At 35.6% G+C, this 65,577-nt stretch overlaps 2 protein-coding genes across 2 annotated transcripts in view; one reads left to right on the top strand and one right to left on the bottom strand.

The window, feature by feature from the left end:
- The window catches only part of LOC148955549 (uncharacterized), a 106,248-nt gene extending 82,952 nt beyond the window's left edge, over window positions 1–23,296 (top strand). Inside the window, exons 6-7 of the mRNA XM_089107605.1 lie at window positions 15,041–15,207; window positions 23,003–23,296. Of these exons, the coding sequence (XP_088963731.1) occupies window positions 15,041–15,207; window positions 23,003–23,083 (248 nt within the window). The 3' untranslated portion in view covers window positions 23,084–23,296. The remainder of the gene's footprint in view (window positions 1–15,040; window positions 15,208–23,002) is intronic.
- Window positions 23,297–32,654: 9,358 nt separating this feature from the next.
- LOC148955548 (akirin-2-like) lies at window positions 32,655–61,574 on the bottom strand. The gene is made up of 4 exons (XM_089102762.1): window positions 61,355–61,574; window positions 44,622–44,818; window positions 41,514–41,673; window positions 32,655–35,444 (listed from the first exon to the last, which is right to left on the bottom strand). The coding sequence occupies exons 1-4, from the start codon at window positions 61,506–61,508 to the stop codon at window positions 35,434–35,436; spliced, it is 522 nt and encodes a 173-aa protein (XP_088958888.1). The 5' UTR covers window positions 61,509–61,574; the 3' UTR covers window positions 32,655–35,433.
- Between the last annotated feature and the right edge of the window lie 4,003 nt (window positions 61,575–65,577).

The raw sequence follows: 65,577 nt of genomic DNA, 5'->3' as shown, positions 1-65,577 counted from the left end.
ACTTTATGTACAATATAAATAAAAACACTTTTGTCCATCAACAGCAATAACACTTATTGTCTTTAAACACTTTTCTGTACAACACTTTTGTCCATCAACAGCACTTATTGTCTTTAAACACTTTTCTGTACAACAACATCAACACTTTTTTGTACAAAAAACACTTGAAAACAACACTTGAAAAACACTTGGAACATGAACTAGCACAGTTGAACATTACAGTGAATTTAAAGGTGGCCCCCCCCCCAGGACCGTGGGGCCGAAGGCCGGGCGCGGGTGGGACCCCCCACCCCCCGGGAGCCGGCCGCGGGGGCAAAAACAATACAATAGTTGTCGTCACTGCTACAGGTTTGTGGTTGGGTTAGTCGGGTCAGTGGTGTCGGTGGTGGTTAGTTAATTTATGAGCAGGTTAGTTGGTTAGTTCAAGTTAGGTTAATTTATCCAGACCAAGTTGATTGCGATAGTCTATGCATTCACCTCGGTTTGAAATACAGTAGTGTTCATGGGGCAGGACACTCACACCATTCTTGATCACATAGACCTTGTCGGATATGCATGATATTGCATGTTTTCTCCACTATTACAGGATAATTTATATACTATAGAGAGCAAATTGCAAGCACTTGTACTCTTAGCTCTAGGTTACTGTCTACACAGTCTCTATACACGCTCATGTTGAAATTGCTCTTTACAAAATGTGTAGGCACCCCTTTACACGCCTGCTTTTCATCCCTACTGTGTGTTTTAACGCAATAAACTTTAAGGCCTGGGAACACCCCCCTGGACATTAACTTACTCCCCATCTCTGTTTTTCAATTTAATAGCTAGTCGGGGGCTTGATGCTTCACCAACTCGGGGTAGAGGGATGAATTCCAGTTGGTAAAATACATCTGTGAGCTGATGTGTTCCCCCTTTCCTAAATCACCCTATAAATCTTCAGTCCCATTTACCTTTAACAGTAGAGAATCTGTATCCCCATAGTAAACTTGAACCTCCCCCTCCCGTGGCCATTGCACCTTGCACACATTGTAAAAAAACGACAACATGAGGTTTTTGGAAATTTCTAGTACTGAACTGCCACCTGCTATATTCTTGTTCAGTACCACATTTCGCTTTTTCCTGTGTAGAAGAACCATGCTAGCCTCTATGCTCGTGAACGATGTAAAATTGGGATCGGCAATAATTCATGCACACTCTAGAGGGTCAGTCACGACGTCGCAGCGAGATCTGTTACGTACGCTTTCACACATTTTGCCAAACGCTGAATTTAGAATGAGTTTGTACAATTCCTTCTCTACCTTGGAGTTTGCCCTAGACCGTTTATCGACAAAAGTGTCGATAAACGTCTTTAAATAAGGTTTCTGATTGAACTGCTGGACCCTATGTATTTTAGTGATCTTGAAACTATTGTTCACCATCCAGTGCAAAAGCACATGGTGAGCAACGATATTCTCCTTAGTGTCCAAATAAGCAATCAGTTTTTGTCTAGAGGGAGTCCAGTGCATCCCCATATCCTAAACCAATGATCGATTGTAGGGGCTCAGCGATTCCCTGCTCACGGGTCGATTGATACAGGGAAAAACAAAATCTTTGACTGAGTCGTGAAGCGCCAGCGGAATGTGACCGTCAATTTCAAAGAACCATCCTTGTGGCCCATTGTCCTCGACGGTGGTAATGTCGGGGAACTCATAAGTATTCTCAAGCCATTGATAGTTCCCACATAGCAAGGAGTAGTGGGACATTGCCGAGGGGTACAATGAGTTCATGTCCAAGAACACTGCATTTGACTTTACACTGGTGCTTTGTCCGCTCGGATCGGTTGACAAGACGCGGTCCCAATGAAAAACATACCCTCCCCTCATTGAACGCTCTACAAAAAGGTGCTTATCTACATCTGTGATTAGGCCTATTTCCTCCCTACTAATTTTTAAAATCAAATCCATCACTAAATGGGGTGTGGAAAAATAATAGCCTATATCTAACCTGAACTCTGAATAGATTTGGCCTGTGTTCTTAGAGACTATATCCAACAGAGTTAGATCGTCACTAGCCAAGTACAGTCTACAATAATCTCACCCATTTTCACAATTTCCCTTATCCGACACTTTCTTGGCAAACTCTCACTCCACGGCTGTGCATTTACTGTTGGTCAGTGAATTGTAAAATGCTTCAATTAGCAGTATTTTCACCTTACTTAAGCAAGCACCAGAACAGTGATAGTCGTATGCCTATACACCTTTGCAGGTTAATAGGTCATACATTTCACTGTCTGGAAAGTGCTGTTTAAGCATGGGAAAGCTATTGATATTGTCATTTTTCTGCAGTCAAATCAATGAACTCAATGCCTTGCGGAAAAAACTAAAATAATCTAGGAACCTGATTTTAATCCAACCTGTACGTCCATTATACATTACCTTCAATTTAATCTTGAAAATTAGTAACTTTGTAGTTAAGTATGGGCTTATATTGTAAGTAAATTTACAGTTTGCCCATAGACTATCTACTCCTTCTCTCCCTCTATGCATGTGTACCGGTGCCGGCTCAACCAATTATAAATCGTTCTTAGCGTTGTGGATCAAAAATGGAATACAAAACTGCTGGCTGACATTTAAATTACATGATTGATGCGCTACCCCCCTAAAATTACTCCCCCCCGCGGATCTTTCCGGCCACCAATGCTCATGATCTCTGACTCTCTCCCTCCCCCCTCTTTTCCCTTTAGTCCCTTTATCCCCCTTTCAAACTCCCTCCTACAAACCCAACATATTGTTTGATTTTTACTCATAAGACGATCCTCTGCAGACAGCACCATAGCATAATGCATATTTCTCAAATGAGAAATAGTGCCATTAGTTTTACAAATTAGTTTAGTCAGTGCTTTGACCATACACTCGTTCTCATCCAATGTTTCTACTATTTCTAACAACCGCATGGTGTTATAATTATCTCTTTGCGCATGAACATAGGACACTGCAATAGCTTGGTGTTCTTTGATTCGCTTTGGAAATTGTGGATCATTCACCTCCACCAGCTTAGCTTCACAGTCCAAAGATATTTTGTTGCATTGGAGAAGGGTGTCTTGGAAATTTTTGAAACGTAAAATAGCCCTATCCCCTGAAACCGTTTCCACTGTCTGATATCCATGGCGTCTGTAGTGCTTCATGTGATCCCATAGTTTTATATCGCTACGGAATTGTGACAGGCATGTCGGACAGTAGAAACGTGTCCCCATAGATCCCCACCATCCCCCAGAACTCTACTGATGTCTATAATAAAATTAAAATGGCCAATTGCATTCGGTTCCCTAAGTTGTGCATATAACAACCAAACTCAATGTCTGACCAAATCAGCTGACGGGCCCCTTACAGGGAAGACCACCCCCTTCTTTTTAGAACCCCATCTTCAAATTCAGTTTCATACTGAACCACAGTAACGCCGATATTTAAGTGGGCATTAGCCCTTTCAAAAATATCAATGGATCGTAGCGTTACTAGGTATTTTCCTACTAAACACGAGAAATCTACAATTGGTATATTGGACCCGTCCTTCCCATGTACAGCCCAGTGATCTAAATACGTCTTGGTAGCGTCACGTGCTAGAGGCTCGAATGCTGATATGAGGAAAGCATACTTAAAACACTTTTGACCTGTTTCAAAACAGATATTCTGGACCCCTTGACAAGCTCCTAGATCTGGATTATAATTTAAGACTGTATCCCTTTCAGATCCTGCCCCCCCTCTTAAAATAAAATCTTTCTTAAATTTACAAATATTTACACATAAATTTTCAATAAATAAAACTATAGACCCGCTCCCATTTTCGTTATAGTTCTCAAGATGCGCAATAATTTCTCCTACCCACTCGGAAAAAACTCCCTCAAGATTTTCCAAATTCGGATAAATTACGCGCACCTCGGAATGTATATAATGATAATAAACTTCACTTTTCCCCTCATTTAAATAGAAAAACCTTTAAAACAATAGAAAGCTTAATTGAATCCCTACCTCCCCACAACTGAATTTGGTTCTCCAGCAGTGCACGAATTTTATCTACATATTCATGCACAATTTCTACGGGATCAAAAACAAATTTTTCCCCCTTCAGTGAATTAAATGGGTCCCCAAATGTTGCAGTGTAAACAACTATATTATTTAATATTGAATTTGACAATTGAAAATCGGGAAATGTTGTACCCTCCTCTGGTATATTGCCCCCTCCCCCAAGTTGTTCAACAATATTTGGGCTATGCTCCACTTCAGTTGTTTGAAGTGGAAGTAGGTAATCAGTGGGGGATAGAGGAGGGTTCCATGTAAAATCCTCTAAAATTTGTATGGTGTTTGGACATAGCAATGGCATGTCCGCCTCTGAACTAGGAACATTACCTTGCTCAACTGTGCTAGGTTCTACATTGAAATAATTACTTAGAAAGGCATCAATATTAAAAGGCATTTCATCGGAATTAACAATACCATCCCATTCATTGTCCTGAATGACATGAAATTCCGTAGACGCGAGTTCTTCCTCTCCTTCACTTGATGACGATGGTGAATAAGGGACCAATGCTCCAACCTATAAATGAAAAAAATAGCTTATTTTCAAAGTGTTCAAATCATCCCTACTGTTTTTAAAATTTGGATTATTATTTAAATTCAGCGCTTAGTAGTATGCACATAGTAGCATTTGGTTAATTCAACTGAAAGCAGTCAATTTCCAACTTAATATAAGATATTTACAATCTATAACATCGCTTTACATAGAAGGTGACAATTTGATTTTGTTCAAAAAATAGTTTATTTTCAAAGTGTTCAAATCAGCCATGTCTTTTTTTTCTTTTTTCTTTTTCACGGCGCTTTTCAGCCCCGCAGCACCTCCCGCCGCGCTTCTCGGGCCCATCGGCTCCCAGCCCCCTTTACATAATGTCCGCCAAAACTTGAAATATTCGCTTAGACTGCATAAGTCGCTATTTCTCTCTAATTCCATACTGGTTCGATGAACTCATCACTAGCCCACAATTATTGTAACTTATCGCGAACGAGTTTTCCGATTTCCAAGACTGAACTTCAACAGGTAGGAAAATGCAACAATTAAATGCCGGGAACCGTTAACTTGGTTTCCCCTCGCTAGAATCTTGGCAAGATTGAAAGCTATTTAGAAATATTCAGTGCAAATTAGAACGCCATTATGTGCAATAGATAAAAGGAACAATCTCTCTCTCTTAAAACTATGTGATATTCAATTGTGAAAATAGCATTCACAGAGTTCCAAAGGCGGTGATTATTAATTGTCTAGAAATTACCCATGAAAAATATTCGCTTATGAGATAGCGGCGAAGAGATAGCAATAGTGCAGTGGGGAATGCATAGAAAATAGGAAAGATTAGAAAAGAGTGGTTTGACTAACAAGCAAAAAAAATTATATTTAGGTATCTCTGAGTGGATGGAACAGTGAAATTTAAAATGGATGTATTGGGGGGAGGGTGGGAATTAAAGTGAAAATAACATTTTAATGTCTTCGATAAGGTTGTATTAGGTTGAAAAATTGGTTTGTTTAGATATTTCTTGGTCCTGAATAATAGAAAAAAAGTGAAAAGACAAAAGTAAAGAGTAAAAGGCTCTCTAACAGCTAAAAATAGCTTATTTGATTGAAAAAAAATACTCACGTCTTCAAATTGATCAACCACTTGACAGGAAGCTGGAGGCTTGGCCATTACATGATAGGGAGCCATTGGTTGGTCTACGACTTGCCTGAAGGAGCCAACCCTTCTATCTTGCATGGAAGGCTCAGGACTTGATGGAGACAGTTGAGAAGAGTGCACTGGCACTTGACGGGGAGCTGATAGCACAGATATTACGCGAGAAGGAGCTGATGTTTGGCCTACGGCTTGTCTTAAAGGCCCAGGCATTGTATCTTGCCTGAAAGCCCTGCTGTATGACTGGGGTTCAAATGGATCATATCATGTCCATCACTATCTTTCGCAGCCGGGCTAGCGATATACCGGGCTCGTGCAGCCTAGGCTGCAACTTGAGGAGGCGGCATTGAGGCTTGTTTAAGAGGGGCTTGCACAGATGGCTGCACTTAGGCAGGCAGTGTGGAGCTAAGGGGTTTTAGCCAACGGCCATATTGAACAACTGTTGCAGGAGTTATACCTTCACCCTTGGCTCTCTTACTGGGAGGTGGGGCACATTCTTCAACATTGTCTTTAAAGAAGAGAAAACATTTAGTAAAGAAAATAATTTCATCCTTTTTTAAAGAATGAAAATAACTACCCTCTTTTACAGAATTTATTGTCAGACATAATTTGTCTAGAAAAGCATTTATCTCAAAGAAGCCCCCTCCTCCACCCTTTTTCAGCAAAGCAAAAAGTAAAAATGTATATAGGTTTACCCTCTCATTGAGTTAATCTTGCGTTTTTTTTTGCACGCGCAATGTAGATCAATAAAGAATATATCTTACTATCTTTTATTCAAATGCTATAGTTAAAATAACTAAAATATCAAAGAGAAATGGTTTGACACTGAAATAGAAAACAATTATGATAAAAACAATTATCTTTTCATTTCTATTTTGTCACCATTAAAAGCGTTAACCCATTCCCCAGCAAATATCCTGGATTCAAATTGACTCTCTCCCCCTAAATTTGGAAAATTAAGCCATCCCTAGGTTTACCCTCTCATTGAGTTAATCTTGCGTAACTATCCAATAATCTCTTTTAATTTTGTAGACAATTTGTTCCCCTTTTTTTCAGACATCATTGAAATATGCACACAAGCTTAATTAAGAGTAATCATTCTTTCCGCGGGCATGTTATTTATGTAAATCACCCCTCTTGTCGGATATTCACACGCGGCTTTTACTGCAAAGGAGAGCCAGTTCATTTGATAATTTTAAACACATCAAGGGGAAAAGATAATTTCGAGTAATAACTTCAATTGAAAGAATTAAATGGAGATGAATGGTGGGAAAGGAGGGAGGGAGGATGAGGTTTACGTAATGGAAATAAGTGTATATTTTCAATCAATGTATAAAGAATTTTTTTTTTGGGGGGGGGGATTTACCTGAATATACTGGAGGGTGACCATGTAAAATAATTTTATTTTGAAAATGTACTAAAACGGAACTTACATGGTAAATTGAAGTTGCCAAGGCTTCTAATTCATCAATATTATCCATTCTAGTTGTTTGCACTGTGTCAAAATACTTTCTGATAATTTAATCACATTGCATGCCCGTTATATACGAAATCTCAAGGGTGAATTGTTATGTAACGGGGAAAATCATGCAAGCGAGCCTCTGATTGGCTGAAAAGGGGGATGTATCCGACTCGTTGATTGGCTGAGAAGGAAACACAGGATCTAACTGTTTCCTATTCCTGGAAACTCATAACATTCGCCTCGAGCATGTACATGTCCAAAACAACAACAACATCAAATAAATCGACATGTTGGAAATTTAGGTCATTGACTCCGGTACCCGTTAGACTCAAAACATCCAGAACAGACATCCATTAAAGTGAGAAAGTTCCTGTTTTTCAAATTCTCACTGACAAAAACCATAAAACATACATAAATCGATTATGACATACATGAAAAACATCAAATAAATTGACCAACACACATAACCGTCCAAGAAACAACCATCAATTTGAGAAAATTCCTGTTTTTTCAAGTGAGAAAAATAATGTTTTTCCATTCTCACTGACAAAAACCATAAAAACAGACATAAATTACTGTTGACATCCATGAAAAACATCAAATAAATTGACCAACACACATAACCGTCCAAGAAACAACCATCAATGTGAGAAAATTCCTGTTTTTTCATTCTCACTGACAACAAACAGACATAAATTATGTAAAAAAAAGTTGTAGGTGGCAGCAGGGGTGGGCAATGGGAGTCAATAAGGCATCTCTACTTATATGTTAACATTGGGTAAAGTTCATAACTTTCAGCCCTTCCCCCAGGGACTTCGGGGGATTAAGTTATCCTAAAAGACATAGTTATCACATTTTCTACCGTACTGAACAAAATGGCTATCTCAAAATTTTGATCGGGTGACTTTGGGAAGAATTGTGCGTGGGAGGGGGCCTAGTTGCCCTCCATTTTTTGGTCACTTAAAAGGACCCTAGAACTTTTAATTTCCGTTTCAATGAGCCCTCCGACGATATTGTAGAACCACTGGGTCGATACGATCACCCCTGGGAAAAAAAAACAAAAAAACAAATAAACACGCATCCGTGATCTTTCTTCTGGCAAAAATGCAAAATTCCACTATTTTGTAGATAGGTGCTTGAAACCTCTACAGTAGGGTTCTCTGATACGCTGAATGTGATGGTGTGATTTTCATTAAGGTTCTATAATTTTTAGGGGGTCTTTCCCCCTTTTTTCTAAAATCAGCCAAATTTTCTCACGCGCGTAAGTTTTGATGGGTAAAAAATCAGCATTAAAATCTGATTATTTTGATGTATCTGCTGGTATCAAAATTTTCTTTTTTAGAGTTTCGGTTACCATTGAGCCGGGTCGCTCCTTACTTGCAATTCGTTACCACGAACTGTTTGAAAACGTGGAATTTTGTATTTTTGCCAGAAGAAGGATCACGAATACTTGTTTATTTGTTTTGTTTTTTTTCTCCCAGGGTGATTGTATCGACCCAGTGGTCCTAGAATACCGGAAGAGGGCTCCCTCGAACGGAAATTGAAAGTGCTAGTGCCCTTTTTAAGTGACCAAAAAGATTGTAGGGCAACTGGGCCCTCTCCCGCGCCCATTTTTTCTCAAAATCGTCCAAACAAAACATTTGAGATAGCCATTTTGTAAAGCATAGTCGAAAGGGCTGAACAACTATGCCTTTAGAGATATCATGACCCCCGCAGCCCCTGGGGAAAGGTCCTTAAGTTATAAAATTTGCCCATTGTTTACGTATAGTATTTCTTATTAGGAAGTATGCATACATTTCTCGGGAGGGGAACAAATTTTCTGCTGGGGGGATTCTATGGGAAGGGAGGTTTCAAGGGGTGAATTTTTCAGGGGAAATTTTGCATTGGGGGAATTCGCGAGAATTCCTATACGAAATTCCTCTTATGTCTCGCTTTTTTGGCCGGGGTAAATTTTTACCAGGATTGAATTGTCTAGAGAATATATCCGTGGGGAGGAGAGATTTATCCGTGGAGATGGAGCCATATTTCCAAGAGTTATTTAGAAAAACGATCAGAAATTAAATTAAAAAAGCATGTTTTTTCAACTGAAAGTAAGGAGCAACATCAAAACTTAAAATGAACAGAAATTATTACGCATATGAGGGGGGTTGCTTCTTCTCATGACCTCACTCTTCACGCTAAAGTTTGAATTGTGTCCCAATTCTTTAAGAACAACTCCTGAAACAGAAGGTTCGTTTAATAAGAACAATAAGAAGCTTTTTTTAAAACTAGTAAAAAACTTTAGTATAAAGAGTGAGGTGCTGAGGAGGGGTAATCCCCTCATATAGGTAATAATTTCTGTTCATTTTATGTTTTAATATTGCTCCTTACTTTCAATTGAAAAAAACTTTTTTTTTTATTTAATTACTCATAAACACGACATTGACAATAATAAATAAATTAATCAAACAGTTCGTGGCAACGAACTGTAAGTAAGGAGCGACCTGGCTCAATAGTAAATGAATCTCTAAAAACGGAATTTCGATGCCAGTAGATGCATCAAAAGAATCGGATTTTTATGCTGATTTCAAATATATAAATTATATAAATTGATTTCAAAGTTTCATCAAATTTAGTCTAACACATCAAAAGTTACGAGCCTGAAAAAATTTGTCTTATTTTTGAAAAAGGGGGAAACATTCCCTAAAAGTGACAAAATCTTAATGAAAATCAAACCATCCTATTCAGTGTGACAGAAAACCCTCTTCTAGAGGTTTTAAGTTCTTCTAAGCAAAAATGCACAATTTTACATTTTTTGTCGGAAGAAAGATCACCGGTGCGGGTTTAGTTGTTGTTGTTTTTTTCCCAGGGGTGATGTGATAGTATCGATCCAGTACTTATATAATTTCGTAAAAGGGCTCATTCGAACGGAAATTAAAAGTTCTAGTGCCCTTTTTAAGTGACCAAAAAAATTGGAGGGCAGCTTGGCCCCCGTCCACGCTTATTTTTTTCTCAAAGTCACCCAATCAAAATTTTGAGACAGCAATTTTGTTCAGCATAGTCGAAAACCTACTAAATATGTCTTTAAAGACGACTTAGTCCCCCACATTTTCCGGGGGAAGGGCTGCAAGTCATGAACTTTGCCCATTGTTTACATATAGTGTGGGTCGTTGGGATGTATTTCAGGACGTTTTCAGGAGAGACAGACGTTTTCAGGAGAGATTTTTTCTAGGGGGGGGGGGGGTGTTAGAGGAGGGGATTACTTGCGAGGATCTTTCCATGGAGGATATTTCCTTGGGGGGAGGAACATTTCCATGAAGGGGGCGCCGATTTCCCAGCATTATTTCTGCATTGAAAATGGATGCTGAGGCTCTTAACATATTCAGAAGAAAATTAAAGAACACTCAATTTGACTTTTTAGAAAGTTGTGATCTGCAAGTGAATGAAAAGTTTTCATTGTGGTATTCAGAAATAACTAAATTACTAAAAGAAAGTTGTATAGTTATTAAAAAGCCGGCTTTTCATGTTATCCCTAGAAAACCCTGGGTTACTAGGACTGATGAAGGCCATATCAAATCGAAGACTGCTATATAAACATTCTGTAGTGTCTCCTGAGGCGGAAGTGAGATACAAGAAATATAATTGTGAACTCAGTAACCTATTACGAACAGCGAGAATTAATTATTATAGAAAGGAGTGTAAAAAAAAAAGTGCAGGTAATTCAAGGCAGACGTGGAGAGTAATTCAGTCTGTTCTGAGCCATTCCAAGAGTTTAATTTTACCTGAAAATTTTAACACTGATGTTTCGATTGTTGGTAATATGTGTGACCATTTTTCTATTGTTGGTAAACCGATAGCGAACTCCACAACAAAATTTTCTGAGTACGGAACATACCACCAATTTTCACCCGAGGAAAGTGATGTATCTGCATATCTGAAACCAGTAACTGCTAGTGAATTACGTACCACATTGTGGAACATGAGAAATAATGCTTCGAGTGCTGACTTCCTTTCATTGCGTGTACTTAAGTATGTTTTCTCGGAAATATGCGACTAGGTTTGTGTTCTATTTAATATGTGCCTAAAAGTTGGTGTTTTCCCGATTTTATGAAAATTGCTAGAGTGGTTCCGCTTTTTAAGGGCGGAGAAAAAAAATTGCCGAATGATTATAGGCCATTTCATTGCTGCCAGTTTTACCGAGAGTTTTCGAAAAATTGATTAGTGGCAGGATGGTTGATTTTCTTGAGAATAAAAAGTTTTTAGTAAAACTCAGTTTGGATTCCGTAAAGCAATGTCGACAGATCAAGCTCTTCTTTTTTCACGACTTTTGTGAACGATGCTCTGGACCAAGGGTGGAAAGTTGCATCTGTTTTTTTGGACACTGTGAAAGCCTTTGATGCAGTGGACCATGGAATTCTTCTGGAGAAGCTGAGAAATCGTGGTTTTCGGGGTATGTTTTATCGTCTATTGGAATCTTTTCTCCATGATCAAAAAGTTTGTCAGTGCTAGTGAAATTAAATCGCAAGTTAAAAGTGTTAAATTCGGTGTCCCTCAGGGGTCTGTTTTAGGGCCACTAGTGCTTCTTATATATATTGATGACCTGCGAAATGCTATCAATAGACTGTCTTTTGATTTAAAATGTAGTGATACTGGAGCATCAAAATCTATTTTGCCTTATTTTGCTGATGACACACAACTAACTGTTGCTGCAAAAACCGGGGAAATGCTTATACAGAATCTTCAGACTGGCATGTTAAACATTGAAAAATGGAGGAGGGTTAACAGACTTCAGCTACACCATGCAAAATCCCATTTTGTAATGTATGGGAGAAGTAGCAATTACTACCCTTGGATTGACAAAATACAGTTTGGTGAAAATATTCTCCCTCGGGAAGTTTCGACAAAGTATCTAGGGGTGATTGTTGATGAGTGTCTTAACTTCAAAGAGCACATTTCATGTGTTAGTGACAAGGTTGCAAGAAATGTTGGGATGATGAGGAAACTGAGGCACTTTTTTCCGAAAGATATTATGAGATTGCTTTATTTTTCTTTTGTTCACCCATACCTTCTATATGGTTGTCTTGTGTGGTCAAGTACGTTTTTAATTCACCTTCGTCCCCTTAGAAGTGTACAAAATAATGCCGAAGGGTTTTAACTGGAGATAATCATAATATGTCTGTTAGACATAGATATAATCAAGTAAATATATTACCGATGGCTGGATTATTCCGTTTTTATAATGCTCTTGTTATGTTTAAATATACACACGCGTTATTACCTGAGTGTTTTAGGGAAATGTTTACAAGTGGTGATAATTTCCATAACTACTCGAATACAGCATCAACACTAGTTCGGCGACCTCAAGTTATTACAAAGTGACCCTTTTTTTCATAAGAAATGTTGGCCCTCGGGTGTGGGAGCCACTAACTCAGGCAATTTCAACAATTGATGAGCTAAATGAATTTCGCAGTAAATTAAAAGGACAGTGTTTGTCTACATATGAGTTTTAATCCTTGCTGGGCGAATTTTCTCTCAAGTGATTGTGACAAACTTTTTTTGGGGGAGGGCGACGAGGAGGTAGAATAGAAGAATGATTTTTAGTTTTGTGTCTTCGGTATCCAATTAGGTCGTGAAACTTTTAGAAATTAATTTATTTCTTTTATTTTTATTTATTTATTTTATTATTATAATTTTTTGCTTTTTTTTTTTGGGGGGGGGGGGCTAAGGATGGCTGGTAGTAATTGTGTATGTAGGGTTTTGTATAGGGTGATGTCTGCCCATACAAGTTTAATAAACTTCGGGTTTTGTTGTTAATGTGTTTTTTTTTTTTAATACAACCCCTTTTCTCTCTCTATTTAAAAGACGATCAGAAATTAAATAAAAAAAACAAGTTTTTTCAACTAAAAGTAAGGAGTAACATTAAAACATAAACCAAACAGAAATTAATACGTATATGACGGGGTTCACCCCCTAGTCAATACCTCGCTCTATACGCTAAAGTTTTTTTTAGTAATTTCAAAAGAGCTATCTATTCTAACTAAACGGCCTTTGTGATTCAGGGATTTGTGATCCGAACAAAATTCGAACTTTAACGTAAAGAGCGAGGTATTGACTAGGGGGCGAACCCCCTCATATACGTAATAGTTTCTGTTCGTTATAAGTTTTAATGTTGCTCCTTACTTTCAGTTGAAAAAACTTGTTTTTTTATTTAATAAGTAAAAGAAATGAAGTCGAACTGTAAATAGCTTCTGAGACCACACTGGCTTTCATGACGCACAAAAAAAACGAAGACCCCAAAAATGAAGAAAACGAAAGGACAAAACAGATGAGGATGATTACAGTTAGTGAAGACAGAAAACTTTCCAGTGAAAAACCAGTAAAAAAAACACCAGATATGCTGCATATGTAGCCATGGAAAGAATTCATATCCAATCCAATTCTTGCCCAATTCCATTTCCGAGTAGTCTATTTGTGATTTGTTTTTCAATCACTTCTTCGCTTTTTTGTAAAAGTACTTCCACGGGTCAGTTTTTCGTTGCACAGTATCTATATACTTTTTTTGTACTGAAGACGGCTAAACCGAAATATCTGCTTTGTATTCAATGGCTAAAAATCATCTTTGTTTATTTTGTCTCTTTGTTTTCCTTTCGTTTTTTCGTTCTCCGTCATTTCCTGAAGTCGAACTGAAGAGCCATGAAGAAATTCTAATGAAAACCAATATGAAGAATCAAGAAAATGCGTCTTAGGTCAGTAGAACCTGCTGAAAAAATTTACCACTGTTATTCCACTTGTAGTAATGAGCAAGTTGTCCTCAGTGCAGATGAAGAAGATTATAAAAGCAAAAAGATCCTCCAGAGCCCTTGCTGGCGCATAGGGTGTCGAATCAACATTTTAATTGCTGGGTATTTTTTATAAGACAAAAATGGCAAGTATGTCGCCCGACCTTACCGCAGCGAGAATCGATCCCCGGAGCCCAGTATTGCTCAGCAGAGCATCAATCAACTGAGCTACTAGAGGGAGCAGCTGAAGAACAACAAAGAAAAATGAAAATAATGAGACACTAAAAACAATTTGAAACTCAACGGAGTAAAATAAAACAAGAAGATGACAACCATAGTTAAAAATTAGAACCCCGATATATATATATATATATATATATATATATATATATATATATATATATATATATATATATATATATATATATATATATATATATATATATATATATATATATATATATATATATATATATATATATATATATATATATATATTATATATATATACATATACTTCCCATGCGAAAAAGATATTTCTTGTTGCTCGAGATGGAGATTCTGATTCTCCGTGTGGGGTTTTCGGGTTTGCTGATTACAATGGTGTCGTTTTTTTCTGACGTAACACCATTTTTTGGAGTTTCATGCTATTTTTCAAAATCCCCATAAATTTCATTTTACAATGAATTTATACTATTTCCGATGTTTCGTAGTTTTTAAGTTATATATGGCTTCCTAGGATTACACTTACAATAACCTTCCATTTTCACTGTCCTCGGTACTTCGAGATGTTGACTTCGTTCAAGATTAGTATTGACAAGACTAACGCTATGTCTAATGCCCCCATATATATATATATATATATATATATATATATATATATATATATATATATATATATATATATATATATATATATATATATATATATATATATATATATATATATATATATATATATATATATATATATATATGTCATCTTTGTCAAAATAAATAACTTAAAATTCCACGCTTCAATGTATTCATCATATTCAAAGATGTATTCATATGTAAATTATTAAGGGTTCCTTCCCCCCATCAGATAAATTGATCTAAACTGCAAAGTTTTATTCGACTTTTGCTTTCTAGATGACCTTTACGTTCCACTAGCCCATACCAGAGGACGAGTTCCCATGTATTCCAGCAAGGTTTATCCTGATCAATACTCAGGCATGGAGTACACTGACAACGCCTATAGAAGATCAGGCTATCGTCAACCTTATCTGGCAGCACAAAAGAGATCAAGCAGAAACTCGGTAAGTAGCCCTCGAAAATAAACAAAATCAGTACTCTGTTTTAGACATATTTCAATCAGCGGAGGAGTATCTATAAAGATTTTACTGACACGTATTTGATTTTTTTTTTTTTTTAAAACCTGTCCCACTGAAGCCATGTTGGGTTTCATTATATTGTAGTGAGATATTATTTGATAGCCAATTTACAAGTATGGCACTTAGGTCGTTGGCAAATCAAGGATAAGGTAGATTAAGTTTTAGGTTGAAATTTTCTTTCGATGGGAATTGCCATTTTTAAAATGGTCACATATAATGGTATAATATGATAATAATCAAGCAGCAAAGATTTGGATGATTTCAATCTACAAACAGTTTCAAGTGATAAAATATAATTAAAAAAAACTGAATCAACCCGCTTAAATTGTTATTATTAATTATCATTTTATGATTAGCTTATCCTCTTACTTTTTTTAAATTATTTATTACTCTTCAATAACTGACTCTAATAAATTCCAATGCATGTAGTAGATATAGTGTATTATAGACACTGCCATAGTATACATTAATGACCCACTAGTCCCTCTATAGAAAAATAAGAGAATAAAAACATACAATTTGTCTAATTCATGTTTATCTAAATTAAGCTGACGGATTTGCATTCCATCAAGCTGTAGATTTTGGGATATCGAACTAATATTTTCAAAAGTTTACAGTTTTATTTAGAAACTTTAAAGTTCTTGACTAAAAGTTTTATTTACGTCATGATATGTAATAGAATAAAAACAGGTCGATACCGGATAAGAGTCTAGAAAAACACCAGGAGACCAAAGAAATAAAAAGATATTGACATCTTTTCAAACTTATCCATCCACTTGACTGTCTATTCTACTGAGGAAAATAATATTATTTCTAATATCAAAAGGAGAAAAGAAGTGCCAAAGGAAGCCCATTATTATTTCTGGCATTATAGATTCATAGGAAAGGTTATGGGAGTGTACGTGTCCCTTTTATGGATGATAAATTTCCATAAGATTGAACTTAAAATTCTATTTTTCTCTCCTTTGACTTTCGCTTACTTTTGGTCACTTTCAAAGTCAGCCAAGAATGAATCAAATATTTAATTTAAAGAATGATTATTGAATTGTCTTTCAAGTGCACGTGTCTCTTTTATGGATAATAAGTTTCCTGAAGATTAAATTTCCTCTTCTATTTTTCTCTCCTTCGACTTTGGCTTATTTTTGGTCACTTAAATTCAGCCAAGAACGAATCAAATATTTGATTTGAAGAATGATGCAGACATAATCAGAGGGGTCAATTCACAAAAATATAGAAGGGAGGGGAAAAATGTGCTTGTCAAACTCTTAGGGGGGAAATTTTGTTTTTCTACTGAACCTCCTCGATGAAAAATGCAAGAAGTTGTTTTTCAAAATATTGTGGGGGGAGGGGGGCAAAACCTGGAGGAGGGCCATTGATGATATACATCTTGTATCTCCAAACACCATGAATCTCCAAACGCTAAGCGTGGTGGACCCATATGCAGGAAAACAGAGTTGAAACTAGATTCGTGATGCACAAAAATGGAACGAACATTTTTTCACCTCTGATAGACTTGAAACTTACTGGGCATGCATACTGGGCAGTGGGCAATACACACCCAACAGGAAATATCATTTTGAAAAACATTCGGTTAAGTCGATTCATGACACCTTAATATGGACAAAACATTATTTTTTTCGATCGACGACTAACCAAGAGAGTTCAATGAGGACAACGAATTTTGAAAGACCAGTTAGTTTGTTTAGATTCGTGACGTCAATTGTTTTCATTTTTACGCAACAAAACAGCACTATTTTGTGTAAGTGACCTTGAACTGTATTTCTTCAAATAAGATAAATGTTACAACCAACATACACGATATGATTCTTTTCATAAAACGGTTGTTTACGATAGGTACATATTTAAGCGTGTCTATAGGATGGGGTCAGGATGGCTTCAGCCCAGACCAAAAATTTTGCAAATTTTCATGACCATATGACTGAAATCCCACCTCCAAATCGACTCAAAATTTTACAGTAGAGATGCTATCAAAAGTTATTGCACAAAACTGCGGTTGAACGAAAATTTCGACAGAATATTCAAATTTTACAAATTTCAATATAAATATTTAAGATCAAATTACAGTAAAAGATTTTATTTCATAAGCCTAAAAACTAAAAAAACTTAAAACTATTCATGTAATTGACCCACAGTAAAACTATTTCAATTATAAACGAATAGAATATAGTTTCAAAAAGTTCAAAAAAAGTTTTTTTCAAAAAACAGTAAAGAACCAAGGAGCATTTGTCGGGATTTGTGCTATATTGTATGTTTAGTTCGTTATAAATAGAACTTATTTTATTAAAATCTAGAACGAGCAGAAATAAAGTCATATAATAAATCAAACGTAGATCGAACAAAAATTACTGTGAATGAATAAATAAAATCGAAAACGAACAGGTTCCAAATTAATTATTACGTCAAACTTAAGAATAACGCACACTGCCATGGGCGTAGGGAGGGGGGGCAGCTGCCCCCCCCCCTAAACCTTCAAATTTACATTAGATATGGCTGAAAAAGCAGATGGTTTGGAAAAAGCAGTTGATAAAACTCCATCACACTATCGACTGCCCCCCTCCCCTAGACAATATGCTGCCTAATGCTGCCTACGCCCATGCACACTGCTATGGATGAGCAGATCAAATTAAAAACAAACAAAACTTAAAACGAACGACCCAAAATTAAACCGAAAATAAATTGCGAAAAGTATGAATGGGTCTACACTCTACAGCCTCTTTAAAATCTCTAAGTTTATTTTCCCCTTTTATCATGGCAACACTGAACAATGGAAAATTTGCCGAAACTTCACGGATTTATTATCATCATCTTTTAAACAATCAGTCTAGTTTTATTAGTCTGATATACTAATATTATTATGACATTTTATTATAATATTATAATATAATAATATTATATTACAATATTATATTAATATTTTTCGTTTGTGCTTTCTTCGTCTTAAACAAATTTCTTTCAATTATACAGAAATTTAAAGATTCGTAAACTCAAAATAGTACTTAAACAAACAAAACAGACAGATTACTTCAGACATTATCAATTTTCATTTAAAAGTTTTATTTAGGCATATATATTCTATACACGTGAAAAAAATGGCATCAAATGGAAGTTTTGACCAGAGGTATTACAAATTTTGATCTAATGTAGTAAGATTATATTGAAAGATATAAGTATAATTATTTTAAGAAACATTTTTTTCTGCAATCTTGAACATCGCGGTTTTCTTCCATTATTTTACGAAGTAAATATCATTTTCAGTAAATCAGGAATAACGCCCTTTTATAGGTTTGAGAGAAGGTGGGGCGGGGGGGGGGGGGTAGCCACTTGGTTCCTTATAGTGCCTCTTATTTGTAGACCTTGATTAGCATTCTGATTATCTGTTAGTTTTAGGTTAATTCATTCATTCATAGTAATTTCTGTTCGTAAGAAGTAAGATTTAATGAAATAACGAATAACGGAATAACGAAACAAAATAAACATAAACTTAATGAAATAACGCCATCTCTCCTAGTTTTAGGTTTTAAATAGCTCTTCACTTTTCTTTGAAAATTTTTGAAAAACGTCTCATTAAATTAATTTTTGTAAGGAGACACAAAAGCGTCGAATTAAACCTAGCAAATAGAAAAATCATAACGATGGATATGACAACGTACATAATTAGCCTATATTCTTTTGAGACCTACGATGGAACGGTGGGGCCACAGTTTATATAATTATCCAGTAAGTTTACGGCAGATGATTTCTGGCTCTTCATTCTTGGTGCGAACAAAAAGCTCCTCCCACTTATTTGTGCACTTATGGTCCACTTATTGGTTGAGCCGGCCAAGTGGTTTTGTCAGTACTTGTTCCGTAGGTGATTATTCTTTGTCTACCCGTGAAAAGATCTAATGCCGCTTATGTTTATAGGTTATCTGAAGAACTTGCACCTCGGTCCGGGTTTTTATAATGGGTGAGATAGGGAATGATCATACTGCTAATTCTATAAACTGTGGGTGGGGCTCTATTGATAAATTAATTGCCTTATCATAAGTCCAGGATACCAAATGAAGATAACGAGGAAAAGTCGAAAGCCATACCACCGAAAACTAAGAAACGTGAGACTTAATTATTGGGTAAAGTGACAGTTTTAAGGTTGGGGGGGGGGGGGGAAGGGGATAAATGTCTTTCAGCTTCTCTGTTGCACCAGATATAAAAGGGAATTCTTAGGTTTATTAAATTTGTCTGGCGTTAATACATCAAAACCCAGCAAGGGTGTTTTTTTGTTAATCATAAAATCAAGTTTGGGGTTGTTTCTTGTGTAAACATGAGAAATTAAATTAAAGTAATCAAGTTGGAAGTGCCAAAATTTAAGCGCCACGCTTTATCAAACAGTCCGTGGCAACAAACTGTAAGTAAGGAGGGACCCGGCTCAATGGTAACCGAAACTCTAGAAAACGGAATTTTGATACAAATAGATACATCAAAGTAATTAAGTTTTAATACTGATGTCACATAGATAAGTTACATCAGGTTTAGTCGTACCTATTAACAGTAGCGTGACTGCGAATAGTTGGCTGACTTTCGAAAAAAGGGGGCAAGGCCCCCTAAAAGTTTAGTAACCCGAGTGAAAATCACAACATCATATTGAGCGTATCAGATAACCCTACTGTAGAGGTTTCAAGCTCATATCTACAAAAATGTGGAATTTTGCATTTTTTGCCAGAAGAAAGATCACGGGTGCGGGGGTTATGTGGGAGGATCTTTCCATGAAGGAAGTTTTCATGGGGGAAGGGACATTGCTATGATAGGGACACCGGACTTCCCAGCATTATTTTAAAAAGAGCAGAAATTAAATATAAAAAAAACAAGTTTTTCAACTGCGACAGCAGCAGCATCAAAACTTTAAACGAACAGAAAATATTACATATATGATTGGGTTCACCCCCTAGTCAATACCTTAGGGGGTTCACCCCCTAAGCTAAAGATTTTTTAGTACTTTCATAAGAGCTATTTATTCTAATTAACGGCCTTTGTGATTAAGCGGTCCTTTTTAAAGAATTTGAACAAAATTCGAAATTTCGCTTAAAGAGCAAGGTGTTGACTGGGGAGTATACCGCCTAATGTACGTATTAACAATATACGAAGAGAAAAGGTCGTTACTCGAGTTAATTCAAAAGTGAATTATACTTATTAAAAATAAAAATGTTTGTCACTGAAATTAAGCAGCTTTTAAGAAAGCCATTTAAACAAATAAAAGTAAATTAATATGCACATTTTGTTTTAATTATTCATGTACGGTGAGCCAAGATCAAAACCTGAATTTATTCAAAAGCATTCAAAAATGAAATAAAAAAACAAGTTTTTTTTAACTGAAAGTAAGGAACGACGTTAAAAATTAAAAAGAACAGAAATTATTGCGTATATGAAAGGGGTTGTCCCCTCCTCAACGCCTCGCCCTTTACGCTAAATTTAGACTTTTTCACAACTCTATTTTTTTTAAAACAATAAAAAGCTTTAGCGTAAAGAGTGAGGCGTTGAGGAGGAGACAACCCCTTTCATATACGGAATAATTCCTGTTCGTTTTAAGTTTTAATGTCACTCCTTACTTTCAGTTAAAAAAAAAACTTGTTTTTTTATTTAATGTACTGAAAAGACGACCTAACCGTACGCTTAATCTGAGACTGCTCCCTCCATAAACTAAACAATGTTACTTAAATAATGAACCATAATATCATGTACTGAGCAGACCAAGCGGTTTTAAGACGCATGCTTCTTAAATAAAAAGATAAAATGCCACTTCCTGCTTTTTCTTTTAATATAGATAGATTTGATATCTAGAATAACTTATCTTTAGAATGGGACCACGGATTAATGTGAATATATGCCGGCATTCAATTTAAACAAATCAAATAAGCAATAAGCTTCACATAGTGAATGTATGGACAAGATTAATTGCTCTTGTGATTAATTGATCAAAGACTGAATGGTGCCCCACCTTACAGTCAGTTAATTAAAAAAAAACTTCGCATTTATATTGCTTCGCGGGCTTCACCAGTATGTAATTTGCACAAACCAAATAAATATTACGAATAAATAAATGATTGATGGCCTACCTTGTCTGTCACCATATGAGTATATACTCGTGTTAGAATGAAAATCTTCAAGCCGCTAAAATTAGGGGCTAAAAAAAGCAAAAAAAAAACAACCTAAAGATGAGTAGTTTAACCGAATTTTCTGATCTGAGTTCAGTAGTTGAGGAAGCATAGTTCCCTCTAAGATTTTCTGATAGTTTTTCTTGATAGAACTCTGTGATGGCCAAGCCCTAAGTCTGGAAGGCTTGAAACACTTGCACTAAAAGATTCAAAGCTAAAAAAAAAAGAAAAAATATATAAATCTATGCAATTCAGTCCATCTTGCTAATCTGAATTCAGACCGATCCCAGGTTTGCCACCACGGTCAGTTCCTAAAGAGCTAAAATTGCCCAAATTTACGTGGTACACAACGATTTTCGGTGCTACGGTCAAAAACTCGACTGTGATAGTGCTAAAATAGCACCTTTGTAGCACATGTGGCACCCCTGATCACATGCTACGGTGCTACACATAATGAAATAGTGCAAAATAGCACTTTCGTGTTACAATTGGCAACCCTGATCGGTCCTTAAGTCTGGAAAACTTGGAGGCAATTTTTAATCAGAACTCAGCAGCCCCTCATGGATTTTCTGATAGTTTTCCTGAATAGAACTTTGTGATAACACGGCCTCGAGTCTGTAAAGCTTGGAGACACCTGCTCTAAAATATCCAAAGCTAAAAAAAAAGAAAAAAAAAACTTCACCTAAGTAGTTTCATCGATTCCTGAATACAGAAGTGTTTCTAACATGAATATAGAAGTTTCGTGAAGCATAGTTCCCTCGAAGACTTTCTGATTTACCCAGTCGTTTATCTCATTTATTAATCTATGACTGAATGTCCCATATACTCTTTAAGAATACATTAATAAGTAGATGTAAGAGACAACATTCCTACAAAGTTTTTCCTAAAATGCTTTCGACATATCCGTATCAAAAAAGGGTCTGAAGGACGAACTTTAAGATTGAAAATATTTCCGAAATATCATTTAACGAGTTCTTGTATAAGTTTTTATTAAAAAATTGCTTAACCTAAAATGTTTGTAAAAGAAGAAAATTTAATTTGATAGAAATGATGAAACTTCAATCCAGAAACCTTGCGAGACTTATTAAACCTTATAGAAGTTATGTGAAACTTATGTGAAACTAATGCAAAAGTTATAAAAATATTACTTCATGCAACTTAATGTCCAAATCCTACGTTTTCCAAGCAATACACTTTTAATAAAACGCAGCTGGAAAGAAATTGCAATCGTAAGGTTTTATTTTTAGTAGATATTTACAAGGCCGTATCGAGGGGGGTAGGGAGTTTTACCCTCCCCCAAAAATGTTTGTCTGACTCTTAAAAACGTATGAGAATGATTGTAAACAAATTTTTGATGCCTTTTTAAATTTTTTTTTGTCAACCCCCTCCCCCCGAAAAGAAATCCTTTTGTAGCCCCCCCCCCCTAAAAAAAATCCTGCATACAACCCTGGATATTTGGCGATAAATTATCAATTCTTATTGCAACAAAATTAGTTGCCAACTGAGTAAATTTTCCTTCATACCCTTTAATGAGTTTATTTCAGACTTAAATTTATTTGAATTCTTTTTAGGACAATGACAAGCTATATGCAATTGCCCAGATGCTTGGAAAACCCCACGACGAAAAACATTACAGAAGACAGCGGACATAAGCTTTTTTGGTATTTAGCTTTTGTGTATTAGAGAATATTTATTCATTTCACAAAGTAATCATTGTCTTTGTAACAATATCTGTTATTATTTTCTCAATTTATGGAGTCTAGGTGTCCTAGTACCAAATCAAAATTGATTTGTCCTATTTGTGTTGTTTACCATATTTTCTTTTATCTCACCCCTGTTTTTATTTAAATAAATCTTTAAACTTACTTAGAAGATGGTAGATTTCGTCCCAACAAAAAGGAAAGTGCTTAAAAGTGGAAAGTTCACTAATCTACAAGAGAGCAAAGGTAAGATTCTTTGTTTTTTTTTGTGATAGAACCAATTTTTCTTGACAGCCGCAAAGGGTTGCAGTTTTTTTTTAAGATATATCAATTGCTAAACACCAACTATGTGTGTGCGTACAATTGGCGAAGAGTATATCTGCTTTCCGCTATTTATAAATGAATGAACACTTTCAGGTTCTAATTATCAAGCGAGAAAACAAGATTTCTGAAGCTTTTCGCATGGCAGCCGCAAGCGGCTGTCAGTTTTTTAAAACAGTTCGTGGTAAGGTAACGAACTGTAAGTAAGGAGCGACCAGGCTCAATAGTAACCGAAGCTCTAGAAAGTGGAATTTTGATACCCATAGATACATCAATAGAATCAAATTTTTATGCTGATTTCAAATATATAAGTTTCATAAAGTTTAGTTTTACCCATCAAAAGTTACGAGCCTGGGAAAATTTGCCTTATTTTCGAAAAAAGGAGGAAACACCCCCAAAAAACATAAAATTTTAATGAAAATCACACTATCAGATTCAGCGTATCAGAAAACCCGATACGACAGTTTCAAGCTCCTATCTACAAGAATGTGCACTTTTGAGTTTTTTGTTAGAAAAAAGATTACGGATGTGTGTTTATTTGTTTTTTTTTGTTTGTTTGTTTGTTTTTTTTCCCAGGGGAGATCATGTCGATCCAGTAGTCCTAGAATATCGTAAGAGGGATCATTTGAACGGAAATTAAAAGTTCTAGTGCCCTTTTTAAGTGACCCAAAAAATTGAAGGGCAACTTGGCCCCCTCACACGCTAATTTTTTCCAAAAGTCACCCAATCAAAATTTTGAGGTAGCCATTTTGTTCAGCATAGTCGAAAATCTAATGAATATCTCTTTGAGGATGACTTAATCCCCAACAGTTCCCGAAAGAAGGGCTGGAAGTTATGAACTTTGCCTATTGTTTACATATAGTATTGGTTAATGGGCAGCATAAAACGTTTCAAGAGGGATTTTTTCTGATGGGGGGGGTGTCGGAGAAGGGGGTTACGGGGGAGGATCTTTCCATAGAGGATGTTTCCTTGGGGGAAGGGACATTTCTATGAAGGGGGCGCCGGATTTCCCAGCATTATTTAAAAAATGATCAGAAATTAAATAAAAAAAAACTAGTTTTTTCAAGCTCCATTCAAGTAGCAGCAGCACGGTCCTATATAGATTCTATTCCCTCAGGAAGTTTTTCTGCTCAGCTAAGTTGTGGAGATCTATTAGGATCACTGATGCTGTATAGATTGAATAAAAGAAAACGAGTTTTTTTTAACTGAAAGTAAGCAGCAACATTAAAACTTAAAACAAACAGAAATTATTGCGTACACGAGGGGGTTCGCCCCCTAGTCAATACCTCGCCCTTTTCGCTAAAGTCTTTTTTAGTACTTTCAAAGAGCTATCTATTCTAATTAACCGGCCTTTGTGATTCAGGAGTTTGTAATTCGAACAAAATTCGAACTTTAGCGTAAAGAGCAAGGTATCGACTAGGGGGCAAAATCCACAATATACGAAATAAAACATACGAATATAGAAGTTCCTTACGTAAGTTAATTTGTAAGTTACGTCAGAACAAAATTTTGAGAAAGCCATTTAGCCAAAAAAGTAAAATTGATACGCAAATTTCATTTTAATTACTCATGTACGATGAGCCAAAGTCAAAACTTGCATTATTTCAAGATCGTTCAGAAATTAAATTTAAAAAAAAACTAGTTTTTTTAACTGAAAGTAAGGAGTGACATCAAAACTTAAAACGAAAATAAATTATTCCGTATATGAAGGGGGCTGTCCCCTCCTCAATACCTCGCTCTTTACGCTAAAGTTTGAATCTGTCACACAACTTTATTTTTTTAAATAATAAAAAACTTTAGCGTAAAGAGCGAGGTTTTGAGGAGGGTACAGCCCCTTATATGCGTACAATCAGTAACTAGAAAAAATAAGGCTTATGAAGCCTTTCGCGATGGTTTTTTTTTGCATGGCGGTCGCAAGCAGTTTCGTTTTTTTTACGATAAATCAATGGGCATACACCAACGATATGCGTACAATTTAGCGACAAATAGCTGTGTTTTACAGTATCTATGTTTATAAATGAAAAAAACAATCTAAGTTTCTAAGTTTAAAGCTCAAAAATAAGGTTTTTCCGATAGGAGTTTTTTTTGCATGCCAGCATCATATTGTTTACAATTTTTTTTACGATAAATCGATTGATAAACACAAACCAAAGCCACACAATTTAGTGAGGCGCCCATAAGCGGCGCCTATAAGCTGAATTCCAGGGGGGCAAACCTCGTCTAATTGGCACTTTTAATGCTATATAATAGAAATCTCAGAACAAAAATATAAAAATACGACGGCAAAATTCCGCCAGGGGGAGGGGGGAGCCCCCCCCCCTGCCCCCCATATGGGCGCCCATGAGGAGTACATATGCTTTACGCTGTCTATAAACATACATGAATAAATATTAAAATTTTCTACACATTTTTGCTTCAAATATGAAAAAAAAGTAAGTTTTTTACAATAAATACAAAACGTATTTATTGTTTCTCTACGATTGTCGACTGGTAAACATAAAAATACTCGAAATATCAAGAAATTTCCCCTGCACTTTTGTCTTCAGTTCATTAGTGCCAAACACACCTAAGTACAAGTGGTGTGTTTCCACTCACAAACTGGACTAAATGCTACCTCGCAAAATACTGCCATTCAAGGACCATACGAGGACTCGATAGAAGAGCGAACACAATTTTGAACGTTGTCAAATAATTGACATGGCTCAACTTTTATTATCAATTCTGTAACCGAGTCAGGGCAAGTCGCCCAAACTCATATCTAAACACATGGTTTATTAAATGATATAAGATGATTAAAAAACCCTATCAATATGCAAACAGGTAAACAAACGTCTTTGTTTCATAAGAATAGCGTGCTCTTTCAGAGGAACATAAAAATCGTATTCGTTTATTCAAACAGCTCTCAAAAATGAACGCTAAGTTATGCGACTTCCGCAATCCCGTAAAACATAACAGAAAAGCTATGGGAAAAAACCTGGAAGCTCTGGACACCCTTTGCTGGTAACATGGAAGAAAAAGTGCACGGAGCTAAAAAAAACAGGCTTTATGTAAAAATGGAATTCAAGCGTCTACGTAAAAATGGAAACCACACGAACACTAAACATATTGTAGTCAGGGCTAGCAATCCCTGGGATTTTACCCAAGATCTTTAAATTTCAGTCCTGAATTTCGAATCTTGGCCAAAAGTACACGTACTAATTATTACTTCCGACAAGAATACATTTGCTAATACGATCACATTATCGTTATTTAATATAATGGGATTTTCTTCTCAAACTTTGAGATTTTTGCAGGCACTTTTCAGGCCATTCTCAATTTCTGCGGCACCCCTAATTGAAGATAAATCTGGACGTTCGTTGTACCGTTAAACCTCAGTCTTCTCCTTTGACGAACAAATAAACGTTCAAATCTGGGATAAGCCCATTTATTAGACAGTGACCATAGATACAAAAGTCTGGATATTTCGACCGCAATCGAAATATCCAGGCTTATGTATCTATGTTCACTGTCTAATAAATGGGCTTATCCCATTTGAACGTTTATTTGTTCGTCATGGAAAGGCAGTGTGGTCTTGGAAAAACTACCTAATTTAAGGTATTACGTCGAACATTCTTCTCCTTTGTGTCAAAACGTTCTTCCATTTACAAACGATTGTCATTTAGCGAATCTTGATCCCATAAACAGACCATGACAAACCGATAACAGATGAAACTTCGGCACTTTATCTGGGGTGTATAAGAATTTAAGCTAGTTGTGCCACAGGTTGTGGAACATCGTAAGATAGAAAAAATTTCTAACAACCCTATCTTTTCAAGTTTGGAACGTCTAAGTTGATTTGGAGTCAACCAAAAATTTAAACAAAAGTGTGCATATTTGTTTCTAAATTGTTCTATAAATCATAAAATAGTTCAGGCATAGTTAATATGTAGAATGTAGGCCGATTAAAATTAAATGTACACAAAAGATACCCGTTTTGTTCTTTTGGATAAGGCAGTTCTTTTCCTTTTGGCTTTATTATGTTTTAATCCTTTTAGCAACGTTTTCATATATCTTTTTCCTGTAACTCTATCACGGTTTAGCACATTCTCAAAATGTTCTACCCAACTCACCGTAATTCTTTCCTTATCACTTTTTGTGGCCCCGTTAATATCTTTAAGTGAGACAAGTCCATCCCTCTCAATTTATTAGCATGCCAGTACAGTATTTTACTATTATGTCGTCTGGCTGCATCTTCCGGATCTTCAACAATTTTATCTATGGCCTCCTCTTCACACCTATATAATTCATATTTTGATGCTTTCTCCACTTTCTTTATCGACTCTATTTTCATATGACCTATCACTCAAATAATTCCTGTGCAAGCTCCTCCTCCTCTCTTTTAAACATAAAGCATTTTCAATAATATTCCTAGCTGCGTTCCTAACTTTCTTCCTTAAAACACCATCAATGACTTCACCAACTATTTTCCTAAAATTATTCCATCAATGTTCTTTCATTGTCGAAATTTTAAACTCTCTAGGATAGCATTCAACTGTTCCTGGAAAGCTTCTCTCAAATTCTCATCCTAGTGTCTTCCAACGTCATAGCTTCCCGGAAGGTAGTTACCCTTCCTAAATTTCAGCTTTAAATTAACCCGACTATTTGTTCCTGTAGCTCTAAGTAAAATTCGTCTGAGTCACTACTCTCTCCGTCAGTCAGTCCTAAAGAGACATATAATACTCCTATGACATATAATACTATCCCCCATTGCACTTCCTGGCTGAAGGGCCTTGAGACGGAGATCAGCACCCCCAGTTCCGACTTTAAGAAGTCTAGTGCCGCATCCTTTACCTTTTTTTTACCTCCCTGTCTATACACCCCATTCTTCCTGCCTGAGTAAATAAATTCTATATCACCTAATTAGATGTTTCCTAACCCTGGGTTATGACTTTCTGAATCTGTTAATAAGTCCAGTTCGAAACGTCTGAATTCGTCAGTCAAAGCGTTGATACGGTAATTATTTTTTAACGTTGCAACATTCCAAGTTGCAATTTTCATATTCTTTAAATCAATGAAATTATTTTGGCTTCAGGAAAAGCAATGATCCCAGAACCCCTGCAGGACGGGGACTAACTCATTTTCTTAAATCTGCACGAATGGCTATAATTCCCCTGGGGGGGGGGGGGAGGGCACCAACTCCTCGAGGTCACCCTGCAGTGCTTTTAGCAGTCACAATTTGGTTTGGAAAACTCGTGGAAGGTCCACCCTGATGCCACGCCAGAAACACTAAATGAGCTTGTTTTCTCGAAATATTGCTTTGCAAAATTTTAATCCAATGTAAAAATTGTGCTTGAGGGGGCGATAGCCCTATCCAAACCAAGGAAAACCACGGATACGTATGTTATTAAAAACCAACAGAAATTTAAAGTTTTTTCAAGTGAAAGTAAGGAGTAACATTAAACTTAAAAGGAAGAGAAATTATTCCATAAATGAGTGGTGCTGCCCCCTCTTCAACCCCTTACTCTTTACGCTAAAGTTTCAGTTTTATCCCAATCCCTTAAGAACGACTGGTCAAACACAAGGGCAGTTTAATTGGAACAAGAAGTGTTTTTAAAGCACGATAAAACTTTAGCATAATGAGCAAGAGGCTGAAGAGGTGGGAGCTTCACTAATGTATGGAATAATTTGTGTTCGTTTTAAGTTATAATGTAACTATCTCATTAAAAAAAAAATTTTGTTTTATAGGAAAAAAAAAGTTCCTTTGTCAATGTAAGTGAATTGACCGCGATATAAAAAAAATAAAATAAATAACAATAAAAACAAACCTACTATTTTGCCATCGCTTTTTCACACCATTATGAAAACTCTTAGCATTATCTGGCCTATTGGAGTTGACGGGTCCACACCTGCCACCTTTATTGATGGGAAAAGGTAGGTGAAACTAAGCAGAAGTTGAAAATAAGAAAAACGCCTCACTTTACGTCCAATACCTGAAGAAAATATCCATATATATAGACAAAATACAGAAACAGAAGCTAGAAATAACATCCCACATACCAGGCGATTAAAGGGGCGTGGTTTGCCCACGCACAGAGTTGCCACCCTGACCTGGAAGAATTTACTAAATCGGAGAGGAAAAATTTACTAGATCGCATCTGTTTTTAATAAATGCTCAAAAGAAAATTTTGAGCACCATCCAGCATCGATTTTTACTATTGGAGGATAATCAATACGAATTTCACAATCTTTTTTCCTTTTTTCTTCTTTTCCTCTTTTCTTTCGTTTTCATAGTAGGATTGAAAATTCCGGAAACATATATATATATATTCCGGAAACATATACATATATATAAAATGTTACATTTCTACTTACTTTTAATTTCTCTCAGCAGGCTCCTTTTTCCTCAATAAAAATTTTCAAACTGAGGAGATTCACCTAATCACCTTGGGTGGTTGGCTTTTGTTTTGATTCCAATAGATTCCTGATCATCACAAATCCAAGTGTCATTATAGCTTCATTTTTAGTAGGCAAGATTTGATACACATAAAGCTGATTTTGTCGATCTTTAGAAGCCGGAAGTGAAGTGTCTATTTATGAAAATAAGTGACTGCTTGTCTGTCTCTGAGACAGACAAGCAAAATTGTAAATTGTAAAACAGACAAGCAAAAATTGTAAATTGTCATATGTTTACGATAAATTTTTTCCCTGAATTCATGGAAAATAAGAAAATGTTTTGTTTACTATAAATCATGAATTTTTAATAGTTTTTACTAGATTTCGGGAAATTTACCAAATCCTCTAAATTTTCTAGATTTTTTTTGTTTAATATATCTAGTAAAATCCTACTGACGGTGGCAACCCTGCCCACGCATATTTGTCAGTCGTTTGAAGTTCAATAATCAATGGCAACTGTTATAAATCTTTGCGGATTTAGATTATTCAAGAAGAACTGAGAGTAAAGCTAATAGCCTTTGAAATTTGTAGCAATACAGATCTTATTTTTGGAGGGTTTACAGGCCCATCAACTTTATCTAGAAGTTGCAAATCCTTTAACAGTGTGTAGGACCATCTTAAGAGAAACTTATTCCGTACAAATTATATTTCCCTGTCCATGAATAATTCGAATATCCAACATTTTCTAGTGAATAGTATTTAAAAGGAATATTTTTCAAAACCTTCTGAAAGCTTGCAAAAAACAAACAAAAAATGTCAGCATTTATATATTTATATATGTCCAAAGTCAAAATTTGGACAAAATGTGGTTATTTTTTTTCATCAAAATTTCAACATGTAAATTTTATAGACTGCCATTCGAAATACCAAAGTTGTCTCTTCAACCCCATGAATGGTGTGTAGGCGCATTAACTGTCAAGGTAAATGGGGTTCCATGTATATCAATTTATACACACTGACAGGACATACTACATGAAATAAAGAACAATAAATCTGTTCAGTCAATACTTCTTCCTGCTTTAAAAACCTACAGCTCCATTATTTGGTACTTCTACTCCCTTGCTCTGTTGCAGAATAACTGAAACAAAAAAGAAAACCTGTTGTTCGTTTTAGTCAGAGCAGTGATAATTTTTGGAAATCATCTAATGATTCATCCGCTTTCCGTTTGTAAAACTTCTTCTGTTTTATACCAGATATAGATATATGGATTTACTAAAACTTATATAATTAGGAAGTGTTAATTTACTTTTAAACAGAGCAAATTTTCTTTTTTAAGTTCAGGAAAAGGCAGCCCCTAAAAATTCTAGCATACCTGCTTGAAAAAAATCAGATCAAAGGAAGCTAATTGAGTCATTTGGGCAATTTGGCAGCTTTGGGAGTTCCCTATACTTCAACCCGCCTTGATTGAATATCTTGCCGACATAGGATGAACATTATTTAAGCAGTATGGACATTGAAAAGACAACGTTTTGACTAAAAATTAGTAAGAGATTATACGTTTTCTTTAATGTGAACTAGCTTCTCGTTAGCTTTTCAAATTGTTCACACTTAAGATCCCTATTAATTTTCACCAAAATCACTCTGGGGGTTCCCTATGGTGATGAGAAAATTCTATACTGGGTCTTTTGTCTTTAAGATGGTCAGCCAGCACTGAAACTGCCAAAATGATTCGTAAGGTATTAAATTCCCTTAAACATAAAAGGCCGTTTTTGAATAATTTACACAATTGACTGGATATTCTGTCTATTAAACCTCAAATCTGTTGTATTGAGGTTTTACTGTATCATAGTTATAGTAACAACAGTACGATAGTGGCCTTGTCATACCATTATCACAGGTAAATTGTTCTGTTTATGTCCAAATATATTCTATCCTACAGTAAAACAGCAATGTACACAAGAATAGAAAATCACTAAACGTTTATTCCGCAAAACCTGCAAATTCGCTGCATATATGAAAACAAACTACAAATTATACGAAGATTCACAAAACATAGCCAAAGTGCAATTTAATGCAATGCAGAAATTAGCAAAAATCTATATACACAAAACTGCTAGTTGAGGAAAACACTAAACGACCCGTAGAGACGTCCGTTCTAAAGCGAAATACACACGTAGTTAGATGAAGAGAAAAATGTATAAGCTTTCACTGAGCTAACTGAATCATTTTATAAAAGAGAAGCGGTTATCCTGAAGCCCAAACTCGATAATTTTGTTCTATCATGAGCAAACGGAAATAGTTGGTAAAACTATTTACAACTTACATATTTAGAAAAGAAATATCCCTATCTTTTTCAATGGACTCTCTCTGGCCACGCACATTTACTGCTGGTATTCTCTTAATCACAAAAGAAGATTCTACTTATACTAACGTATGCAACAAAACACATTTGACAGAACGATTATTAGCTTTGAGAAATCTTACTTCTGTCTGAACAAATGAAGCATCAAGCTGAAATAAGGCAATTTGATAACAAGAAGTAAATACACAAACACCTCAACTAGTTAACAACACTTTTTTCTCGAACGCACAACCTTTAATTTTAGTCTACATGTTTCCTTCTTATTATTTTATATGTTTCTACAAATTACAAAATGTCCAATAAAATCAGCCCCAGCAAAAACAGTCCGAGCATAAACAACTGGAGCTGTTCTGTTGTTGAGAGGTAGTTCTTCTTCTTCTATTTAACAAAAGGCGGGCTTTTCAGTAATGCTATTTAGCTATTTTCCTTTTGATTCACTCTGTGGGCTGCTGAGTTACTAGTTTGATTTTTTCATGTTTATTGAATATTTTCCGATATCTTTCAGTAGATCTTTCGACTCTAGGAGTTCAAATATAAGATGATAGATGTCGATTTCTATGCTCTGTGTGCAGGTATAGTTGGCTAGGCTCTTGGCTGATAGTGAGATTTTGTGGTTGTTGTGGGCCTCAACTCCACCATAAGCTCTTTCCTCTGTCTCTGATGCCAAAAGGGAAATCCTGCCAGCAAAACCAGATAGGGACACTGAGGAGCGGCGCCCCTCAAATTACAGCTTAATTACAACACAGTATTGAGCAAGATGCTAAGAGTGGCTTGCTACTGCAATGAGTCGTTGATACTAGTAATGTTTCAATAAAAAGACTCAGATAAAACTGAAATATATTTAAAAATGGAAATTAAAAGGAAAATTCCTTAAAAAGAAACAGAGAATCACAAGAACCTTCACAAATTAATTTTCCAGCTAATCAACAATATTATTATTTCCTTTGGGATTTCGAAAACAACAGTTCTCTTTATTGTTTAACCCCTTCAAATTTTATAAACGTTAAGAGGCTATCAATGCTTTCTAAATTGAAGATATTTGTCTCTTCTACTTTCCACGTGTTTCCCATCTTTTCCATCACTCTCCACTAATTTCCATTGTCTTTCATCAATATTTTGTCTTTCATCAGAAAGTTTTTCTTTGCTTTTAATTTTATATTTCAGTTTTGATGGTTATTTATTTAACTAAAAATTTTAATTTGGCTAATTTTATATTGGGATCACCTGCATGATGCAAATTACCATCTTATCTTTCAAATAGTCAAAAGAGTTAACAGTAAATACTGTCTCTGATACAAGAGTAACACATCAAACAAACTACCCAAATTCTTAAAACCTGTACAAGGGGGATCCCACTATGAAAATTATAGCCTAAAATTTACTTTAGTTGTACACCCCCCCCCCTCCAAGAAGTGGACATTAGCAAACTTATGCTATCTCCTTGATAAAAAAAAAATGTATTTATTCATTTCTTTTGTTGAAACCATGCCTCAAAATTACACAGATTTTAACATGTTCCCCACTCAAAAGGCCTGGGACAACAATGAATTAAGCTAAGTAGCAATAACCGCTGTTATTGAGATAAAGATGCATTACGATTTTGTTTAAAGTAAGTTTGATTTTTCTCATTATTTGCTTAGTTGATGTCCCTATTGACTAAGATAGCTACAGAAGTTGACAAACATAATATCCAATGAGTGTTGGCATGATTGCATTTATTTATCTAATACAAAAATTACTTATACTCATCATATCTGCAACCCTAGACAAAAGCAGGATCAGGACGATAAATGACACCTAGGGTTTGTGGCCAGGTATTTTTCTTGGGGAGGGGGGGGGGTATTTGTACAAAAACTTTATAAAAAAAGCATCAACAATTTGTTTATTTTCATTTTGGTTATGTTTTGGGGAGTTGGACAAAAATTTCGGAGAGGGGGGCATACACCCCCCCGCCCCGGATACGTCCCTGATACCTACACACTGTCCTTGATTAGCTACTCCTCCTTACATAAAGCGCATATAGTGAATGCTTGTTATTCTAGTTTTTCCAATCATTATGATGCTGAAAACATACCTAACAAAGGCATATCTATGCGCAAGGGAGAAAGTTCTTGCCAGAGACAGGCTCAAGGGATCCCTTCTTCAGGAACATTTGAAAGATACTGATCTACTTTAACGCCTCACTCATCCAGCTGAGACCTATGCTCACCTATGGTTGTAGCTAATTTTTAAAAGAAGTGAACTGCATATGCTCATGTACAAAATAACAGAGAGGATAAAAAAGTAGTTTGGAAACAATACAGCTAATAAATACTATCACAAACTTTGGTCAACTATATCTAACTTTAAAATATTAAATGCATATTTTTCTGCTTGTTGTCTAGTTGCTTTATACTTTGATTAAGTTCAAAACTTTAATGCCCCTAAAATTGGTAAATAAGCATCCCTCATTGAGCTTAATTGACACTAATTAGTAAACATTTAACCAAAAGAAGAAAAGACGTTATTACCCCAAAAAGCAATTTACAAATTTATGCATCAAATAAATCTAATACATTTCAACTCTAATTCCTAATGTGATATTGCACAAGTATAATAAGTCCCAAACTCTTGTTCTACACAAGAGCTTGAGTCAGTATTGAATTAGACAACCTCTGAATATACTAAAAACAGAGCAAACATTTTTTCATATTTATCTTTTTCAAATCTCCATAATGATTTTTAATTTGTCAAATATATCTTATCAAATTGAGACCTACCCAAAAAAAAGAACTGAATCAGAATTACGCAATAGAAGTTAGAAAGAGCATTAGCACAATTCAAGTACATAAAACAACAAGTTCACACTTGATGAATAGAAAAAGTAGCCTATTAAGCTTGTCACACAACTTCAATAAAGATACTGAAAAAGTGGTGATGGGTTTGTTCTTCAGTAACGATACATATGCAAAGTACTACTATATCCAAAAACGATTTCACTTTCTCAACACATTAGCAAACAAAACGGAACTAAAACCACTTCTTCACAGGTGTTGTTATTCCGAGACAATTGGAATAAGCAGCTAATTTATCGCAACGGCAACTAAGACCACAAAATTGAACAAAATACAGATGGCACTTTAGCTCAATTTCTATAAAAGGAAACAAAATATATCTAAATCAACGGGGTGGGATACTCAACTCACAGTTATTTCACCACGGGCACAATTTCCTTTGAATTCTTTTGAAGCACAAAAACCCTTCAAGTCTATGACAAATCTAAAAAAAGGAAGCAGATTAGACATATGACTAAAGGCAAGAATACACCACAAAATGACCAAGAAGCCCCTAAAACAATGCCAAGTATATCTTTTTGGGATTATAATGAAATTTCAAAGGAGAAGGTGGGGTAAATTTAGACAGGCATGTCCTAATATTATATGCAACCAAATAGGCCACTCTCCCAACTATGCGCATAAGACATGGAGTCAATAAGAAAACAGTCCCTTTTTTTTACATTTCCTGACAATTCTTTGTTTAGTCAATTTCCACAAGATCATCTAAATACTACCTGAGAATAGGTCAATACCAAACCCAAAATAAGAATTTTTTTTTTTTAAGTATATCAAGAAAAAATTAAAACATTCCTACAAAAAAAAATACAAGACTCAAGCTGTTAAAAGCTGCAATGAATTTTGATAATGTTATTATGACTCCTTTGCCTTTTTATAAAAGTATTAAATAAGTCATCTGTTTTGCCAAAAAATCAATGAGATCAAAGTATTCAATACAATAGCACTCCCCCTCCCCTTCTCTCTAAAAAATACAAACTATTGCATTAGTATAATTACTAACTTTTTTATGCATCATAAATTTTATGAACTGATTGTGCAAAACAAAACTGCATTGTTTTTCTTATACTGGCAAATGCAAACAACTTGAAAATAAAGGAAACGGAAAACTATTAAATATATATCAAGCGCTACTTCTTCTTAACGTGCAGGGTTCCCAGTGTTCATTGTTTTTTCCCCCCAATATTGGATTTTTATTCGTCAGAAGCCATATAATAAGCAAATCAAGCCGTAATGCCACCTAAAGGCAATAAACGAATGCGAGCAAGCCCATGCAAGGATAAAGATATCTGTGCTGCCTGTAGTATTGGCCTTGATGATACAGCAGAGGTAATTAATTGTGATAAGTCTGGAAGATGGCTGTGTGCAACCTGTCTTAAGCTAAGTGCTGAAGAATATGATCTACTTGATAAAATGACGTCAAAAATAGGTTGTCAATGGTTGTGTATTCTACGTAAAGTTAATGCAACTGAAACCCAAGCTAATTCTGTTGCCGCTACAGTGGATGACGTAATAAAAATTGTTACAAACGCAATTTCGTGCTTACAAATAAGTCTAACCCAGCAAATGAGCACATTATCTGAAGGACTGAGCAACAACATAGAAGCAATTTAAAGCCAAAGTTGAAACTATTGAACTTGCAGTAGAATCTAAGAGCAACATTACCAAAGTTAAAAAAAAATTGCATCTGATGCCGTAAAGGCAGAAACAAAGAGTCTAATAACAGACATCAGCCACCTTGTGCAAACAGACCTAAGAAAACCAGTGCGCGATGAAATAGATAGATCGCAGCGGAAAAATAATCTAGTTGCCTATGGCAATCTTCTGACAACAGTAGATAATGCCTATGTCCAAAATTATTCAGAGTCCCAGTATGGCCTGCCATCTGATCCCATCTCCAAATTAAAACGTCTACCCCCAAGGCTAACTGTTGCCAGTGAATCAGTTCAAAGACCTCTCTACTTTACACTGTGCCTACAATTTTGATTAAACATGGCATAATTAACGAGTCTTCCCAGCAGAAGTCAGATATCCGTTTTTATAGCAATATGTCAAGAAAAGACGGAACTAGACATAAGATAGATGTTGAAGAGCTGAAAGCCAGAGTTACCGCTGGGGAAAAAGACCTCTATATTCATAATGGGAAAATAGTTTAAAAAAAACAGAGCACCAGGTGTTGCAGAAATACGCACCCCAAGAACCATGCAAATGTAAAGCTGCCATATGTCGTAAATAGAGTTAATAGTTATAATGATGATGAAAGCGTTTATATGTCTCTATGTTCTACTCTATTTTCCTCATTTGAAGCGTGTATCACATCAGATACTTTAAATAGCCAGTCCAGCATCAATGACGGTTCTCTCTGCCAATCTACTGATCCTACCCACACAGAACATGAGGAACAAGGACTAGACATCAATGGCTGCTCAAAAGAAGTCCAGAATTTTGCCTTCTATTAGCTAACATAAATCAAATTACCGACCAAATAAATGAATTAAAAAGTCTGACTTATAGTAAAGATTATGATTTGGTTCTACTTATCAAAGTATTCCCTAAGAATACCAAGAGTAGATTAGGAGATACACATATTCAATTGCCTGGTTACCAAATCATCTCAAACCTCTCGTCAAAAGAACGAAAGCATGGAGTCCCAGATTACGTTAAAGCAGCTTATACTGTCCGGGAACTTTATATAGAATCTAGCTTGCCATCTGTGGAAACCATTTGGTTGGACATCACAGACCAAGGCCAAGACCTACGCCGAACCAGGATTGGATGTGTATACTGCAGTTCCTAATCTCCCTCCTCCATCAATACCGAGTATGCACTTTCAAATATGTTCTGCAAAGCCACAGAAAATTTCAAAGGCGATTTTCTTATAGGAGGTGTCTTCAATTTTCCTAATCTCTTGTGGAAGGAAGGGTTTCCGTATAACCCAGTTACTTGTAGTTTATCCATCATCAGTCCCTTTGTTGATTGTATTCATGATCTCTCTGCTTTCCAGGCAATCAACCAACCCACATGTTTTTTCCCCCACCAGGAGCAACCAACATTACTTCATCTAGTCTTTGTTAACAATAGTGAACTGATCCAAAGGATAAATTATATCCCATCCATTGGTAAAAGTGACCACCTTGCCCTTGAATTAGTTACCCATAGACACAAAGCAAGAAATAAGACATAAAAAAAGACATTTACAGAATACAAGGCAATTAGGGTCACATTGAGGCAGATTAACTTTGAGCTGACCCTCCAGGGTGGAATGAACGAGCAGTGGGAAAAATTCTGGGCTCTACTCATGGAGACTCGGTAAGAGAACATAATAGAAAGTTTTACTTCCCTTACCTAAGACCTTACCATACATGACAGATGGGATAATACGACCAAGAAACTTAAAGAAACACCATTGGAGAAAGAAGGATAAGCCAGACCATTATGAAAAATAGGTCAAAGCCCAAAATAAATGAAGGAATTTCGCCAAACAATTGGCACTTAATATATAGTGATCTTCTAAATGAGCAATTTGCATTAGTCTTCACAAATAAACCTGAGAATGTTCCCATTCCCAACTTAAAGGATAGTATCCAGAAGCAAATGAGTCATCTTAGAGTTACTGCTTCTATGGTTGAAAACTCAAAAACAATACAACTCAAAAGCCTGGACATCAACCAAAGTGCTTGGTCTGATAACATTCATCCTCGTCTCCTGAAAGAAGCTGCTCGTGAAATTGTCCCTGCACTATCTATACTTTTTCAAAATTCATAATTATGTCCTCTCCGAATGGAAACTAGCCTATATAACACCTATCTTTAAAAAGGGGGATAGATCCGAAGCTGAAAATTATAGACCTATCAGCCTCCCATCTGCTGTTGCAAAAGTCATTGAGAGGATTGTTAATGACGCACTTCTTCAATACCTTGTTACTAATGAAATTATCTCCACAAGGCAGCATGGCTTTCTCCCCGAAAATCATTAGAAACTAACCTTCTAGACACTTACAAACAGGTTTACCAGTTATGGACAAAGGCCTTCCTGTTGATTTGATTCTTTTAGACCTAGCCAAAGCATTTGACAAGGTCCCACATAATCGGCTTTGTTTTAAGTTAATAGCAGCTGGAATCCATCATGAATTAGTAGACTGGCTAATGAACTTCCTGGCTGGTACATCTCAGATTGTACGGCCCTTCACAGCAGATAGCAAATGTACTTACTCCCAGCCCTGTAATCTCCTAAGCAGCGTTCCCCAGCGAACAGTTTTGGGACCCATATTGTTTCTGTATATAAACGATATGATTACCAAAGTCAGCAACCACTTAACCCTTTATGCTGGTGACTCAAAACTATTCAGTGTACCTGATAAATCATCAATACAATCTGACCTTGACCACATTCAGGCATGGGAAGATAGGTGGCTTCTCTCTTTCAACATAACAAAATGCGTCAACATTCATTTTGGTCACAATAATACCCTGCACCAATGCGCTATGAATCATCCTCCATTCATCTCCTAAGTTGCACCCTTGGCAAAGACCTGGGAGTCACTATAGATGATCTTCTGACGTTCCATGAACACAGTACAAGTTGTTTTCAAAGCAAATTCCAGCCTTGGAAATATTAAAAGAACACTTACTAGCTGATCACATGGAATCTTCTTGAAGCTATACAAGGCAACTGTGAGACCAGTTCTTGACTTTGGAACTGCTTTGCTGGTCCTTTTTACAAAGGTGATAAACAGTTGATTGAAGGTATACAAAGGAAACACTTGGTGCAGAGATGCACCAAGTGCATCTCTGCACTTGGTGAGAAACCATATAGTGAAAGGCTATCTAACCTAAAACTCCCATCTTTGAACTTCCAATGCAAGCAAGTAACATGCTACTCACATATAAATTTGTCAACCAACCCCAAAATAAGCTCTTTACCCAGTTACCCAAAGAAAGACAAACACGAGGTCATTCTTCAAGGTTCATAAGCCCAGAGTTAACAGTAAAATCAGACAATATTTCTTTAGCCAAAGGAACATCAATGATTGGAACTGTTTCAGCAAGGGGACAGTGTCTTCAACATCAGCTGAAGTTTTTAAAGGAGACTCAACAAATGGGAAGCCAAATCTTCAAAATACAGCTGGAGCTGTCCATCATCAGTGTCTCATAAATAGTGATTAATATCTCTCTCTCTCTTATATATATATATATATATATATATATATATATATATATATATATATATATATATATATATATATATTGAAGTTATCAAGTATTTTGGGCAATAGGTTGCATCAAGACTGGGCTGGGTAATTGTAGACAAAGAAAAGCCAAGACAGATAGCCCAAGTAATTGAGAGGCAAATGTTTAAATGACTGGGGCACGGGTAAATGGCAGGAGTATGAATGACTCTCTTATTGGACACATACTTGTCAGGTTAGTTTTTGGAAAGGCATGCCTGCCTAGAGTCTTAGGCATGCTGATCAAGAATTTAAAAAAGAGGCAAACAAGGCACACCCGCCTATGGTCTTAAGAAGGTTGACCAAGAATTTAAAATTGACATAGGACCATAAATTTGCTTGAAATAACAGGCAAAACAATTGTTTAAAGCCATTTTTATCTTTCAAAGAGTACCTATTCGTTGCCTAAGCTATATATATATATATATAACTAAAGGTTGGACCTCTGAGACATAGTTAGGTTAGCTCTTGGGATCAATAATATCCATAAATTAATTAACTGATTAATGTGATGATAGCTGAACTTTATTGTTTAATGTAACTCTTATCACATAACCAATTACAAAAATTTGTTGAAGCTGATATGCATTGAAGATAATTTAGTTGTATTTTCTTTCAGTGTAATCATTAATGACTTCTATGTTCTCAAGATTTGGTTTATGTTTTTTTTTACTAGAATTTTATAGTCTTGTTTAGTTTTATTTTCATTATTTTCTTCTTTTTTTGCATCATTATCTTTTCTTTTGTGATGCTAATTTTGTTGTTTATGTCTTATTGACTCCATAATGCAATAATTGATTATTTCCATTTTCTAGCATCAAATAATTTTACAAATTTAATTTACGAATTTTATGAAGTTAGATGAATATTACTTAGAGCTACAAGTTCCATCTTCTAAACATCAATCTTCTAAACTTGGCAAAGGGGCCAGTTGACAAATTACGAGAATTAACTGAAACTGTATTCTCATTTTTCTTTGTTTGTACTATTGTCATTTTAAAACGATTTCTTATACTTTGTACCAAGGCTGTATCCAGAAAAAAAAGGGGGGGGGGGTATTGGAATTGAACTACCTGCCCCCTGAAGTTTTTGTCCAACTGGTAAAAGTACCAAAAATGCATATAAACAAATTTTTTATATTGCAGCAAGGAATCTCATCTTCAAAACGTCATTGAACCTGATCAATTTTAATTTTTTTTTTTGCATTATTATCTTTATATATTTAAACAGATACTTAATACTTAGTGTATTGTAATCAATACTACTTACAGCTAGGAGTCTCAGCTTCAAAACGTCGCTGAACCTGATCAAATGTGAATTTTACAAAGGAATCATACTGCTCAGCCAATTTGGTCACTAAAACCTGGTCATAAGCTTCACGGATTTCTTCTTCTCGCTCGCGTATCATCCTCTCACAAATCATTGTCACCTAAAACACAACAGAAAGTCTAATTTTACCTTACAATATTTTGTATCACAATTTCAAAAATAATCTCCTTAAAAACATAGCTAAACACCAATGAGATGGGACACCTATGTATGTTTAGCAGTAAAAAAAAAAAAAAAAAAAAAAAAAAAAAAAAAAAAAAAAAAAAGAAGGAAAATTAGATCTTACAAAATACCACTTGAGAAAGCAAATTTTTTGAATATTTTATTCAGCCCAACTTACAAATTTTAGTAATAATTCTAATTTAATTTTTAAATCATTAGTTTAAAGGTACTTAAATTCAAAGCTTTTTTGGGGGGCAAACATTAAGCAGGGTTATACATATGGGTAATTGAGGGGTTGGTAGACTTTTTTTTTTTACTATTTCAAGTAAAAAAAAAAAAAAAATAAAGTCAAGGTGAAATAATCACATATTAGTTTTACAATTTGTTCTATCCAAAGAACTTGCACACCATCTCAAAATGTAGTTGCAACTACACCAAGAATATCTACTCTTACTTAGATGTCCCATTGGCATAATGTAAATGATTGACTGCATGGGTTATTCTACCTGCATAGACTATATGAGCAATACAAATATAAAAGATATGTTGGCTGTATGCATGCTTCCCACAAAGACACATGAACATTGCTTAAAATGGCCTTCTTAGACATTTATAATGTTATATCTGCGCCCCTTCCCCTCCATACGCATGTGCATACAATCCCAAAAATGTACACAGGTACACGCTTTAGGAAGGGAGGGTGGATATTCTTTTTCTAAGGAGGAGGGGCTTGTGACTTAAAAAAACATATTTGAGGCGAATGTTTCCATGAGATACCCTTCAAATTGATCTCAAGAGGAGGTTCTAGCTACAAATGTACAGGCATTCATAATAATACCAAGCTCTGCAAGAAAATAAAAACTAGCAAGTAAAAAAGCATCCTGAAAGTAAGACTCTTCATTTAGACTTAAATCATAATTAGACACTAAGACAATAATTAGATTCTAATTAGACAAATCAGTTTATAAAATTTCATTGGCATTGTACAAAAGCTTCCCAAGTTAGTGGAAAACAGTTGAACTCCACTTTAAAATGGATTTATTTCATATCCACCTGATGAGCTATTTTTACTGATATCACTGTTTGCTGATCAAACATGGCAAATATACAAATACACTGCAAGGTCTGATACCAACAAGATCAGAAATATTGAACTGATTACTTGAAGAACAGCTTTGCAAGATGCTGCATTTCCACTTAGAATGGTCTGATGAGGGAGGTTACCCCTGAAAACCCATTGATTGATTCATATAAAAGAAAGTTGGAAAGACCCAGTTCTAGAGAAGGAAGTGATATGAATGGGTGACAATAGGCACACTATGTCCTATTTCTTTTTCCAGCCTGGAGCCTTCAAAATTTATTCAGATTACTATGAGTAATCCCATGAACAATTTATCAGAAGAGCCTTAGACCTAATTTGTTCTAAATCAACAGATATTAAATCTTAGGAGAGTGAATAAGGAAAAATAAATAAAAATTCCTATTTACAAGTATTTTTGTATTCTTTGAACATTAACACCTGGGATCTCTCCATGAGTTCTCTTTTGGCTTTGAGAAACTGTTTCAACAGCTTTTGAGACTTCTTTTCCCCATCTTCCTACAATTCCCCATATAGGTAAAGATGGTTGGTAAAAAGGTGAGTAACAAGCAAAATTATCCCATGGCCACTGATCAAAATGCATAATCAACATCTGAGCGTCATTCCTGTCTTCTTTATATCTTTATTCTATTGTCTTGGTTTTTTTCCCTCTGTTTAAAAATTATTCAGAGCACATTCATTTTCTTTGGAAGGTTTACAACCAGTCTTGTAGATTTCTTTTGCAACCATGCTGCTGGTGTGGGAAAATACTATTGTGTTCTTCAAACCCTTTTTCTTTATCATCATTTCGATGATCTGATCATTTATTCATTCCAACTTTATGAAAATGGACTTATCATCCATGCTTTATTATACATATCCTGTAAAGATTTTCTGATTAAAGTCCCAGAATTTCCATATCACAGTATAACATCAATCATCCTCTTCTAGTACCAAATCTAGTATCAAGTTTTCCATTCTTTCAAGTCCCAATTCTGCAAATTTCTTCTTTTGTCTCTCCACTTTTGTTCTTTGGAGGTTAGATATGTTTTCTACAAGGGTGCCTTTGGAATCAAACATGTAGATTTTTCTTGTATAGCTTCCTTTCTTTCATTGTTCCACCAAACTTAATTTAAATGTTTGTAATGCAGCTTGGCTTGAAAATAATTCAGTCCTCTATTAAATTTGATCCAACTTTGAACAACTAAAATTTTGACTGAAACATAGGCCAGCCTCTTTAATTTGCTAGATTAAATTGGACCAGATTTAGTTTCTTTTAATATTGTCAGTTGTTGATACTACAATTTTAATTTAGAGGGTTAGCTGAGGCTAGATTAGTACAATCTCACCAATTATAAAAAGCATTTGGCTCACATATTTCCCCTACAGGATAATCCCTGAAAGAGTATAATATTGTAATTGTGAATTTATGTCTTTTGAATAAATTTTAGAAGAGTTCAAGAATCAACTTGGTCATGATTTCCATCATAATTCAGAACCCAAAAATAAGAGCTGAAAAAGCAAGATAGTGACAAGACGCAAATACCAAATTTATGACCTATCTTGAAACTAAATTAAAAATTTATATCCACAAAAAACATTTTTTTCAAACTTGAATTCATGTATCTAGAGCCATTAGGAATTGAAAATGTTTATATAATCTTATTACACTTAAAATGGACAACATTATCAGTCTCATGACTATTCACAGTCCATCTCAAAGTATCCTACATATATACAAGTAAAGAAAAAGAGGACACAGAGACAGTATAATAAAACTTGACAATAAACTTTAAGAGCAAGCATACCTGTTTCAATGTAAATAGTGGTTTATCTTTTTGAAGAGAATATCCATTTGGGGGTGATGGAGATCTTGGCAATGAAGCTGGGCTTGAAGGTCCTGATTCACACATTGCATCACCTTCACTGTGAGACTTCTCATAAGATAGCTGTTTCCTTCTCTGAAGTCTCTTTACTTCTTCACGGACACTTGCTAGTAACTGATCTAAGATGAGACAGAACAATTGCATTGTCAAACATTTCAAAGTAAGAGTTCCAAAACTCTTTATTTGTATGGTTTAACAGGCATGGGCAAATAATCTTTTTTCTGCGGGGGGGGGGGGGGGACAAACATGTAATAAGGAAATGATGGAATGTATGGAATACATAAGGAATAGTAAAAGCATCTGGTTATTTGGGGGAGAGAACAATACAGCCCCCCCCCTACATGTGTTAATATAGTACACACATAAATCAGGGCATTTCCTTTAAAATACCGGATTTTTTAGAATAAAGATCCACACAAGAATAATTTTCTGCCATCCCTGAAATTTTGGGTGCATGAACTTATGTAATCACTTCAATTGTGATTTTTGACATAACAATACAACATCCTTAATTCCTGTAGTTACTGATGCTCAACAATTTACCTTTTCTCTCAAAATGAGTCACAGTATTTCCTGAAAATCTCAATGCTTTCTCTCAGACTTAAAATTAAAATAAGAAATTTTTCAGAACTGAACTTAGAAAATGCATCATGAATATTTGGCATTTTCAGCCATTAGTAAGTAAAACCAGGAAGCACTAAGCACTAACTTCTTTTCTAAATTAATTTATAATCATGTCAAAACAAGGGAAAATAAAATATTTTGTATAAAAATTGCAAGAAAACAAATGTCTGAATGACAAAACAAATCCAAATAATTGACTGGTAACATTATTTAGTCACAGCTAAATGCCTCTTTACACCCAAAAATTTCAATTTTTAGATATGCTGGCACTCAAAACCATACCAAATTTCTCTTTCAATAGGCTTTCTTGTCTCTGCTTCTAGGCCTATGTTCCCCTAGGCTGATATTCTATGATTATATATCTCTCAGCTGTTTTATTACTAGGTAACTGAGATTACAAACATCAATTAATATTGATGTGATGATGAATGGAATTAACAATTGTGATATTTGTGGCTTTTCAAAAAACTAGAATTGCATTAAGAATTGAGTAAATTTTCCTAGTTCTTGAAACCATTTCAGCATAATTTGGCTTTTCAAAGAAAAAAACATTACACCCTTTCTTTGTAAATAGAGCTAGACCCCGGCGACGCGCCGGCAGATTTTCCGAACGCCGCCGACGAGAGGCCCGGTCGACCGCCAGCCGGTAGAGGCGGCGGCGTTCGGTCGACTTTAAATTAATTTTGCGGCAATTCTTTATTGCGTCACCGGCAAAGTCGGAGCTTTTCCTTCTCGTGTGGTTTAGTATTTCGATTTTCCTGATTAGAAATCAAGCAGGACTTGCCCTATCCCCAAATTTTCGGGTGTTTCCTCAAAAATCTATGCATCAAAACGAAAAAAATTTGGTTCCCCGAATCCCCCAAAATCACGCAATCACGGTGCCACCCCTATCGATTTATCACGGTGTCACGGTGCCACCCCTAGCGATTTATCACGAGTGACTTTCCCTGCTAAATATTACTTTGCATACCATAATTCTTCACTACTCTCTTGTTCGTTAATTTTCGTCTCTTTTGTTACTTTGCATAAAAATCAGACAGATGCAATATGCAGTTGCAAATATTGCAATATACACAGTTCTTCATATGCTGACAAAAAAAAGTATCGTCTTTATGAAATGAGTTTAAATTATTGCTAATGCGGTATCCCAATTGCTATTTCTTACATCACTCGTAGTCAAGAGTTTTATTTTCAAATTGAATAGAATTATAGAACGAATTTACTACTATACAGCTTCAGCCTTCAGTTGGATTTTGAAATTGACAGCAGACAGATTGTTTCTTCAGCTGAATTGTAAGTTTGCTTTTTTTTGGCTGTTTTTAGATAAGGTTTTCTTAATGTTTAATACTCAATTGTTGAACACATGATGGAAAATACAATCTTCTTTCTGAAGCTTTTTACCCCCCCCCCCCAAAGAAAAGAACCTTCTGTTGAGACAAAATTTAGCTACAGACTAAGCTATGTACAAGGTTGGGGAATTGAAGATTGAAAAGATTCAACTTCAGTTGGATTTTGAAATTGACAGCTGACAGATTGTTTATACAGCTGAATTGTAACTTTGCAGATTTTTTTTTTTTTGCTGTTTTTAGATAAGATTTTCTTAATGTTTAATACTCAATTGTTGAACCCTGATAGAAAATACTACCTTCTTTCTGAAACATTTTTAACCCCCCCCCCAAAAAAAAAGAACCTTCTGTTGAGACAAAATTTAGCTATAGACTAAGCTATGTACAAGCTTGGGGAATTAAAGATTGAAACGGAAGTTACCCCAAAAATATGATTCATAAATAAATTGTAAACTATTGCCTATAGGTGGGGGGGGATAGGGGGCTATCATTTTAAAATGATAATGCCACATTGTTTTATTGAAAGCAGGGATGCCAAAAAGATAATTATTTTTTTCATTTAAAGTGGAGACAGAAGAAAATGACATCAAATTCCCTGGGAAACCATTGAAATATTTTGATAGACCCAGGGCCCCTCATTGGGACTTTTTCATTGTCTTGGATATTTTGCGATTTCTCATAGGCTACTGAGTTAATTTTGCTTTTGTGTGTACTCCCTTTTAATTATATTCTTTAGTTATTACTGAATTTCACGGCAAATCTATGACTCAGTTTTCCAGTAATTTGAGGTGTATCTGAATAATTTCGACAGTTTTGTTGTTGTCTTCGTACCCCTTTACTCATATCCTTAATTTTTTTTTCAAGGAACACTAAGCTGTTTAACGTTATTTTGCGTGGTTGTTTGAACCATATCGTGACCTAGTTAATTATTAAGTAAATTATTTTTCTAATGTAAAGCTAAGACGGTATTCTATCAAGGTGGTATCCAGAGGGGGGGGGGGGTAGGGAGGTATTACATTTAAATGATAATATCTCGAAATTTTTTTATTGAAAGCAGGGATGCCAAAAAGTTAGTTTTTTAAATTTAAAGCAGAGACGGCATCCTATCAAGGTGGTATTCAGAGGGGGAGGGGGGTAGTAAGCTATCATATTTAAATGATAATATCTCGATTTTTTTTTAAAGTCGTGGTTCCGATTAGTTGATTATTTGTTGTATTTAAATCAGAGTCAGCATCCTATCAAGATGGTTTCCAGAGGGGGGGGGCATAATGATTTATTACAATTAATGGATAACGCATAGATTTTTTTTTTTGAAACCAAGGACTCCAAAAAGTTGAAAAGTTGACAAAAATTAACAAGATTTTCGTGAGTTATACTTGATACAGCACTTTTATAGTTTTGTCGTCCAAAGGGAAAGTGACATATGCGTCCAACCCGTTTATTTCTTATTGATGAAACGGGTTTACTTTGAAAACATTCATTCATAAGTAGCAGGCAGATTCACACAAAAACGAATTGATATGACGAAAGCGATATCGACATCCCCACCTAACGTTGCGCTCGAGTGACAATGGCAACCTTTCTCCAGTGCAGTTACATTAAAAGGCCAGGTCGTAATAAAAGCTTTCAATATGGGGGGTTCAAGGAGGAGTCTTTGACAGTCTTATGACCTCAGGGCATGGGCACCCATATGGGGGAAGGGGGGCAGGGGGGGGGCTCCCGCCCGGCTGAATGATGCTGCCTTATTTTTATATTTTTGTTCTGAGATTTCTATTATATAGCATAAAAGTGCCAATTAGACGAGGTTTGCCCCCCCCCCCCTTGGAATTCAGTTTACGGGCGCCCATGCCTCAGGGTAATAGATGTTGCAACGTTCTTACGCATCTACAGTAGTTTAAAAAATTCGATCACCCCAAAAATGATTACCAAAAATATGCACAAATATAACATGTAACATTTGGAATATTATAACACTTTTTTTAAAGCTTTGAAGAAAAGCAAAAAAGGCTAAATACCCGTAACTACGCTTGAAAGCTATTTTAAAAAGAAACTCTTTGGAGATTCCCATGAATATGACCATAGCAGAAGCTTTGAGCCTGGGTGGGGATCAAAGAGGAGTCTGAGTATTTTGACCACAGGTGACTTATTGTTGCGATTTTTTTAAATTTGCTAATTTTTGTGAGCATTTGGAAATCAAAACTTAAACTCAATAGCTGATACTAAGTGTCCTGACATTTTGCTTGGATTAAAAGTGACGAACTAGAAAGAAAATCTCAACATCTTCCTGGAGCTACTTCAGTCTGCATATTATTTCATTTAATTACATTTAAGACAGATGAGCTTTTCATTTTTTACCTAAGAAAATAGCTGGCACTTCATTTTTTTTCATACCAAATAAACCATTAAGTGTTGTTTGTTTCATTGTAATTGAAGTGTTCTCATGTGAAGTGTTCATCATGTATTTTCAATTTGATAAATTTACTCCTTTTAGATACAGTTTATAATTTGACTGATATTAGGTATTTATGAGTTTATAATTTGGAATGAATCCCCAAAAGAAAAAATTAATAATATCCAAAACAGCAGCCAAAAGCAATAAAAAAGCAGCAGTTCAGCCTTAGCCTACATGACATATATTCTATAAAGAATCCAAATAAAACTTTCAAATGCATTTTTTTAAATTGTTATTAAAAACCAGTTTTAATACAAGAAGGCTTTTTAGGAATCCAAAAGAGCAAAAAAAAAAAAAAAAACAATCAATATCAAATTCGCCCATTTCAACTCTTTTAAAGGTTACAAAATAGATGTAGGCCAAGGGCATTATGAAAAAATTAAGCTTCTAAGTTCAAAGTTATATTCAAAGTTTTTACCCAGATAACTGACGAATTTTGTGATATGGTATTTGAAGTTTTGTATGCAGTAATGCTCAATGAAACAAAACTACTAATTTTGATAATTATTTATGTTAAGAATACATAGCTAATATATACTTCAAATACTCGTATTATGCAAGGGTTCTGAAACGCCACAGCCATTTCGTTTCAACCAGATTTCTACTTCTCTTGATGAATAACAAAGAAGACCAGTTTCCAGCCAGCAACTCTTGAACTTTTGAACTCATGAATAGGCTCGAATCTGTTGTAAATTTAAGCTGTGATTTGAGAAAGACTGATGAAAACAATAATGTTTGCAGTCAACATTGATCGCGCCGGCGGCACACCGCCGACATTTTACCAGCGGCGCGGCGGCGGCGCGATGTTTTGGCCCTCCGCCGCCGCCGGTCTTCCCTCATCGGCGCGGGGCCAGGGTCTAAATAGAGCTATTACAAGGAATATCTGAGACTACATAATCAAAATTTTATGCTGTATTTGCATGCAGCACAACTGCTGTAACAGCTGTCTTATTATGACACAGGTTAATTGAATAACAAGAGTATGATTGCTATTGCTTGACAATACTTGTATTTTGTTAGTTTGTTTTTATAGATCAGTATTACTTACAGAAATTTCCTGCAACTATGGAATTTAATGTTCTGCATATTGCTAATTGAACTGGATTTTTTGTAAGACAATTTTTTAGCTTTGCTTAATTAAAAATGCATGCTTTCCCTAATCCCTCAATGAAGCTATATGATATCTTTATTCAGTTTTGAGCATAATATCTTTTTTACTTCATTGAATTTTCCTGATTTATTGTGTTCACTCTTAGAATGGTTTTCATTTATTTCTATTTATTTATTTCATTCAATAAAGGAGGAAGCCATATGCTTGTCGCATAACAAACACAAAAAATAACAGCTCAAACAGCAACACTACAAAACACAAAGCGAAAAATAAAACAAAAAAATATTCATCAGTAAAAAACAACTATGCAACAACAATATTACAGAAACTGTTTTTCATGGAACTCGGTTTCAAGAAGAGCACTCTTAAATGATTGCACTTTTTGCATAGAAACTATGGTATCAGGTAAACTATTCCAAAGTTTTGTTGCACAGTTAACAAAGCTACATTGACCTATTTTCTTGTGCACAAGTGGCTGATACAGTTTATAGAGTTTTGTCAAGTGGCTGAGTAATGACTAAGTTTGAAGAAATCAGCCCAGTCCACATTATTGACACCCTTCATAATACAGAATGTATTGATCTGGTCAATCCTATCTCGCCAAAACTCCAGAGGAGGAAGTCCCAAACACTCCAGTCAATGCTGATATGGTAAATGGCTCAAATATGGCACAAATTTTGATGCCCAATGTTGAACCCTTTCAATTTGCTGCAAGTCACATTTCCATGTAGGATACCACACAGAGGAACAATATTTTACCACTGGGCATACTATTGTCTTGTATAGTGTCATAGAAGTGTGAAGATTAAATTTCCTGAAACTTCTCTTAATCTGAAGCAGACTGTAATTAGGATTTCGTGAAAATTTTGACACATGCTTGTGGAACTTCAACTGGTTATCAAAGCGGATACCTAAATCCATTACTGAATCTGCAGATGAAATAGGTATATCACCAAGAAAATACTGTTAACTTAAGCTTTTCCAAAAGTAATGAAGTACGAAACATTTTTGATGGTTTACAAACATGGAGTTCAATTTACATCAATCATTTAAGGCATTCAGATCCTCTTGAATAAGGGCGACGTCTGCCAGGAAGGTAACACTTTTATACAGTTTTATATCATCTGCAAACAGTTTGACAGTGGAGTGACGAAATACATTAGGCAAATTGTTGAGAAACAAACAAAATAACACTGGGCCCAAACTACTACCCTGTGGCACACCACTCAAAATTGGACTCTCACTTGAAAGTGCACTACCAACTATAACTTGCTGGGAATGGCCTGATAAATAATCAGTAATCCATGTTAAAGTTCTACTGCCTAGCTTATACTTTTCACATTTTTCAAGCAACAAAGTAATTGAAACTTTGTCAAATGCTTTACCGAAGTCAATATACAAGCAATCAAACTTTGAACTGAAGATGCCATAACTTATTTTGGTTGAAGTTATCCTGTATCTGATAAACAATAATCTTTTCAAGAACTCTCAAAAATACTGAGGTGTTTGAAATTGGACAATAATTTCCAAATTGGGATTTAGATCCTCCTTTGTGGAGTGGCTTTACAACTGCTTTTTCCACACTGTAGGGCATTTACCACTCAATAGACAGTGGTTAAACAAAAACGCAAAAGGTTCATTTAAACACATGGCTGTCTTCTGAAGAAAAGTGTTAGAAATACCATCTATATCTGGAGCTTTATTAACAGAAAGGTCACAGAGAATTTTTAAAACCTACTCTGAAGAAATATCAGAGTCATCAAAAGACACATTGTCTGCTGAAACAAATTCAGCAAAATGGGACAGACTGCATGCATGGACATCATTGCGATTTACAAAAACTGAGGAAAACAATTGATTAAACACATCAGCCTTTTTCTGATTATCACTTATTAATTAACTTGTAGCTGGGTCATCAAAAATGCACAAATCAGTTGAGGAGTCAGTCTTATTTCTATTAACATACTTCCAAAACTTCTTTGGACACCCTTGAGTATTAGTGATGATTGACATTTTGAGTGATTCCCAGTTAACACATAGAGAACGAGTGGCGCGATTCCAAACCTTTTTATACAAACACACCACGTGTCTTAATTTTTTTCCAACATATAATGTCTACATTGTCTATTTTTATCACTAATAGCATCAAGTACAAATTTTGGCAGTTGTCTTCTTTTTCTTGAACCTTCTTTTATGTAATAACATGGAACAAACCTATCACATGCATCTTTTATAGCCTCTCAGATGAACTCAAAAGCAACATCCACATTCATAGACTGAAGCTCCTCAACAATAGAAATGGAATGGATAAAGTCTTGAATTTCATTGTAACAGCCCTTGCTATAATCATAATAAAATTTAGAACCAGAGTTCATCACTGCACTTACATTCATTGATAGAGACATAACTACATGGTCATTTTCACCTAGAAGTGGCAGCATCTTAAGGTCTAGTATGTCATCTGGAGATTTCATGATAAAAAAATCTAGTACATGGGGAGTGGAATTGCTTCTGAGTCTTGTGGGATCCACAACATGCTGGTGCAGAAAGCTGTCCTGTAAGGTTTGCACAAGCTTAAAAGCAAAAGCGTGGTCTGTCCCTGATGTAGCTTGGGATAACCAGTCAATATTGGGTGCATTAAAGTCACCAAGAACAAGAATTTTTGAGGAAACAGATGAAAGGTACAACAGATAACTCCGCAGGCAATCATCATTTAACATACTAAATTCATTTTTGGATGGGCTTCAATATATGCCTACAATCCTCACATTTTGGAATACCCCTGGCAAATTAATTTCCACAATAATTACTTACTTAATTCCATAGTAAACAAAACATCAACTTCTGCATATTTCAATTTAGATGATGACAAAATATAAATACAAATTGCCCTTTTTGAATGCTTGTTGTACAAGATATTATAGCCACTCAGTTGAAAGAAATGTGCTTTGGGGTTGAGGCAGTGCTTTGGAAGCACCTCAGTCATGATAACTATGTCAGGTTTCTGTGAATTTACCAAAGAATAAAGTTTGTCAAGTTTGTTTGAAAGTACATCAGCATTTGTATACAACACAGAAATATTATTCTTCCATTTCATGCCTGGAGAGGGCTACTTGTCCCTAATTTTTCTTTGAAACACATTACCTTCTAACTGTCTATTTATACTGGTTACATTGTTGGGTAAAACATTTAATGTTACATTGCAGCTGGAAGGGCTGCACAAATCTGACCATTTTTTGGAGCTACATATAACCAAATCAGCTTTGCCCTGTGCACACCTGACCTGCAACTACTCATATAACTTTGCTCTGATGGTAGTCTTGGAGACATCCTTTTGGAACTGAATTGTACCTGACCCTTTTCTTTTGTAAGACTTTTGTAGAATTTGCTTCTTAGTCTTGAAATCTGGGACTGAGAATAATATGGGAACAGGCCTTTTTTTGGTAATGGTGGTTACATCTTGGATTTGCTGACTCCTCAGACAATGGACATTAGAGACGCTTATGTTTGGGAGCCCATTATCACTCACAAGATATTTTTTGATACAGAGTTCATCATTTGTCTGAGGGGGGACACCAAAAACACTAATATTTAGCTTGCAATGCTGACGGTCTCTATCATCTGCAATCATCTGTTTAACTTTGGTTTCAAGCTGCATCTCAAGGTGGTTAGCTGTTCCCAAAGTTCAGAAAATGCTTCTTTCACTTCATCTTTAATTTTGGTGTCCAGTTCATTTACTCCACTAAGAGTTGACCAGAATGGTTCAAGAGTCTTGTCCATAAGTTTTTGAATATTGTCCAAAGACTGTCACTTGTGGGTTACCTTTGCAAATTGGGCATTTCCACTCACAGCTTACTCGCCATGTCATTTTAGTTAGTAGAGAGTATTCAGCCTCTGATATTTCTAGACAATTAATAAAAAAAAACTTTCCGAAAACTAAGTTTTTCAAAGAAAAGTAGAGGTCATTTTAAACTAGGGATCAGCAGATTCAAATACCTGTTAAAATTCAAAGTAAAAACGACCAGAAATTACTATTAAAGAATAAACGAAACCCAAAACGAACAGAAATTAAATTAACAATCATAACAAAAAACATACAACAAGTAATAATATAAATGAATAAATAGATCTTAAAGTGAGTGATGCTGAGATTGAATATGAAAATCAGGCTTAAAACAAAAAAAAATATTTTGCTATTTAAGTATAAATGAAACTTAAAACAAACAGAAATTAAATAAACAATCAATGCATACAATATATATTTAGATAAATGAATAAATAAATCTTAAAACAAGTGAAACTTAAATTGAATATGCAAATAAAGTTTGAATCAAATAAAAATAACTACAAACAAGAGTTTGGGTATCACCTCACTGCAGAAGCCTAAAACCTACTGCATCATTGACACCTTACAGAAAACTATATGAGTCTTGAAGTCTTGGAAAGTATAAACAAAATCAAACTGAATATTAGACATATAATAATATTAATTGTTGAAAGATCCATCAGTTCAAGATTTTTTTTCACTATAGTTTTTATTTCATTTTCAATGCTGTAAGAACTGGAAAAGAAAAAAATTTTAATATACAAGTAATTCGTTTTCAGTGAAGTACCAATAACACAGAAGGCTTTACAGTTAAAGAAGGGAGCAGTATTCAAATTTTAAACTATATTTGTCTTGACCAATCTTCAAAAGAACTAATAAATAAAATATTATTTGTACAAAACTTCTTTTATACAATGCATGACATAATTGCAATACTATCAAGCATTGTTTTTGCTCTTTAAATTCAATGAAAATGTATTTTTTCAATATTTTTTAATTTCAATCTTATCACTGATATTGCCTGCACCCATCCCAGCTCTAAATGAACATTCCCATATCTGTTTAATGATACAGATAAAGATAGAAAAAACAACTAAAGATTAAAATGCTCTAACATAGGTGGAGCATGGCCCAAAATCAGTTGGGAATCACTCATTTAGAGTTTAGTCTTATTTCTATAGTTTATAAACCTAATGATATGTACACTAGCAAATCAAGTTATTCTTCTGACCAAATATCCTTAATTTAATTAACAACAGACATAGCTATACAGATGCATGGCAGCCTTGCAGAATATGGTTCCTAAGAAAACTCACTGTTTACAATTCTCTAACATGTTTCATATATTTAAACTATTTTTTTTAGATTGCTTCATTTGCCTATACAAGAAAGTTTTGCATATGACACTAAGTCTTCTGGGGTTGCAGGACAAGTTAATACATTTTTTAATGAATTAAAAAAATATTCCTTAATTATTTTGATCTACCAAACATATTAATGGATTTAATATGCACTAAGGCTTTACAACAAAAAAGCCCAAAAATATGAAAAAAAAATGAAGCAAGAGACCAACCTTTATAGCCATCAAATCTGATTTTTATAGTCCCTTGCTTGAAAGGGCTCTAATTGAAACAAAAATTTTGGCAAATTAGTAGTTTACAGCATAATCTAGCTAATATACACACTTGCAAATACAACACTTGTTGCTTTTTTATGCTCTTTCATAATTCAATAATTGCTTCTGGGGTATCTTGAGCCCTTAAAGGGGTCCGAAAAGTGTTTCATTTTGTAACCACACAAAGAAGTTATCAACACTAGTTAAGTTATTGAAAAGTGGTTAAAAACATCAATAGTTTATAAATATGTCGTTCAAGAGTAACATATTCCAAAAACACCTATTTATAACCACTGAAACCTCAATTATTAGACAGCTCTAATATAAACCATTTCCCTACCATTTCAAGTTTTTTGAACACCATTGACAAAAATAGCACTGAATTTTGTGATTTGAAACTTTGCTGTCAACAATTCAGGGTATATATCTGCACATTAAGGGGTGGATAAAATTTGCAGTGGGTAATGTAATTTAGCAAGGATGAAAGTGAAAACATAATTTGTTACTTTTTTATGCTCATTCATTATTCATATAAAATACCTTGCGTACCCCAAGGGCTCAAGATGCAATTAGCCCCAGAAGCAATTATTGAATTATGAAAGAGTGTAAAAAAGGATTCAAATGATGTTTTCACTTTCATCCTAGCTAAATTATGAAGCCAACTGCAAATTTACCCTTTTTTTGGGGGTTTCAGGTTCTTTTTAAAAATCCTTACAGATTTGTTTTCATAGTAATATTTCCCTTACAAGATTAATGAAAATCGTAATTAACATTTGTGAATCAACTATAAATGAAAAATTTTCCTCAGTAGGCAGTTTTTTTTATATAGAAGCCTAGAAAGTTTATAAACTGTTGGTCACTGTGGATTGTTTTAACTTTTGGGGCCCTACTAAAGACTCAAAATGTTATTTGCCCTGAAACAATAATTAAACTATGAAAAGAGCATAAAAAAGGCATCATATGATGAATTCATTTTCATCCTAGCTAGTTTATATCATTATCAAATCAGAAGATGGGTCTCTTTCAGCAAATTATGCAGTTTTCTAATATGAAGACAGCTGCATAATTACTGGTAGGAAAAATTCTCAATTTAACCTCAGTATACATAAGAAGTGAGAGGGGGTTTTTGACTGGCCTACCTGAACTCTTAAGATTTCAACAACTGTTGTAAATGTATCACAGTCATAGCCTATTGTTCCAATGGGAGGTAGCTGGGGATCAGCCATGACTACTAAAATAGACAATTCTGTATCTCTAGCTCTAACCTCTTGAAACACTTCAAAGTGGACATCCACCACATGGCTAATATGGGAGCAAAGTTCATTTGTGATGCCAATGGATGTTATAATTAGATTGAAAATGCAATTCTAGGCACATATAGGTATATTTGCACATTAGGGGAGTGGGTGTATATATTCTGTGAATATATAAGTTCTAAGAAATTCATCAATTTCTTAGAAAAACTGGAAAAACAAGGAAAGAAGTGAAGATAAAGGCTCCCCCCTGCAAAATGTTTTAGCCTAACTAGGACTATTCTGCATATTATGGAGTCATAATTGTCTTTGTAATATGTTTCCTGGTGTCCAACAGGACTCTTAGGCTTAAAATACTAGTTGGCTAATTTAAAGATTTGTATAGGCCTATAGCCTATATAGCCTACACTGTCAACTTAGCCAACTGGTGGCATCCTTTTCAAAGTGGATTTGATAAGAGCACTTATTCAACTTACCTTAAATTACCTTAAATCGCATCTTCTAGCGACTAAGGTTGCAGGAACCTGTAGATGTCGCCAGGTAGTATTGACAGGAGTTCGTTGCACAATTCATTAGTGGATCATCACATCCCACACGTATACAGGACAGTTGAATATCACACACTAATAGACCCTAGTGGTGGATGCAGGCTCATCCCACTGCGTCCTCCATGGCTTGTTCCTCCAGTCATGGTCAACGCCAGTCTTGAAGCTGTTAACTGAAGCTGCGGAAACAGTTGAATCGCTCAGTGAATTCCACAACGGAACAACGCGATTGGTGAAGAAGTTGTATTTCTCACGCTTTCTGCTGAATCTTTGGCGGAGTTTTATGGGGTTACCTCGCGCTCTGCTAGACTGGTCCTGTTCGAGAATGGGCTTGATAACACTGCTGTTCATCAATTTATATGCCAAAATTACGTCCCCCCTTTTTCTACGGTAGGTCAGAGTTTGCAAATCAAGCTTTTCTAGGCGTTGCTCATATGGGATTTGTTGGTTGGCACATGGGAGCCTAGTAGCTCTTCTCTGGACTTTTTCAAGCAACTCTGCATCGCATTTAAAGTGGGGGTTTGCAACTGCCATCCCAAACTCAAGATGAGGGCGGACAAGGGCTGTGTAAAGCTTCTTAATGACCCTGGGGTGGCGACTAGTCACTGATCGCTTGATTAGGCCTAGGATCTTGTTTGCCTTTGCGGCTTGAGTTCGGCAGTGACTATGGAACTTCAGCTTATTATCTATGATTACCCCGAGATCACGTTCTTCCTCTGCGCTTTGGATGGGTGTTATAGCACCAGTAGAGTCCAACATATGGTAGCTATGGCAAGTGTTGTTCAGTCCAAGATGTAAAACTTTACATTTGCTTGGGTTAAACTCTAGTGTCCAAGTTGAGGCCCATTGGCAGAGGTTTGTTAAGTCTTGTTGCAGGGCATTGCAGTCTTCGTCAGAAGCGGCAGGTCCAAAGAGTTTGGAATCGTCTGCATATAGTTCCAGCAGATTCTGGACAACCTCAGGAGCATCGTTAATGTAGAGGTTGAATAAAGTCGGGCCCAACTTAGTTCCCTGTGGCACACCACTTCTGACATTTACTGGTGCCGAGTACACGAGGTTTCCGTTGTGGTCGTAGACTGCAGCAATCTGGATTCTATCAGACAGAAAGCTATGGATCCACTGGGCTACGTCTACATCAATGTGATATGCTGACAGTTTAATCATCAGGTACCGGTGGGACATTTTATCGAAGGCTTTTGCCTGGTCCAGTAGGAACACGTCTACAGGGGATCCCGATTCGATAACCTCAGTGATTGATTCATAAGCTTGGATCAGGTTCGTTTCAATGGACATTCCTTTTCTAAAGCCATGTTGGCCGCTGTAAAGGAGACCATTCCTTGTCATGTGAGCTATAACGGCATCATTGACAATTCCTTCAATCAGCTTAGCAACGACTGAGGTAAGGCTTATGGGCCAGTAGTTCTCTGGCTGGCTTCTGGAACCTTTCTTAAATATTGGAGTTATTGTTGCTGTACGCCAATCAGGTGGTAGTTTCTTTGTCTTCAAAGACAGATTATACAAGGAGCAGAGCGGTTCGGTGACTATATCAGAGATTTCTTTGAGCAGCCTGGGATGGATGCCGTCTGGTCCTTTGGCTTTGTTAGGGTCCAGCTTTGATAGTCTTTTCTTAACCTCTTCAGTCGTGATGATGAGTTTCGGCATAAGATGTTCGATATGTCTGGGGTCAGGACATGAGGGTTCAGCTGATGAGTCTGAGGAGAAGTTCGAAGCGAAGGTAGTGTTAAGCAAGTTTGCTATAGCTTCTGGGTCTTCCAACTTTTTCCCTTCAGCGTTGAATAAGAATGGTATTGATTGCCTGTTCTTATCTTTCTTGGACACATACCTCCAAAATCGTTTAGGGTTTTCCTTTATACTAAAGGCTATCTTCTCCTCATATTCTGCCATAAAATACCTAGTTAGATGTCTCAACTTATTCCTGGCTCTGGCATAATGCTCCCAGTGTCGTGTGCATACACACTTCTTGTACTTCGAAAGTGCCTTTTTCTTCCTGTTCATGGCTCTTTTAATGGGTCGATCTATGTGAGGCAGTGTTCTAGGTGCCTTGACAAAAGACGTTGAAGTACAAAGCTGCTCAACATGGAGGACGGCGTTCTTGAAATTTAGCCAGGCTTGCTCTATATCATCACTGTTAGTCACTTGATCCCATGCAACCGCCTGTAGTATTTCCCTGACCCTGCTGTAGTCGGTATACGTTCGTTTGGTGCAGTTGTTTGGTGGTTGACTTATTAGCAAGTCATGGGAAATACAGAGGTGATCGCTAGCGCCAATGGGGGCAGGTAATCAGTATTCACTAGCAGTCCTGGGTTGTTAGTGATTGTCAAGTCTAGTAGAGATGGTATCTGGTTGTTTTTGTAACGGGTTGGCTGATCAATTAATTGGTACAGATTATTGTTGCCTAAATATTCCACAAACGGGTTAGTTGCAGTTGAACTTACTGTATTTGTGATGGGCTAGGTTCAATGCAAGGTTGGTTTTCAACACCTAGAGCAAAAGAAGCAGACTCAAGCCAAAATTAAGGAAAACATGTTTCATTATTAGCCTAAAGGTTAAAACCTGATTCAGCATAATTTTCTGTACCTTTGAGGAAAGAAGGAAGTCAACAGATTGGGGTAAATTTCTACCAAATCATATTATTGACTTATGCATAAAGTGAATATACCACTTGATGCCTTTTTTTATGCTGTTGACAAATGCAGTAATCATTTCTATTGGAAATGAATTTCAGCCCCCCCCCCCCCCTAGGGTAAAAAACATCTTTTCAGGAAAGGCCACTTTTCTTTGGCATTCCGGAAAAATAGCAATGGGTTTTTGGACCACCCCTTTTTACTACAACATGAAGCAATATGAGGGCAGTAACAAGAACCCCACCTTCTTGGTCAAATTTTCACCAATAATTTGTCAGCATAAATTGAACATGTGGTCTTTTATTTTGAAAAGAAATGGAAAAGAAAAATTATATTTAAATGTTTGTGATTTATAGAATAAACATCAAGCAATAAATTACATTTCTAGAATCAGAAGAAAATCAGCTTTCTGTTATTTTATGAATCAAACTGAAACACTAAAAGGATATATACATCAAAATAGATTAATTGGTATTTCCAAAAAGAGGTCCTTGCAGGTAAGTCAATAAACTAATAGTTTCAAGTAGTTGACCTAAAATAATCTGAATAATAACCATATTGATGCATAGCTTAGACTTTTAGCTATTCATTAATATACCCAATCCTTCTCAATTGGATACTGGTTTTTTACCCTATAGGCTATATGCCAATTTAGGGTATATATTTCTACAACCTAACCTAACCCTGAATTGGCATATATAGGGCAGGACTGAAATTCATTTCCAATAGAAATGATTAGGCCCTAATATATTCATAATCAACATAAAAAAAGGCATTGAATGGTGTAGGCCCTATTCACTTTATTCCTAAATCAATAATATGATTTGGTAGAAATTTACCCAGATTGGAACATGAATATAGGCTATCTTCTCACAGCATGATTTAAACCTTAACTTTATCCCAGAATGTTCACTATTCACAATACAAGTATTTTCAAGACAGCAAAAAGCCCCTTAGGCCTATCTAGAGTTTAACTGTAGCCTAAGACTCTTTCTGGCTGTATTAGGTAGGGAGGCTGTACTTGCAGCAACCATTATATTTGGGAAAAGTGTCAAATATGGAGCCAAATGGTACTAGGCCTACTCTTTTGTCATTACAAAGTGTTTGTGCATTTAAATACTTAATTTAGTGAGTTGGGCCTAAAGTTAGAACATTAGCCTACAAATGCTTAGTTCAGAATGAGAATCTTAAACCACAATTAACCAGACCTATCTACGGAACATGAGAAGCTAGGCTACCTTGTGTCATTTTAGGAACAGCTCCATTATATGCACTTGGTGCCTTCACAGGTGATTGCTGGGGAACAGGAATACATCTACGTCTTTTAGCAGACCTGGAGGGACTGTGCAAAGGGTCGAAATCTAAAGAACGTTTCAAAGTAACACAAGCCATTTATATACAAAACGATTGATTTCGATATCACAGAAAAATAATTTTCAAGAATAACTATATGCAATTTGACGTCCTTTCTTCTTGAAATCGATACGAATCGATCGTATCGTATTAGCGTATTAGTGCATCATCACTTCTGAGAAGTAAAGTTCATACCGACAGTAGGAAATTTATTTTTTATATGGCAAAACAGTGGTGGTCTTCACACTTTTGGCATCAGTGAGCTGTAAGATCTTAGAACAAAGATGAGTTAAAAAACGATAATCTTTGCAGAAAGATGTAAGATCTTAGTGCTAAAAAACGGGCCTTGTTTTACATTCCCAATTTTTTACTGGAGACTTCAGCAATTATCTCTTTCTTCTACAGATTGGGTTATTTTCGCTAATCATGTGCTAAACTTGCCTGTTGAATTAAAAAAAAAAAGACTGAACAAATGAGAATTGACTAGATTCAGACAAAAAATAGTAAACAATAGCCAAAGAAGCACAATTTGGCTACTTTCACTTTTTGGGCAGGCACAGTCCAAAAAAGCCTGGTATCATTTCCAGCCATTCAACACATTTTGCACTTATCAATCTGTATGTAGCCAAGACCGCATGTCCATTTGACGTAATACAGACGTATTGGAAAGCTACATGGGAGCCCATAGGCTGAATTTTAGGGGGGACTTACCTGGTCTGATTGGTACTTCCAGTACTGTATATTTGAAATCTAAAGACAAAATATCATAGGCAGCACGATAGCGCTGCTTAAGTAAATAGCGATGTGGGCACAACATATTGTTTTGTTTTTTAGACCAGGACACTCCTTATAGAAAGAAATATCATAGAAACTTCAAAAAGAGCTCGTGGAGGGCAACCAGCTCCCCCTTTCCGTCAATTACTTCCTCAAACACATCCAATAAAATTTTTCAGATATCCATTGTGTTCAGCGTATTTTATATGTCCGGAAATTATGAATTTGAGAATGACACCCCCCCCCCCCCACAAACCTCAGAGCAAGGATTGTAAGTTATGCCCAGGGGAGATATAAGGTTTTGCATAGAAAGGGTGGTCATATAAACCTCAAAAGGGGCTTATTTGATTGGTAATCAGAAGTTCTAAACTGGCCTTTTTAACAGTCAAAAGTGTTTGGAGGTCAACCAGTCCCCCCCCCGTACACCAACAATTTCCCAAAACACATTCAATCACGATTTTTTAGATAGCCATCTTATTCAGTGTATTTTAAAAGTTCGTAAATTATGTATTTGAGGATACCCCCCCCCCCTATATAGCCCTCGGGGCAAGGGTTGTAAGTAACGCCCTGGGGGTTTAAGGTTTTTTGTAGAAATGGTGGTCGTATAAACTTCAAAGAGGGCTCATTGGATTGGTAATCAGAAGTTATAGTGCTATTTTGAAGAGTCAAAGTGATCAGAAAGCAACCCCCCCCCACACACACACACACAAGCTGTATTTTCCCGAAACGCATCTGATAGAAATTTTAAGATAGCCATTTGTTGTCGTAGAAACTTCGAAAAGGGCTCAGTCGGCTGGTAATTGAAAGGGCTAGTGCCCTCTTTAATGGTCAAAAGTGATTGGAGGGCAACCATCCCCCCACGCCCATCATTTCCCCCAAATACTTCCAGCCAAAATTTCACGATAGTTATTTTGCTTCTCGTAGTTTAAAAGTCCACGAATTATGTCTTTGAGGATGAGAACTCCCTCACAGTCCTCAGGGCAAGGGTTGTAAGGTATGCCCCGAGCGGATTTAAGGTTCTTATGGAAGGATGGTTGTATAAACTTCTGAGGGGGCTCCTTGTATTGGAAATCAGAATTTGAAGAGTCAATTTTAAGAATCAAATTTATTGGAGGGCAGTTATACCCCAGCCCTACGTCATATTTTCCCCAAATGCATCCGATAGAAATTTTAAGATAGCCATTTGTTGAAAAATAGTCCAAAGATCTTATAACATGGCCTGTGAACTTTGTCTGTGAGGTGGTCTTGTGAACTTTAGAGGAGGCTCATTTGATTGGAAATGCATAGTTTTGATTCCATTTTAAGAGTCAAGCGTGATGGAGAGAAAATAGCCCCCCCTGATATCCTCTTTTCCCCAAATACATTCAATCGAAATTGTGAGATAGCAATTTTGTAATCAATAGTCCAAAGCGAATATAAAATGTCTTCAGTAATCAAATATAAGAAATATTTCGGCAGACGTTGAACTAAATCAAAACAAACTATGAGCATGTGGACTTTCAAAAAGGTGACAAAGCAATATCTTAAGAAACCCTTATATTATTAAGTTATATCTTTAAGAGTAAGTTGGGGGGGATTTTGAACTAGCCAGAAGGCACTATGTGTGTGCTTTTAGTACTACAACTACAATTACTGTGACTAATAACGCTAAGAGAATTAAGGTGAAACTTATAGGAAGTGTTTAGGGGGCGTTCGAATTAAACAAAAAAACTGTATACGTCAAGGTTTTCAATTCATATAAGCAATATCATAGACAGCACCACTCTATAATAGCTAGAAATATCATTGAAACATTTAAAGAAGCTAATTCGATTCAAAATTAAAAGTTCTAGGGTCCTTTCTAAGAGTAAAAAGAGACTGGAGGGCAATCAGCCTGTCTCTCAAGTCGATTTATTTCCCAAACACATCTGGTCAAAACTTTGAGACAATCCTATTGTTCAGCATAGTAAAACAGTTCAACAACTATATCTTAAGGGACATTGTGCATCTCAATCCCCCACAAGTATGCCAAACTTTGGATTCTTAAAGAAAAGAAAAAAAATAAAATATTTTTTTTTCATGAAAGTGACTTTGTCAATAAAAAACTAACAGAAATCTATCTAAAAAAAACTTTTCCCACTAAACAAGTTTTTCAAATAAAAGCAAAGAGCTCCATTAAGCCAAAAATGGGCTGAAATGAAGTCAAGTAATCATCCAAGCGTAAAACTACCACAAATCCCTATCAATAAATAAATGAAACCCAAAATGAACAGAAATTAGAATAAATAGCCAAGTGAAACTCGAAACCAGCAAAAATTAACATTAGTAGGGCAGATAACCCCCATGCCTTTTCAAGACCAGAACATAATTTGCGCTTTAGTGAAAACAAAATATGTTTAAATGTTTTCAATTTTTTTTACTTAAATAAGCTAAAAACTCTTGAAAAGGCATTGGGGTTGTCAGCCCTAGTAATGTTAATTTTTGCTTGTTTTGAGTTTGACTTGACTATTTATTATAATTTCTTTTCGTTTTAAGTTTCATTTCATTTTTGATAGTCATCTGTGGTAGTTTTACTCTTGGGAGATTATTTGACTTTATTTATGCTCATTTTTGGATTAATAGAGCTCTTTACTTTTTTTGAAAACTTATTCAGTGGAAAAAGTTTTCTAAATTAACACAAATATATGACACCGGCATTCATCTGGGGGGGGCTGGCCCCCCCCCTCTTTGCCTCCCTTATGGGCGTTCATGGAAAGCTAGTCAACCCTGAGGTTTAAGAAAACTGTTTTTTTCACCATAAAAGAGAAAAACAGGCTTTTATTTGGCTAGTTTTATTGACATTTGTTCCATGTAAAGGCTAAAGGAAAGCTGGCTATGGTGTAGTCACTATAAACAAGATAATTAATGTTACGGTCGTGAAGATATCACTTGTTTTACTTGTATTCCGACTTGTTTTATCACACTTGTCTTTGGAATTCCACATTCTCAAAAACAGACTTGTTTATAAACTTCTTATTTTTTCCTCACTGTACCCAAAGTCAATACGTAATACCTGGGTAATAAATACATCCCTTGCTTCTGTCAGCGTGGGCGATCTTTTGGAGAAATTAAATAAAAAACACAAGATTTTAAGTGTTTAAATAAAGTGCAGCATTAAAGCCTAAAACAATCAGAAATTACCTTAAACGGGACGTAGATTTACCGCTCATTCCTCAATCGTAATATTTGAAGAGTTGTTGACATAATATTGGTGGGAAACCAGCCGCAATATTTAATTTTTCCTCACTGTAGCCACAGTCAATAGGTAATACCTAGCTAATAAATTACATCCCTTGCTCCTGTCAGCGTGGGCGAT

The sequence above is a fragment of the Artemia sp. Qi Xiang Cuo genome, chromosome 2 (genome assembly GCF_049724085.1).
Source record: "Artemia sp. Qi Xiang Cuo chromosome 2, ASM4972408v1, whole genome shotgun sequence".
Classification (NCBI taxonomy): Eukaryota; Metazoa; Arthropoda; class Branchiopoda; order Anostraca; family Artemiidae; genus Artemia; species Artemia sp. Qi Xiang Cuo.
Note: the sequence above shows the minus strand (reverse complement) of the source record. Positions and strands in the feature narration are given on the sequence as shown.

Excerpts from the sequence above, each read along its gene's own strand:
- LOC148955548 (XM_089102762.1), bottom strand. The coding sequence starts at position 61,508 with ATGGCTTGTGTTACTTTGAAACGTTCTTTAGATTTCGACCCTTTGCAC. Across the intron at positions 44,819-61,354 it reads TGTTCCTAAAATGACACAAG|ATCAGTTACTAGCAAGTGTC; the intron begins GTAGCCTAGCTT and ends GTCTCATCTTAG. Across the intron at positions 41,674-44,621 it reads CACTATTTACATTGAAACAG|GTGACAATGATTTGTGAGAG; the intron begins GTATGCTTGCTC and ends GTTGTGTTTTAG.